This window comes from Pinus tabuliformis, chromosome X, assembly GCF_031772625.1.
Source record: "Pinus tabuliformis cultivar Carrire ecotype Pingquan chromosome X, CPIR1, whole genome shotgun sequence".
NCBI lineage: Eukaryota > Viridiplantae > Streptophyta > Pinopsida > Pinales > Pinaceae > Pinus > Pinus tabuliformis.
In genome coordinates this window covers 1,606,323,842-1,606,395,930 of record NC_142308.1, presented here as the reverse complement: position 1 = coordinate 1,606,395,930, position 72,089 = coordinate 1,606,323,842, and the positions used below count along the sequence as shown (strand labels likewise).

General features: G+C 37.8%; 1 protein-coding gene across 2 annotated transcripts; it reads left to right on the top strand.

Annotated features, from left to right (window-relative positions):
- The first annotated feature begins 20,494 nt into the window (after positions 1–20,494).
- On the top strand, positions 20,495–42,726 carry LOC149146187 (uncharacterized). Of its 2 annotated transcripts, none has more exons than XM_089446500.1 (3): positions 20,495–23,313; positions 23,927–24,568; positions 42,565–42,726. In XM_089446500.1, exon 1 carries the CDS (start codon positions 20,634–20,636, stop codon positions 23,292–23,294), a length of 2,661 nt encoding a protein of 886 aa, XP_089302626.1. In that variant the 5' UTR covers positions 20,495–20,633; the 3' UTR covers positions 23,295–23,313; positions 23,927–24,568; positions 42,565–42,726. The 2 variants fall into 2 exon arrangements, with proteins under 2 accessions (XP_089302626.1, XP_089302627.1); XM_089446501.1 differs by having other exon boundaries at positions 42,537–42,726.
- The last annotated feature ends 29,363 nt before the right edge of the window (positions 42,727–72,089 follow it).

Sequence of the window (72,089 nt, the reverse complement as noted above, 5' to 3'; positions counted from 1 at the left end):
CCCACAATCTCCATGGTTATCCAGGAAATGGCAAGGCTAGGCAATCCATTGTCAATCCAGGCAATCCTCCATGCCAGTGATAGATCGTGACTAATAAACCACATGCATCTGCCATGCATGCCAAAACTAGTGAGGAAAACATACATGCAACTCGGTACCTGCAAGAAAATCGCACTGTAGTTGTTGATCCCGATGTCCTCTTGTGCTTTCCTGCTCTTCCTTTTCCTTCTTGCTCCAAAAATCCAAATATGCCACACCCTCCAAGAGTGCTCCAAGAAAACTCTAAGTATCCAAGAGTATGAGAGAGAGAGAGAATAGTGAGAGAGCTCGAAAACTGAATTGACAAAATGTTACCAATTGATCCTCAAAATCCTTTTTATGAATGAGGCCTCTATTTTCTTCATTTTCCATTATTTTCCTCCTCACATGCAACATGTGACCTTTCACCTCTCTTTTCTCCTAATTTCCATTATTTTCATAAATAAATGTTCCAAAAATGCCATTCTGCCTTTCCAAAGCCTTAGCCATTGCCTTTGCTAATTTCCTTAGCCATTAAAAAATCACAAGTGATCCCCATCACTAAGATTTTTCTCAACATTCAGTTTGGAATAAGTGTCCCATCAACCGTGGTTATTATTTTGTCTTTTATTAACTTTTATTACATGGAATTTTCACCAGGGTTGATACACTTGTGGTCGTTCTTCCCTATTTGAAAGGGAGTGAGGATTTCATCCCTAGTTGAGAGGAAGTGTGAAAGAACGCCACATTTTCCATGTGTCGTGCACTATGGCTGGGACTAACAATCGTAAGCCTAGTGAAAGAGATAATAGGGAGAATGGAGGATTGGATAAGCATTTGGGACCGATATTTCTTGAGAATTTGTATCTAAGTTAGGAGTAATCTTGAGGACTGATACTCTTTGACGATAGAATATCCAAGGTAAGAGTAGCCTTGAAGACCAATATTCTTTGAGGATGGGTGGTATCCAAGATAATAATATTCTTATAAAGGCATACTTGGTGAAAATCTGAATGGGGTATGTGCCTTGAGAGGCGTTGCTGGTTCAAAATATATGCCTCATGTTGACCAATGGAGTGGCACTTGATGATTATATGAAGAATCCATGCCCAAGGATGATCCAAAGGACATTTATACCATCAAATATCATCAATCAACATGAGTTTTTAAACTCTACTTCTATTTTCTTATCATCTTTCTTGTACCCATATTCCACACCTTGTGGGGAATTGTAATAAGTGATACTAGTAATGATGAGTTTTGAGTCTATAACAGGCATAGGTTGTTGGTACTCGATCAACAAATGATTACACCTTGGAGTTTTTTTTAATCTGGTTAATTATCCCTTCTTTTTCAGAGGTAGATAATTTCCTGATTTTTCACTCACTTTTTACTCCAAAGCCAAGGTGACAGTTGGAGTTTGAGCCCCTAACATATCTTAGTGTCTATAGTTGGTGTATATTACCATACTAGATCACACACATAAATTGTGGAATTTGGTTAGGTCTAGGTAGTCATTTTTTAATTTTTTAGATTCATGCAAGTCAAAAAATTGCAAATAAAATTGCAATAAGTGTAGTCTATAGAAGTTGTATGGGGTATGAGTAATAAAAATTACACCTCTCACCCTCAACTTTCTAATATGACACACTTTGAGGGGTTAATAATGTGTTTTGGACCTTTAAAACCTACATTTCCTAAGTTTAGTGGAAATTGTGACATTTAATTAGGCTAGAATTAAATAAAATAGAGAGAAATAAATTATTCCATGTAACAGAATGAGGTGAAAATGACTTGGAAATTATCCTAAGTCAAAGAGTTGAGTCAACGGACAAGTGGAATATGACTAAGCACATTACATCATAAATACACCATTATTTGGCAAAATCGAATTTCCCAGAGATAAAGCAGCAGTTGCACATGTTTATTAGAGGAACTCATGTACTAAAGGAATATTATAAGGAATATTTAGACTGAGGATTTCGTGGGGCCTTCCCTCACTGTTAGCTTGAGTTGCTTCTACACTTAGCACTTCACATGGAGGATTACAAGTTTCACTTAGAGGAAATCACACAGTTCTTAAGGATATGCACAGTGCATCTTTGGGATCATCATCTGAAGTAGCAGCAGTTCGTTCGAGTTTGATTTGGTTTGACTAGAGTTATCTCATTGCTTTGGTTCACTCAGGGATATGTTGACTATGCCATATTGAGAGTTTGATTTTCCTGGGTGCCACATGAAGAATTCGATTTGCCTTGTTGTCTCTATCATCTCCATTTGGAACTCGACTTTCTATTTCTTGGGATTTGCTCCAAGTTCAGTTCTCACATGCATTCTTCCTTGGGAGTTGCTTCCAACTCTCTATATAATGATGCTATTATTTATCATATTACATCATGTAATAGAGCTATTGTGCTTGAGGAGACTCTGCGGGATTGTATTCACTACTTGCAATATAATACAACAATTTTTGGGTAAAGCGTGATGGTGTTCTTCTCCTTGCATATGTGGTAAATTCTTGGCTTGTTGTTATGCATCTATTTATTTCCTCATGCCATTGTTTCTTTCATGCTTGTTTCAAGTTATGTTAGTATGCAATTATCTCATATTAGCATAAGAATTAATTATTTGCTTTAGGAAAATAAATCTTCTAGTGGATAAAAGATGTATCTCTGAGAATTCTTTCCACTGCACTTATTTAATTTCATGTCGATTTAATGATTTGTGGTGAAGTTTTATAGAGGAATCATTATTTGGTCAAGATTTTCAAGCGTGAGGGGAATTCTCGGAGAAATCAACCCATTTTTGAAAAATATTCAAGGAGAACCCTCGTGTGTTGAATTCCAAAGTCTCATCTATATCTTATTTGTTTCTTGCAAGGATTCTTTCAAGTTTCTTAAAGCTTTTATTTCTTGCATCAAAATATCAAACTTGATTTTACTTTTTATTTTTAGGTATTGCACTTCATTTATCAATATCTCGCTATTTCAAAGAGCTAGGTCATGGCTAATCAAAGAAGAGAGTTTGTTCATATTCTTTGACCTAACCTCTTGTAGATTATTTTTGTAACATATTTTGTAGTTTCTCCTAAGCTAATATTTGTTGTGTTGTTATAGTCATTTCTAACATGTTCTCTTGCAGCTACTTGTGATTCATCATCAGAAAACTACTTACAAGTTTTCATGCAGAACCTTGGCGCTCAGATTTAGTAATTACTTCCACCTTTAGGCCAAATTCATCTTAGATAAAGTCGTGTTCTTCTTGAGGGAGACTGAGTTCATTTTGGATATCTCTTTCTCTCTCTTGGGCGTGGCCATAGATGAGGCTTATCTTCTCTTCTTCTTCTTCTTAAAAAAATATGCATTTTGTTGAGCATTTGTGGGCCTCAAATTGCAGAAATTTTTCAGCGAGGAAAGGTCTATGGTTTGATGCCAATTTGTTAAGACTTTCCTTGGATTTTAGAGAAGACTTCATTGTCTTTTCCTTCATGTAACAACTAATAAAATTTCTGATTTTGAGAGCGTGTGAGACTTGGTGGTTTGACTTTGTTGGTTTATTTCATTTTGCATGCATATCATCTAATTGAGAAATTAACACAACATGCATCACAATCATTTTGTATGCACTTTAATTTAATTTATTACATTTTTTAAATCCATACCAAGTTCGGACTTTTTGCATGCAAACACTTTTTACTTGATCTTATTTGGCTTGAACATAGTTCCAAGTTTACTTATGCTTCACCATTAAACACATTTTACATGCATCAAGTATTTGGACAAATTTTCTCCATAAAGTAACATTCTATTTCATGTCAAGCAAGTACATTTCAAGTTGAAGTTAATTTTCATTGTTTGGTTAATTTATTTACATGCCCCAAGCATCACTAAAACTTACCTCCAACTTAAGTTGGTTGAATAAATTTTTTAGGGACCCTCTACCTCTATTGACTCCTCATTGTGAGATCCAAATATTTGGGTGAGGATGAGGTCTGAGGACTAGAGTTCAATTGTAACTTTGCCTTAGCACTAATTAATAAAATAAACCAAGAACAACATTCCATCACATTTTCTTTGTTTGCAAAGTTCTTAAATTTCTTGCTATCTTGATGGTTTAGAGTCTCACATGCAAATACTATTTCAATAGGCACTTTGGATGTAAGCATTGTAATCTCTTTTAACTTTGCAACAAGTTTAATTTTCTTGTACATGGAAATTGGCTTATCTTTTGGTTTAATTGCATATGTCATGAATGGTTGATTTCACTTTCAAGTACTATTATTTTGGGTTGCAAACTTAACTACATGTTGTCATCTTGGTCTAACATTTGAGTTCTTTTTGTCATCTCATTCTCATAAGTAGATTTCTAATTGTATCCTTTTAATCAAGATAGTTTCCATGCTTTTATTTGTAGACTTATTCATCTTAAAAGCATTTTTAATATCTTGTGCTAACAATTTATTGTTTCACTTTTGAGGATTACTTTGGATTTCTATTTGAAGCCATTTCACTTCATTTTAAGCAAATACAATATCATTTCTTAAAGAGAAATACTTTGAAGGCACTAGTTGTTTATGTATTTCATGCTTATCTTATGTATTGATTGTTATTGCTCATATCAGTTTTTGCTTATAAATCTTAAAGAAATAATATATTTAACTCCTAACAATTCTCCTAGAAACTCATATCACTTATAACTTAACTTTTCATTAGGGACCACCCCTCATCTGAAATGATCATAAACTAAAAACTGATGTAGAATTGATTAGCCATTAATGAATTGAATGTTAGCTCAAAACACGGAAATCGAGGAAAATTGATTAAGAAGAACACTTTACGACAGTTGATTAAACATAAAATCGATGTATAACATAAGTGAAAATAGTAAAAATGCAGTGATACTAGACAAAAAAATTGATGACAGAGTTCGTCGCTGATGGAATATGTCTCTGGGTCTGCTTTCAATATGGGGGGCCGTTTTTATTAGGAATGAGAAGAAGGTGTTGATTACATAGAGAATTGATTAGTATGAATGTGCACACAGGCACTTCTGATCACTGTCATCAGATAGACCTCTGAACTAGCTTTCCAACGCTTCTTATGGTTTCCAAAACCGACTCTGGATGCTCCCGTAACACTGAAAACAAAAGTGACTATGTTATGGATCTGCCTTGTATAAGCCTGCAAATACATCCTAACCTCTACTGCCCACCTTTAGAATGTTTGAGCTGATGTGTAGGGTTAAATTTATGGTTTAGTTGAAGAATTTATGTCACATTGTGACATTAGGCAACTAGGTGTAATTAAATATCCAAAATTTTAATACAAAACCCAAATTCAACCATATATTAAATAGCAAACCGTTAGCGGTTTTACTAACCGGGCAGAGGAGGTTGATCGCCCATGTGAATAGGCGGCGGCCTAACCACCAGTTGCCACCTCCGCAGTCTACCCCGGTGGTTACGGTTGACGGTTCCAATTTGAGTGTTCACATGTGAACTGCCATCCGTTAGACCCGTCAATGGTTATCCACTGACCTAACCGCTTCCCGTTCACATGTCGGCTTTCCATCACAGTTACGGTTCTGGCTAAGACTTCGATGGTACATAACCTCTGTCACATGGCACAGTCCCCGGTTAACTCCCGCACGGTGAAGGCTGACTGTGGTTAACTGCTAGCCTCCTCCTGTTGACTCTGCCTGCTCACATGACACAGCCCCGATGGTTTAGCAGTTGGCGGTTAGGGGACTGTGTATTATATTATAATGTTTTGCATTGTATTAATATAGGCTGAGGGTTGTTAGCGCTGTTAGCCTCACTCTCACATTAAAATCAATTCTAAGTCCAAATAATTAAATTAATTAAAATCAAGAAAGTTGGATTTAATCCTACCTTTCTAGATTGAGTTTATTCCTCATGGTTAGGAGTCAGTTTAGGCCTAGTTAGTTGAGAGATTCTCTCCAACTAGTTAGGCTCCTAGATTAGTGTGTTGTTGAGATATTTTCTCAACCAAGTTTGTTCAAGATAGATGCACTATCTTGAGACAACTTCCTCATGTATTTATATGTATCATAAACATTATTTTAATAATGAAAATGAAATTCATGAGAATGAGAGACTACAAGAAAGTCTCTCATGCCTTTTCCGTCATGTCTGGTTTTTCTATATTTCTGATATTTATTTTATGAGCGTGAGTGTATTATTTGTTTGTTAGTTTTCTACCAGAGCTAGGTTTTAAGTTTATTTAACACATAGTTTGGTGCGATAGGTTTAGGACTAGGTCAATAGAGTTAGGTCTTTGGTAAATTATAGGTTTAGCATTAGGATTTGAATGTTATATTTAGCATAGGTTTACAATGTATCTTAGGTAGTTAGGGTTGCAACTTAGGAATTAGGTTTGATAGTGCATTAGGATTAGGGTTTACATATTGTTTGTAAAAAGCCATGTGAAAAATATTGTCACAATGTGACGAAACCAATTGCATATTGTTGACACAATCCTCAGTTGCGAAGTCAACCCTAATGACGTACCACATTGAACCTTTGCTACAGACGACCCCCATGTCGAACCCAAATCCTGCGAAGGCGAATGACAAAACACATGTCGTCGACCAATCCTGGCGGAACTATCGATGAACACAAGTCGACAACCAGGTACAAACACATATCAACTGAATGCCATGAAAACCAGTAACATTACCTGAACAACCTGATCCACAACCCACACTATCGAACTGTCAAAACTGAACTGAAGTGACGACAACACTAAACACTAATGACGACACTTGAATACCTATGCAACTAAATCAACATAATCCTCCTGGATCAACCACCTAGCTAACCTAGGAGATAACTCAAACAGAGAGAGTCAGGATTAATGTGACAACCTTCTCTCTAAGTTCCCTGCCACCAACCACACCTTGTGGGGTTGAAGGTTTTTCTCACTGACTTTTAGGTAGGTGTAGGTGGCAAGGTCAACATTTTCGGCATTGTTGCAAGGGACAAGCTTTCTTGTACCTGGGAAATCGACTAACCTTTTGGTTTTAGCATATTTGAACTTTAGATTTAGATTCTTGCTCAAGTGGTGACTCCACTCAACCCAAATTTTGCAAGAGTCTCTACTAGGAGAAATTCAAGTGGTCGAGTTAGCCCCTCTCCTGATCCTGAAAGGGTTTTTGGAGAGAGGTTGAATAGACTTTCTCATAGTAGAGCTCTTTCTAGTCTTTGGCAAGAGGCTATTTCTGATATTCATTTGCTTTTTCAAGAACAAGTAGAGCCGAACATCATGAATGATCTTTTTTCTCCTTGTGACTTCACTAACATAAACATTATCCTCACAATATCCCTGAGAAGGCTATTGAAAAGTTGCCTTCCTTTCAAGGTAACAATGCCATTAGTGCTACATCACATGTGAAAATCTTTGATGTTTGTATCTTTAAATGGTGTAATACTGCTAACTATGAGGATGTGAAGATAATACTTTTTGTTTTACCTTTAGAAGAGAATGCTCTTAATTGGTTCACTAAGCAAACTGCTAACTCATATAACTCCTTACAAGCCATTCTAACTGCATTTTTAGATAAGTTTGGAAAAAAGAAGGAAAATAGGCATTTGATCAATGCCATTAGCAACATGAAGAAAAATGAGAATGAAATCATGGAGGATTTTAACAAGAGATTTAATGAATTAGTAAAAAACATGCCCACTACTGTTAAACATCCTGATGAATTTCTTTTATGCTCATATCTAGATTCTTTTGGTGTTGACACTGCCTATGAGTTGATGAGGAAGGATCCTACGAATTTAACCGTAGCTCAATATGAAGCCTTGAAGATAGAAAGGGCTAGAAAACAATAAGGAAAATCTAAAATTCCTGGTTTCAATAGAGGGCCATCAAAATCTAATGATTCCAAAGGCAAGGCCAAGGAAGAGACTACACATGATCCTATTAAAGAATTAACTCAACTCATTAAGAGCATGGAAGCAAATCACATTAAAGAAATGCAAGCCATGAAAAATAGGTTGGTAGCAATGGAAAGATCACAAGTGCAAAGATTCCAACCTAGGTCAAATGATAGATGGCAAAAGAATAAAGGCCCTCAACAGGATTATAAGCCTCCAAATCCATTGGAATCCGCCAACATGGTAGATCATATTCCCCCTTTTTGTAGGCCATGTAATGAGTTCTATGAAGGGGCCACATGCCCATATGTAAAGAGAATTATGGAAGGTAGCATGTTGGGAGATGAAGAGGTAGGAACAAGTGGTCAAATCAATATGTTCTACATGGCAAATCAAATATACACCATTTAAATAAATCAAGATATTGACCATAGGCCTAATAATCTTGGGGTTGACAATATGATTGCAAATTTTGACAAAGTCACTAAGATTTTTGAGGAAAAGCCTACATCTCGACAAATTCTTGCTATGGAAAAACACAAAGTGATGACTTATCATAGAAGGGATATTCAAGACTAGAATAATCACAAAAAAATTTCTCCTCCTACTTCAAAATTAAATTTTGACATGGGAAATTGGGTGAATAATGCAAAGGTTTCTATTCCAGTGACAGAACTTTTAAAGATACCATCTGAAAGGGCCAAGTTACTAAGTTCTATTAAAGTTACTCAAAAGGAAGAAAAGCTTAATTATGAACCAGAAGATGAGGAAAATGTATTGAAAAGTTTGATCTGTTATGTGGGGAACGAAGATCATCTACCATTTTATGTTTCTTTGATAGTGAATTATCGTCTTTTACACAACTGCTTGATTCAGGGGCTTCATCAAATGCCATGACCAAGAAAGTCATGGAGCAACTGAATTTAAGGGTATCTAAGCATTATCAAAACATATGTTCAATGGATTCTAAAAGAATTGAAGTGTGTGGGATAATTAAAGATTTACAGGTTTTCCTAGCTGCATACCTAGACAAAATAATGACTATGGATATTGTTGTGATAGATGCTCCTGATTCATGGGGGATAATCTTATCAATAAAATGGGAATCAGATCTAGGTGGTAACCTTCAAATGGACTTATCATCTGCCACCATCCCCATGTTTGATGATACATTTGTCAGACTTGATCGGGAGATAGAGAAAAAATATCATGTTGAAGATCCAAGGAAACCCAACAATGAGATTATCTATAGATCATGCCAGATAGGAAGTGATGCAGTGTTGACAAATTTCCTTCCCCCCTAACAGAATAGATTCAAAACGAAGAGATTAGGCATACCTCAAAAATCTTGGGTACTTTAAATCTTCCATAAGAGCATTTTCAAGAAAAATCAGTATGATTGATAATAATTGCATCATCATCACCATCGCAATTAACCAAGAAGAAAAGGAAAAAGCAAAAAAGAAAAAGAAAAATATATAAAAAATAAATCACCAGTTTTGAGCAGGATCAAGCCTCAACGCATCAAAAGTCGAAAAAGAAAAAGGAAGAGGATTGGTATATCTGATGGCCACAAACAGGTTAAAATTGGGGCAAGTCAAAGTCCCAAGATAGTCAGAATTGGAGAAGGCACATCAAAGAAAGAACCTATGGACTTGCCTATGAGTATGCAGGTTCTTAAGATGGATTTCATTAAAGACATCTGATGCTATGGGGCATATTTTTGTATCATATTTCTAACCTTATCCCTTGTCATTTTTGTTTAATTAGTTTTATTTCATGAATAAATTGTCATTTATGCTCTTAGAATAAATTTTCATTTCTTCATTTCTGTACTTGATTTCATTTGATGATATTTTGAATGGATAGTGTTGATATATGTCTTTTGTCGATGGATGCAGATTCCAGGTTCTTGCACATTATCACTTCGTATCTAGCATGCATCCCCATATGGAGCCAAATTTTGACCGCTGGAGTGGCACTTGATGATTATATGAAGACTCCATGCCCAAGGATGATCCAAATGACACTTGTACCATCATATATCATCAATCAACAAGAGTTTTTAAACTATACTTCTATTTTCTCATCATTTTTCTTGTATCCAGATTCCACACCCTGCGAAGAATTGTAATAAGTGATACTAGTAATGACGAGTTTTGAGTTTGTAACATGCATAGGATGTTGGGACTCGATCATCAAACGAGTAAACTTTGGAGTTTTGTTCTTTTTTTTTTTTTTTTTTTTTTTAGAAGCATATTTTATTTATTTATTTTATTTTATTTTATTTATTATTTATTATTATTAGTATTAGTATTATTATTATTTTTTTATTATTTTTTTCTGGGTTTTTCACTCACTTTTTACCTCAACGTCGGGGTGATGGTTTGAAGGTTAAGCCCTAACACATTTTAGTGTTTAGAGTTGATGTATATTACCATACTAGATTACACAAAAAAATCGTGGAATTTGGTTAGGTCTAGGTTGTCATTTTTTAATTTTTTGATTTCCCATAGGTCAAAAATTGCAAATAAAATTGTATTTAAAATGTAATAAGTGTAGTCTAGAGAATTTGTATGGAGTATGAGTAATAAAAATTACTCCTCTCACCCTCAACTTTCTATTATGACACACTTTGAGGGGTTAATAATGTGTTTTGGACCTTCAAAACCCATATTTCCTAAGTTTAGTGGAAATTGTGACATTTAATTAGGCTAGAATTAAATAAAATAGAGAGAAATAAATTATTCCATGTGACAAAATGACATGGAAATAACTTGGAAATTATCATAAGTCAAAGAGTTGAGTCAACAAACATGTGGAAGATGGCTGGGCATGTTGCATCATAAATACACCATTATTTGGCAAAATCAAATTTCGCAGAGAAAAAGCAAGAGTTGCAGATGTGGAAAATCGAATTTATTAGAGGAACTCATGTACTAAAGGAATATTCTACGAAATGTGTAGATTGAGGGTTTCGTGGGGCCTTCTCTCACTATTAGCTAGAGTTGTTTCTAAACTTAACACTTCACATGGAGGATTACAAGTTCCACTTAGAGGAAATCACACAATTCCTAGGGATCTATGTAGAGCATCTTTGAGATCATCATTTGAAGTAGCATCACTTGGTTCGAGTTTGATTTGGTTTGAATGGAGTTATCTCATTGCTTTGGTTCACTCATGGATATGTTTACTATGCCATATTGAGAGTTTGATTTTCCTAGGGTGCCACACAGGGAATTCGATTTGCCTTGGTGTCTTTATCATCTCCACTTGGAACTTGACTTGCTATTTCTTGAGATTTGCTCCAAGTTCAATTCTCACGTGCATTCTTCCTTGGGATTTGCTCCCAACTCTCTATATAATGAGGCTATGAGCTCTCATATTGTATCATGTAATACGAGCTATTATGTTTGACGAGACTTTGCGGGATTGTATTCACTACTTGCAATATAATACAACAATGTTTGGGGTAAAGTGTGACGATGTTCTTCTCCTTGCATATGTGGTAAATTCTTGGCTTGTTGTTATGCTTCTATTTATTTCCTCATGTCATTGTTTTTTTCATGCTTGTTTCAAGTTATGTTAGTATGCAACTATCTCATATTAGCATAAGAATTAATTATTTGCTTTAGGAAAATAAATCTTTTAGTGGATGATAGATGTATCTTTAAGAATTCTTTCCACTGGACTTATTTAATTTCATGTCGATTTAATGATTTGTGGTGAAGTTTTGTAGAGGAATTATTATTTGGTCAAGCTTTTCAAGTGTGAGGGGAAATTCTCGAAGAAATCAACCCATTCTTGAAAAATATTCAAGGAGAACCCGCATGTGTTGAATTCCAAAGTCTCATCTATATCTTATTTGTTTCTTGCAGGGATCCTTCAATTTTTTCAAAGCTTTTATTTCTTGCATCAAAATATCAAACTTGATTTTTATTTTTTATTTATGTATTGTACTTCATTTATCAATATCTGGTTATTTTGAAGAGCTAAGTCATGGCTAGTCAAAGATGAGAGTTTGTTCATACTCTTTGGCCTAGACTCTTGTAGATTATTTTTTTAACATTTTTGTAGTTTCCTAAGCTAATATTTGTTGTGTTGTTGTAGTCATTTCTAACATGTTCTCTTGCAACTACTTGCATGATTCATCATCAGAAAACTACTTACAAGTTTGCATGCAGAACCTTGGGGTTCGGATTTAGTGATTACTTCCACATTTAGGCCGAATTCATCTTGGATAAGGCCATGTTCTTCTTGAGGGAGGTCGAGTTCATTTTGGCCATCTTTTTCTCTCTCCTGGCCGTGGCTATAGAGGAGGCTTATCTTCTCTTCTTCTTAAAAAAAATGCATTTTATTGAGCCTTTGTGGGCCTCAAATTGCAGAAATTTTCAGCTAGGAAAGGTCTATGGTTTGATGCCAGTTTGTTAAGATTTTCCTTGGATTCTAGAGAATACTTCATTGTCTTTTCCTTCTTGTAACAACTAATAAAATTTCTAATTTTGGGAGTGTGGGTTTTACCGATTAGTATCCCTATCGCTCCACCTTTTGGAGAGGCTTGGTGGTTTGACTTTTTTGGTTTATTTTATTTTGCACGCATATCATCTAATTGAGAAATTAACACAACATACATCACACTCATTTTGCATGCACTTTAATTTAATTTACTACATGTTTTAAATCCATAACAAGTTCAGATTTTTTACATGCAAGCACTTTTTACTTGATCACATTTGGCTTGAACATAGTTCCAAGTTTACTTATGCTTCACCATTAAACACATTTTACATGCATTAAGTATTTGGACAAATTTTCTCGTAAAGTAACATTATATTTCATGTCAAGCAAGTACATTTCAAGTTGAAATTAATTTTCATTATTTGGTTAATTTGTTTACATGCCCCAAGCATCACTAAAACTTACCTCCAACTTAAGTTGGTTGGATAGAATTTTTATGGACCCTTTACCTCTATTGACTCCTCATTATGAAATCCAAATATTTGGGCGAGGATGAGGTCTGAGGACTAGAGTTCAATTGTAACTTTGCCTTAGCATTAATTAATAAAATAACCCAAGAACAACATTCCATCACATTTGCTTTGTTTGCAAAGTTCTTAAATTTCTTGTTATTTTGATGGTTTAAAGTCTCACATGCAAATCTTATTTCAAGAGGAACTTTGGATGTAAACATTGTAATCTCTTTTAATTTTGCAACAAGTTTAATTTTCTTGTACTTGGAAATTGGCTTATTTTTTGGTGTAATTACATATTGTCATGAATGGTTGATTTCACTTTCAAGTACTATTATTTTGGGTTGCAAACTTAATTAGATGTTGTCATCTTAGTCTAACATTTGAGTTCTTTTTGTTATCTCACTTTCATAAGTAGATTTCTAATTGTATCCCTTTGAGCATGATAGTTTCCATGCTTTGATTTGTAGACTTATTCATCTTAAAAGCATTTATAATATCTTGTGCTAACAATTTATTGTTTTACTTTTCAGGATTACTTCGGCTTTCCATTTGAAAGCACTTCACTTCATTTTAAGCAAATACAATTTCATTTATTAAAGAGCAATACTTTGAAGGCACTGGTTGTTTATGTATTTCATGCTTATCTTGTTTATTGATGGTTATTTCTCATATTAGTTTTTTCTTGTAAATCAAAGAAATAATCAATTTAACTCTAACAATTCTCCTAGAAACTCATATCAATTTTAACTTAAATTTTCATTAGGGACCACCCCCCTTATCTAACCTAGGAGATAGCTCAAATAGAGAGAGTCAGGATTAATGTGACAACCCCTTCTCTGAGTTCCCTGCCACCAACCACACCTTTTGTGGTTGAACGCTTTTCTCACTGACTTGTAGGTAGGTGTAGGCGGCAGGGTCAACACCTCCCAACATTGTGCTATGATCTAGTGGGGAGGTAGAGTTTGTAAGTCAAGGCCTTGCTATGTTTGAAAATGTTGGTTATGATGATGAGGATACTTATTAATCCAAATTCTTATTATGAGAATGTTTCAATTTGAGAGTACCCTAGTATCATGTTGAGTCATTATGAATGCCTCCATAGTTAAGAGGAAGTGTTGAAAATGTAACTATTGAAATATTTATCATTCATTCATTCATTATTGTTATTTTCTAGTCAAAGCATGTTCTAGTCAAAGATAATTTCTCATGTGAAAGTCCTGTTATGATTATTTGTAAGAGAAAGATTTTTTATTTTATTTTATTTTTAATTTTGAGTCAAAAGAGTCATTTTGTCACCACAAGACCAAGTTGGCCCTTTTAGAAAAGTCAGCCCACAAAAACACCTATTCAACCTCTTGGATGTGTAGATACAAAGAGCAGTTCAACCTCATTTGAGCACTAATTCATGTCAAGAAAGAGCAAGAAGACTAGCGAAAATCAAAGGAAAAAGAGTGAAAGTCAAAGGAGAGAGATCAAAGGTCAAAGGAGTGAGGAAACCAAGATTTCTACCTTAGTTTTTGTTACACGTGTGAAGCTTCAAATCTGTTGCAGGGGCCAAAAATTTCAGAACTACTACAAGTCTGAAAAATTCAAATTTTGACCAGATTTTGAAGGTGTTGACCAACGTTGACTTTGTTGCCTTTGACTTGGTTGAAGAAGGATTATATGAGGGTTGACTTGGGGCTTGTGTGGAGTCTTGGTATTGATTTTTGGGTCTTGGATATCTCACTTTGATATGATTCTATAAGAAGAGGATTGGTTGGGTTCCCCCCCTTGGGTTTTGCCTTGGCTTGGGTCCTACATGTTGTGTTCTTTGTCTCTTGTGATCTTCATATTTTGTATCTTTTTGGTAATTGCTTGATGAAGAGAAGATAATATAAATAACAAAAGGCTAACAACCTTCATAAGTAATTATCAAGTAAAAGAAATATATCCTAATTGCTAGCCCATTGATTTCTCGGCAATAACCTGAGTGCCATTAAGATGATGAAGAATTTATTTATCATTTGAAAATAGAAAATCTTAAAATTTAACATCACTTTATCGAAGAACATGCAACAAAGAGATAGAATAATTTATTGTAGGTCCTAAGATAAAGTGGGAAACATCTCTACCAAAGCATTTGATAAGTTCAATTTTTTTAGAGATGTTAGGAATTATGGAAAATGAAATAAACCTTAAGAGGGGTGTTAGATATTAATGTTTATTTTATCAGTTATAAATGTATTAGAGTAATGATATGTGATCATAAAGTGGAAATAAGCCATATACAATAAATGAAATTAATGTTAATATAATTATGATATCAAGTGAATGGTTCCTAATGGAGATAACAAAAGTTGCTAGATATATATACATCACCATTTCATGTAATTGGATGCACATTAATATAATGAATCTCTATTTCGGTCTCTTTCTTATTTCTTGTATCTCCATAACATAGTTTAATAATTGTGTAAAAATGAAAATAAAATAACCAACTCTTAGTATGATAAACAGTATAAGATTGCTAGAAAAACCACCAATAATACTTTAAGTGGGTCCTTAAAACTTGATAACATAAATAGATACAAAGACCCATTGAATATGTAAAAAAGTACCATATAAATAGAATGCAAGAGAAGCTTTGAACCTATTTAACTTGTATCATAAGAAATTCCAAAGGTAAATTATATCTCGTAAAACTAAACAAAACAATATGACTCCCTTAAGGGACTAGAATTCCTACCTTAAAAATATTTACAAATCTCCTAATGCTGTGTGGAGGAAGAAGTATTTTTTATAGAAGACAAAGTTAGGGGTTATGTTGTTCACCAAAGGGGAAACTAATGACATTGAGGACTACCAAGTTGGAATCTAAAAAATTGTAGGGCATATCTATAAGCTCTTTAATAGTAGTCAAATAGGGCCTCCGTGAACCTTGGACCCAAAGCCTCATTATACCCATTTTTAAAATGTGGGTAAGATCAACCCCTCTTGTTATAGGACCATTATGATTAACCCCCTTTTAACCTAGTTATATTGAGTTATTTTGGAAAAGAAGATCAACACATGATTTGAAAGCTAAGGGAAAGGAGCCAAAGGCCAATTTGGATTTATGACCTATCGTTTAACCTTTGAACGACCTTGTTATGCTTAAGATCATTGCAGAGGATTGTCGCAATAATAAAACCAATCCCTCTTGTTAGCACTTCATAATTCCTCCAAGCTTAGGAGAGGAACCCAAAGGTAACCACAAACTAATCTTTAGGGCTAGAAGATAGCCCTTCTAAACCTAGAGAGAGCTCTCTCTTGTGAAATCTTCTGGATCTTAGGCTAGGTCTATAGATCAAGGTAGAATAATTTTAATAGTTTGATGGTAGGGGAGAGGGAAAATCCATTGGGCATGGAGTCAAATTAAGCTAAATATTTTCAGTGCTATGATGGGAAAATGAAGAATCCTTAGACAAGGGCAAGGTAGGCAATCCTTTATGGTGTCTTTGTCAAATTTCATTATAGAGAGGTGAGTAGAGGAATAATGGAATTGATAATATCTAAAGCATCTAGCTGAGGATGAATTTTAGATATTATGGTGGAGGAAAAAACACTGAAATGTTTAGTTACTTATAACAGAGCACTTGAAAGTGAATTTTGAAATAAATTCATTTAAATAAACACTGAAGACATAACATTTAAGCACGGCCATAACATAAGATTAAAAACACAAACATGAGATATACATCGCCATAAATGTTTGACACAGAAATCCCTAAACAAGTAGACTTCGACCTTCATCATTTATTGATTTATTTTTTTAAATACAACTGCACAATGCACAATGTCTTTTCTCTATCACACACCAACTAACCCCTTCATCAATCAAAATTACATCATATATACATCAAAATATTAGTTCCTCCCTTTAGGAACCGAATTCCCCAAAAAGACTTAGTTTACTGCTTGTAGCAACGAATATAGAACCACCTTCTACAAATTAGGAAATTGTTTGACTAGAGGAATCTTTAACAAAATACATTGAATGCCTTCATAAGGATGAGGCTCGAATATCCAAGACACTTAAGGACACTTTTCATAACCATATAAACTGATTTCAAGAGGTTTGGAGTCAGATTGAAGGGTTAAATTGCTGACTGTGTAGAAGCGCAACAAATTTGTTGTGTTACTTCCTCCTTTAGAAAAAGTGCAACAAAAACGCAATGAATTCACCATTCTCATACTTCTGATCATCTCCTAGATTTCTGAATGTGTTAGATAGGTGGAAGACAACCCCTAAAACATCAAACACCTGTTAGAAGACATTTGTTCAAACTACAAACCTCCATTCTTGAAAATCATCACTTACAGAAAAAGAAACGCAGCAACTAAGCACATCAAAACTTTACTCACTTGGGTTTGACCAGGTATTGAAGTCTCTGACCGAGCAAGATGGTTGATGGATGATGTTGAAAATCTCAAATACCTTCTTTGAACCTCCATACATAAGAAGGAGTGCCAAAACTTTGATCTTCTACCAAATCTCAATGCCTTTGATAATAGCGCAACAAATTTGCTGCATTACTATGTAACTTATCTTCTTTGCAAAAAGTTCCAAGAAATCAAAGGATATGAATGATATAAACTAGTGCACTTGGACAAAAGGGCAAAAGGAAATTATCTTGATTACATGTCAAAAATCAAACCTTAGTTGCCTCAGCTAACAAGTCCAACGTTCCTCTTCCTTTCTTCTGCATTTCTTGCAATGCCTCTTTAACCTATTCAAAGTTTGTTGTCCCTCATCCAACTCAGTCTTTTTCTTCTCTTGCATTGAATTTTCTTTCACCACTCAAAAACTTTAATATATCCTGTCCTAAATTGACACTAAAGACTTGATCTCACACTCTTCACAAAAACTAAGGACTTGACCTCTATGAGATCATAGCAACACTTTTACAAATTGACCAAAATGATGAAAAGAATAAACCTGACTTTGATTACTATAACATAGGACTCTAACACCTCTATTGTTTTGTTGACTATAGAAAACTTTTGACATAGTGCCCATGACTAACCCTTAGAATAGGTTAAAAAAAAACTAAAAGTTCATTTCAAGTTGAAAGCTATTGTGATAAGATTGGATGAGAATGTTATTGCTAAGTTTAGGAACACTGAGGGCTAGTCAAATTAAATTAATTGTAATTCAAAAGTTGAGCAAAATTGTCTCTATCCCCTATCCTTCTTAGCATATACGTTGACAAGTTAGATGGTTGTTTTGAAGAAGTAGGTTGTGTCAGACTGACACTCGTTAATATAGTCATGATCTTTGTTATTTAAATAAGTGATATTGTTCTTATGGCAAGGAGTCCTTATGATTTGGACAAGGAATTAAAACTCTTCGAGGATTTCTACTCTAATACAGGTCTTATTATTAACACTCTAACATAATGAAGGTTATGACAATCAAATCCAGAAAACTCACTTATGATAATTCCCTATATGACAACAAGTTGGAGGAAGTGACATCAAATAGATAATCTCGAATCAATCGAGATCACAAGCTTAACAAGAACTATAACATTGAGGAAAAGGATAAATGGAGGGTGGAAAGTTTATTATGGACTTGAAAAAAACTATAAATCAATGGAATTTTGGTTATGAGATAAGAAGAAGCTCCTATTTGAGGCTCTTTCGCTCTCTTATTTTATATGGTTGTGAACTTTAAGGTTGTAATATCTCTAGAGAAATGTGGAGAAAGATTAAGCAAATCCAAAAAGTGTTTTATAAGTTATAAATCTCAAAATGAAAGATGATACATCGACTATCATTCTCATAGAAGTCAGTCTTCCCCCCATTTAGAGCATGGCTATGACTAGGTACATAATATGCAAGAACAAGATAAACAACATGCAAGACAATAAACTTCCTAATATTGCTTCGAATTCCAATCAAAACCACCTACGACACAAGTAGGGGTGGCATAAAGATGCTAAGTCTTGGCTAAATAAGTGGGAAATAAAGGAAGATATCACTTTACAAAATAATGATAACAAAAGTATTATTAAATCTAAATTCGAGGAGAAACTGTAGTAAGATACAAAATTAGAGGATAAAAGAAAAACTAAGATACTATAAGGAGGCGATCAAAACTATTTTAGAGGATGAACACTTTTTCTCTATTTTGATTAGCATAAAGAAGAAAATCAACATTGCTAAAACAAGAACAAACTCTCACAAGCTCCATAGTAAAATAGGGCATTGGACACTTTGAAAATATTATGGGTCAAAATAAATTGTCATATTTGTGACACTAAAAAGGTTGAAGATGAAATCATTTTCTCTTAGAATGTACCATATACATCCACATTAAATCACAATTTAAAAACATTTGTTACAACAATGACCTTGCTAACCTTTTAACTCATCCAATGGTCATCTAGAAATGCTTCTCTTAAAGTTCTTTTTGACACATATATAAAATTCTAAAGCAAAACCAAATAATTCTTTATAAACTAAATTTGTTTTCAACCAATGTTAACTATCATCATCATTAATATCAAAAACTCCAAAGAATTTCTATTTTCTATTCAAAATAAGATAACTCAATTTATGAGAAGATTTTTTGACGTAAATCACATTATGATATAATTGTCGACACGTTTCGAACCAACGAGTGTGGTTCATGTCAGGACAAGTTGAATAATCAGATCATGGATAGCTCAATTTCTCAGTTTACAATGTTTTTTCACTAATTTATGTGATCATAGATTCAGTGATTAGATCATTTCAATTTAATGTTATTGTACATTTACAATAAGATAACTCAATTTCTCAATTTACAATGTTTTTCACCAATTTATATGATCATAAATTCAATGATTAAATCATTTTAATTTTATTTTATAGTACATCTATAATAAACTAGTTATATTTATATTTGATGTTGATTTCATGATGTACAAATGAATCATCTGGTTTATTAACTTAATTTAAGAATGAAAAAATAATGGAATAATTTTACTATTCTACTTTGTGCACTCAAAATATAAACAATTTTTTTGATAATCATAATTTTTTTAACTCATGTAAGTAATGTAATCTAAACTGAAGATCAAACCTAAAAGCTATTACTATAACCTAAAATATATCTAGTAAAATGTGCTAATAACTTGTAACTTAACAATATCCAAACACATTACAATGAACCTCTGCCCTAAACACTTCTACCACTTAGCGTTATCACAACAAACAAACCGAGTTGGAGATTGATACGGAGCCATGACTCAAATATACAACTAGGTTATGCCCAAAAAAAGTAAGACTTTTGGATAGTTCCAAAATAATTATGCTTGAACCCATCCCATGGTCTTGTTGCAGCGATATAACTACTATAGCCCGCGCCCTCATTGTCATGTTGGGCGTTGTAGTTCACAGTGACCACCACCACCCGTTGGTTTGTGAACCAGAGACCGTCAACGTTGCAAAACCTCAAGCTCACTTTCTGCTGTTACGCTACAAAGTGGGCTGAACACCCAATATTTGATTAGTTTATTGCCGTTTCAGCCCCTCACCTCTCTGCGTCCTTTAGCTTCGGTGGCCGACCTGCTTGCTTGCTGTCTTCAAAGTGCCATCAGATCTCGTTCGGATTGTTGGAATATTTTGGTTCTCTGGAGTCTTCTTGGGAGGTGACCTATAAGTTGCCATAGACCAAACGGGGTATTAATACTGGATATATCCTCAGTAATCTCAAGGCCTTCAGAACCCTAGCAATGGCGGCTAGATTGAAGCCTGTATACAACAATTCAATACAGGGCAACATCAGCAGGAGCAGGATCGTAATAACAAGAGCAAACAACACAAAAACTAATTCCCGTGACTCTTCAGTCCTGGCATTCACAGACAGGAAAGCCGAAGAAGAAGACGAAGAAATAGTGTGTAAGGTATGTGAATTACTGTCACAGCACCGCCTAGATTTCAATAAAAACCATGAAATATTACCCAGATTGAAACCTCATCATATTGATCAGATTCTAGTGAAAACTCAGACCTCCATTGACCCTAGAATGGCTCTTCAGTTCTTCAGATGGGCGGGCCAACAAGAGGGTTTCTATTACAACATAAAATCTTGTTGTGTTCTAATACATTTTCTGGTAAGGGAAAATATACTTGGTCCCGCCAGGTCGATTTTACATCAACTAATTGAAGGAAGTATACCGACCTTGACACTGCCCAAAAGCGTAATGAAAACGCATGGGAACGGGCGCAGGCATGCAGAAATTGTTGACAGCTTGATTGGGACATACGAGACATGTTCTTCCTCGGTTAAGGTTTTCGATTTATTAATTCATATTTATTTACAGACAAGAATGATCCAACATGGTGTCGACGTTTTCTTCTTGATAAGAAGACATGGACTAACACCTTCTCTGCGTAGCTGTAACAGTCTTCTTAGTGGCCTGTTAAAATCGAAAACTATAAGCTTGGTCTGGAGGATATATGAAGAAATGCTTCTGGGCGGGATCAAACCGGATGTCTATACCTTTAGTACCATGATTAATGCTTGCTGCAAGGAAGGAAAAATTGAAGAGGCAATGGATATCTTTGTGAAAATGGAGAAGAGTGGCTGTTCGCCTACTGTTGTTACTTACAATATCCTCATCGATGGCCTGTGTAAAAAGAACTGCCTTGATCAAGCCTTCGATTATAAAGAGAAAATGTGCTCTAGAGGCTTTACTCCTAATGTTGTTACATACAGTGTTCTGATTAATGGTCTCTGTAAGGCTAGAGACCTTGAGAAGGCCAGTTCACTAGTTCAAGAAATGTCAGGCAATGGATTGATGCCCAATACAGTGACTTATAATACCTTAATTGATGGTTATTGTAATGAGGGAAATATTGCAGAGGCTCTTAGACTAAGAGACGAGATGGCTTTAAAGGGCATCGAGCCGAATTCGGTCACTTACAGTGTGCTTATGCAAGGGCTATGCAAAGCAGGAGAGGTAATGCAGGCATATTGCCTTTTGGAGGAAATGTTAAGTAGAGATTTGGTTATAGATGCTCGTTTGTTTAATCTAGTTATTAACACGCTTTGCAAGGTAGGTCAGGTGCAAAAAGCTGTTAGACTTTTTAAGGAAATGGTGTGTAAGGATTTGACGCCTAATGATTCAATTTATACGGTGCTGGTTGGTAGACTCTGTAAATCAGGCAATGCAGAGGAAGCATTGGGTTTACATGATATAATGTTAAGAAAGGGGTTTTTTCCAAGCATTGTAACTTTTAATGCACTTCTTCATGGTCTTTGCAAAGCAAGTAAAATTCAGGAGGCAGACGGACTTTTTCAAGATCTGCTAGCAAGGGGCCTTTCTCCCGATGATGTTACTTACAATACTCTTATTGATGCATATTGCAAAGAGGGCAACACCTCAAGGGCATTTGCAGTGAAAGACGACATGATTGAAAGGCATATTGCCCCAGATATTTTAACTTACAATGCTCTTATTCATGGGCTTTGCAAATCAGGTAAGATGCACGAGGCAATAATGCTTTTGAAGGAAATGTTGGAGAAGAATTTGATGCCTGACGTTGTTACTTACAGCACATTGATAGATGGTCATTGCAAATTAGGTAATATAAAGGAGGCAAACAGGCTCTTTAAGGAGATGATTGACATTGATCTGGTACCAAATGGCTTTACGTATAACACACTGATTGATAGGCATTGCAGGGATGGAAATCTGGAGGAGGCTTTCAGGCTTAAGGATGAAATGGTGAAAAATGGGGTCATCCCAAATGTTGTAACGTATTCTGCCCTTGTTCATGGTCTATGCAGCACAGGTCAGATGGAGAAAGCAACATCTCTCTTCAACGAAATGTTGAACAAGGGTTTGTCTCCTAATATTGTGATCTATACTACTCTTATCCATGGCTATTGCAAATGTGGCAGGATGAAGGATGCACAAGATATCTTGAAAGAAATGCAAGACTGGGGCCTGGTTCCAAACAATATTACTTATACGATCTTAATTGATGCTCATTGCAAAGAAGGCAATCTACAGGCGGCTGTAAAGCTGTTAAATGAAATGGTGGGAAAGGGTATTGTTCCAGACACCTTTACTTACAATGCACTGATTAATGGATTTTGCAAGGAAGGAAGTTTTAAGAATGCTTTCAACCTATGTGATGAAATGGTATGCAAAGATATCGTGATGGACAAAGTTACCTACACAACAATAATTAATAGTCTTATGAAGTCAGGAAAAGAACAGGAGGCAAACGTGCTATCTCAGGAAATGGTGGACAGGGGCTTCGTTCCTAGTCATTTCACATCTGCATTATTTGTTGATGGTTGCAATCAGGATGATGCCAGTAATGCTTACAATAACGACAAAGAAAAATTGCAAAAGGAACAAGGAGGTGTACATACATCTTGATTCAGAAGCATGAAACGAGGTTTATACACCTTTTCTTTTAATTATTAGTTGTGTTTCTAATTAAAATATATTTTCCTCCTTTTATACATTGAGAGAGGGATCTACATTGTATTAGTCCATAATTTCTTTCAGACTCAGTTATTGAGGAGACATTTATGAAAAGTCATTGCTGACCTTTTAAATCTATATTTCCAAATTCCGTTCTTATCTTTTAATATTGGAAGTCTGTCAGTCTGCTCAACCTTTCCATAACTTTCAATTACAACATTTTTGCTGACCTTTTAAATTTGCAGTTGTTCATTCTGCCAAGATGTAATATTTAGCCTTTTCTTGACCTTTATGTCTTGCACTTTTCTTGTTTAAGTTTCTTCTCCCTAAAGTATAGTCAATGTATCGTCCCCATTTTGTAGTTTTAATATTGACCTTAGACATTGTTCGTTGTTACCTTGATTTTCAGATTCAGGTAGTATAAATTATGTAGTGACAGAAACTGTTTGCAGTTATTTTCTAGCAACAAGTTCGCAGTTATTTGCTAGCTACAAGTTTAAATTATTCTGCTGATAAATTTACAATTGTTATCTAGCCATGCCCAAATCTTCTCAGTAATGACAATCTCGCTGTTATTTTTTCAGGGCTAGAATTCAGGAAGAAGTATCAGGCTTGTTATTTGATGACAGGCCAAGTGAACTTCAGGTCAATTTATGAAAGATGAGATTCTGTTTGAATGCAGGTTCAATGATGCTGCAATTGTATTGAGATTAATTGAATTCTCCATCTAACTTGCATTCTTCTATTCAATTATATACTGTCTTACAAAAATCCTTACCCCTCTTCTGCTTGCTGGGGGAGAAAACACGTACTTGGGAGTAACATCTTCTTAGATGGAAATGGAAGAGGAGATTGGAGCACTTTTTATTAGCATAATTATGGAAGTGGACAGGGAGACTGGACTGATTTTGAGTAGTAAAAGTGGAAACTTTGGAGATATTCAGAGCTTATGCAAGACTCCAAAGGAAAGTGTAAGAATTTCTGGAATGCAAAACTTATCAGTGCTGCCTGAGCAGAAAGGAAAAGAATGAGCTGGAAAGGCAGCTTGAGGAAGTGGTATTTTATCAAAATTTTACAAAGGATGCCTTCTGACTCGCAAGTTTGGCAGGGATTGAAAAGTGATACTCAAAGTAATTGGAGGAACAGGTTTTAGAGACAGAAAACTATGAATGGGACATTTGTTACCAAAACACCTGAAAGCACAACGATCTACCAGAAAAAGAAAGGTGAGCCTTCAACAAATTTTAATTGTTCCTATTTTTTTCCTGTTGCTATTTTTGTCCTGTTCCTTGGTCACATCCCTGATATACTTGTTTTTTGGAAATTGCAAATTCCACTAATTCAATTGAAGATTAATACAGTTTTGGGGAAACACTTACTTTTATTGAACACTAATTCTCTTTGGTTCTTAAAACTCTTTCCCGGTTATGTATTGTCCTTCAATAGTTATATCTCATATTATATTTGTTTATTCAACATACACGGACCTTGACTGGTGGCATTTTCTATCATGACGCGGTCAGTAAATGTTTTATACAACCAATTACCACGAGGAAATTAGATTGGCATCTCCAATATCATTGATATGTGAATATGTCCATGTTCTGCAGTAGCAGTGTTCCTCATTATATCTCATGTTATATTTGTTTATTCAGCATACACAGACCTTGACTGGCGACATTTTCTATCATGATGCAGGCAGTAAATGTTTTATATAACCAATTAGCATTAGGAAATTAGATTGGCACCTCCGATATCATTGATATGTGAATATGTCTATGTCCTACAGTAGCAGTGTTCCTCGTTATATCTCTTGTTATATGTGTTTATTCAACATACACAGACCTTGACTGGCATTTTCTATCATGATGCAGGCAGTAAATGTAACATTTTCTATCATGATGTAGGCAGTAATTGTTTTATATAACCAATTAGCATTAGGAAATTAGATTGGCATCCCCGATATCATTGATATGTGAATATGTCCATGTTCTACAGTAGCAGTGTTCCTCATTATTGTTGAAAATACAAAGAGGGGGGGAGAGGGTGAATCAGTATTTCTTACCAATTAGCACTTTTTAATCTTTATTCAGAGCATTAGTTAATCTTCAGTGATTATTATAATTCTTCTTTAGATAATCATAAACAGTAATCAATGGTAGACAATACCATACAACAATGCAGAAAGATAAAATAGTGGACATGGAGATTTTTAGGTGCAAACCTCCCTCCGGGTTAAAAACCACTGAATTCTTCTTGGTAATTGTCTTCTCCTCCTCTTTAAAAGAAAAGTACTTACATCAAATTTTTAGCTACAACTGAAGGAGGCTCCAACCCCCTAATTCATAGGCTACAATCTGTAGGACGCTACTAACCCTAATAATCTGCCGCAACTGGAAGGGCACCCCAACGCCCTGTAAGTTAGGCCACAGCCTGATGAGTGCCCCAACTCTTTGTTTACCAGCAATTGTTGGAAGGATGCTTTGTCGCCCTGTAGTTTATCAGCCCCAACTGAAAGGACGCCCCAATGCCCTATGCAGGCTACGACCTGCCCTAGCACTACCCTGTTGCCCTGAGGTGTTCTCAGGTCACAAGCTGAAGGTGACTCTAATCACCTGCCTTGCACCACCCTGCCACCTTGAAGAGTCGACAGACCATGTTTCACAATTTTCAGACTGGATCCCCCTGTGCCCTGAATCAATATAAGAAGATAGTATATAAGAGAACGCTGCTCTACTCAATGTGAATATCCTGGCAAGTCCTACAGCTGCACTGCTGATCACCTAAGTCACATGACACGAGGACACGAGACACGGAGGACACGTAAATACGAGTATTCAATACGAAACACAGCGACCTGGAAACAGGACACGGGGGACACGTTTTATATATATTTAATAATATATATATATATATATATATACCGAAATATAGTTTTTTATCCATATTAAATTGCAGGTTGCAGCTTATCTAATCAAATTAAAATATAATTACTTCTCAAAGTTCATAGTTCACTTTAAAAAAAAAATAGAATCAAAATTTACTATTTAGAAATTAGAATGTGATATGCTTGGTCTTGATTCTTGAATATTCAATGTTCATTGTTCATGTACAACTTACAAGCACATAAGAAAATAACTAAAGTCTAATCCTATTGATTTCCTCTACCCCTATTGCAAGAAAATGCCACAGCTTTCCCTTTCCCTCTAGATGTAGATGCTGATGCTGGTGGAGTTGGCAGTGGAGTTTGCTATGCTCTAGAAGCTGAAGAACTAGAAGTAGGAGCTATAGGAGGTAGACCACGTCCTCTACTGGGGGCAGGGGTAGCCTAGGCAGGTGGTGTCACCTGGAAACATTACAATCTCCCAATCCTGAAACCCTGAAAAACTGATAAGTCTGCTGCATTTTGAATGAAATCTAAAATTCTACTTTCTCCATATGAAATCTAATGAGGCCGGAACCACTCTCAAACATCCTGAGTCATTTCATGGTAATGTTAAAAATTTAAGTAAAAGGATGAAAATGAAGATTAAGGAGAATGTCACTTTTACTTTAAGAATTTAACATTACCATGAATAGCATATCGATACTAGGGCTTAGACTTGATCATTAAGCTGCCCCACTCAAAAATTATTTGTTTCTTTCAAAAAAAATTGCAGCTTATGCAAACAACGTTTTCTATCAACGGAATATGTGTTTTCCAGATGCAGGACACGACGAAAACCGGCGAATACGTTTTACATTTTACAGGACACGATGAAAAACGTTTTCGACACGTTTTAGGGCCGTTTTCGTGTCCGACGCGTAAAATACGGGACACGGGACCTTGGAGGACGTGTCCTGTGACTTAGCTGATCACACTGTACAATCCTGCTCAAACTTCCCAACCCTGCTCAATCTGATCACTACACTGTCCAACTAGTGATCACTGCACAATGTTATCCAACTAATCGCTGTCCAAGTTGTACCAAAACAAATCAACCTGCAATAGTCACTATACTGCACTGCTCATGTAAGGATAATCATCATATGCTCATGAGATAGTCAACATATCATACTGCCTCAATGTACCAAATTGCTCATGCTGCTGCAAATAATTGGCACTGCTTATCAAATGATGGCACAAACCAAGATGCTTCAGGTCATCCCTAATACTTGCAACCAATGCTCTCAAGCTATGTCTTCAGAGAGCTACTGGCATATGTTGTTTCATTGTTGATCACTGATCAGTGATCATATACTGCTGTCCATTTTCACGTCAATAAACTGTACAACAAGATGATATTGTTCTCAAAGACTCGCTGCCCTGTAAGGTCACAATTATGTCACTTACTACAAGACATCTAGTATGAACTCTAGGTTATCACAATCACTACAGTCCAAAGGTCAGATCTATGTTGCAGGGGAGCACCCCCCCCTCGCTCCCGCTCCCAATCCGCGCTCCGGGCGAGAGCGACTTGGGAGCGGGTCGGGAGTGCGTTCCCTAAATTTTTTTTCACTCCCTGCCTTTTCGGGAGCGTTTTGCCTTTTTTTGCTTTTTTTTTTTGTAGTAATGTTCGAAATGCAATTTTTTTTGAAAGAAACAAATAGTTTTTGAGTGGGGCAGCTTAATGATCAAATCTAGGCCCTAGTATTGATATGCTATTCATGGTAATGTTAAATTCTTAAAGTAAAAGGATGAAAATGAAGAAATGACTCAGGATGTTTGAGAGTGGTTTCGTCCTCATTGGATTTCATATGGAGAAAGTAGAATTTTAGATTTCATTCAAAATCCAGCAGACTTATCAGTTTTTCAGGATTTCAGGATTGGGGGATTGCAATGTTTCCATTGAATTTTGTCATGTATTAGGATATGGAACTCGTATTTAATTAAGAGCACCAATCCCTCTATGTACCTTGATGTTAGTGACATTGGTTGTCGAACTCCTCTATCATGACCCTCCTAAAAATGTACGCATCACTCAAACAAAATCTTGACTTGACATGCTATGCTTTTTCTATCTTATGTTAATGCTTAGAGGGTGATATTAATGACAAAGATCCCTATACAGATACAAAGGTAATGACAAAGATACCTCTGGATATTAATGCTTGGAGGGTGATATTAATGACAAAGATCCTGATTTTGCAACAAGACTAAAAAATTAGACATTTCTCGTGGTGGCAAGAGGCCCAAGCATAAGAAATAGATAATAGATTTACTTCTCTTTTCTACTTTCTAGTAGCTTTTATAACTATTGACTCTTTCATATTTATTATGATATTTATGTAAACAATATATGACAATTTAAGTTTGAAGTTGGCAATTATAACTCATTAGTAATGAATTATGAATATGATGCTTCATGAAAGTTGAAAGTTGTTTCATTTCATTTCATTTTATAAGATTTCATTTCATGTTAGATATTATTTGTTGTAATGGTTAACTTAGCTTACAAGTACAACTTTGGTGATCAATGATGATAAATGTTATATATTGAATTTTGAAAGCTTGAAACTTTAAGATTGATGAATCATGAGACTCAATATGTTGTATGTTATGTTACTAACTTGTGGACGTGGTTGATGAAGATTATAACTTCTAGATGATTGTTGTTATATGGTTCAATCTATGTTTTTTTTATGTTTTTTTATATCTAATTCATCATTCTACATGTTTTTGTTGACATATATGTATCAAAAATTAAAAAATATAAAAAATATATATATTTTTAAAAAATCGCTCCGGGATTCGCTCCCAAACTGGGAGCTTTTGAGAATGGTCGCTCCCGCTCCCGTTTTCGCTCCGGCTCCCGCTCCCAAGTAACATAGGGTCAGATCAAGGTAGTGTGTCAGTGTGTCAAATCATATTCATCATAGTTCTATTGACATCAAGTCAAAGTCAAAGTGTCAAATCACTTGTTATGTCTACGTGTCAAGTCTATAGATACACAAGAACTGCTGTCATATCAGTGCATCACATCATGTTACAACTTTCTTGTATGTCAAATCATATTCATCATAGTTCTATTGACATCAAGTCAAAGTCAAAGTGTCAAATCACTTGTTATGTCTACATGTCAAGTCTATAGATACACAAGAACTGTTGCCATATCAATGCATCACATCATGTTACAACTTTCTTGACGGGCCCAAGATCACCATTTTAAGATCAAGACTAATTGTCAAAGTCAAAACAATTGTCGACTCTAAGCGTAAACTGATTGTTCCAATATATGAATCAAGTCAATAGGTCATGTCAAAGTCATGTAATCCTCTCACTTATATGTCAAGTCAAATCACTGTATGTTAAGTTCTATTGTCAATGTTATTTGTGTAATTTGCAACCTTCAAACAGTGGACCTTAGTCAAGCTTATGTTTTTAAACATGGATACCACATGAAATAAAACTGGTTTTCAAACTGGAACCAGAAAACCCGGACTAGTCAGATCTCAATGAATTGGTATTTAAACAAATACATAAAATAATTAAATTTAATGAAAAAAACTATTTTTAAGATTTAAAACCATGATTCTAAACCAATAATGACAAAATATGCAAAGTTTGCTCATCTATATACCATGCAAAGGTGAATATATCAAAATGACACCGAGTGCAATACATATTAGCAAAAAACTACATAATCAGTGAGGCTCTAAATGGCTTCTGGAGTCCAAAAACAATGCTACAAGCTATGGGGCCACTGACCTACTACAAGTCTACATATCAGTGATCAACATGATCACTCCTCATCATGATCAAACTCATCACCACTACTAGACATGGGATCAACATTAGCTACATAAATAATTTGGCTTAGAGTTTGATGACTCCTAAGACTCCTCTGCAACCTCGGTAGTAGTGGTAGTAGCAATAACGAAACTAGACATCAAAACTACAAATCACCGATCAACTTGATCACTCATGAAACTCATCATTGATTCAATGCTCTTAGAAATGGGATCATCAACAAGAGATACATAAACATAATCTAGCTCGATGTTTTCAGATTTGGATTGCTCAACCTTATCATATGATAGAAATTGAAAAAGTTTAACATGTCTAACCAATGATTTGGATTGAGTGAAGGGTTCATCTCCTCAACCTTATAATATGGTAGAAAAAACTTAGCATGCCTAACCAATTATTTTCCTTTGGGTGACGGGTACATTTTTGTTAAAGCCATGGTAGAGGAGTTAAACAATCAATGCCATCAACATCAACAGAGTTCAACAATCAATGCCACCAACGTCAAGGTACTTAAAGGGCTTCATGCTCTTGATTAAATGCCAATCTCGTATCGTCACACATGAGAGAATCAAATGGAAACATTGCAATTCCCCAAACCTTGAAATCTTGAAAAACATCAAGTCTGCTGGATTTTGAGTGAAATCTAAAATTTTAGTTTCTCCATATGAAATCCAATGAGGATGAAACCACTCTCAAACATGTTGAGTCATTTCATGGTAATGTTAAAAATTTAAGTAAAAGGATGTCTTAAAGAATTTAACATTACCATTGATTTTCATCATTGTTAGGGTTGAGATGTGTGAGGAAAATGAGAAGGGAGGTATGCTTTTCATGGAGGGCTTGTTTTTGGGGAGAAACAACCCCAAGTTTCCCGCAAAATCCCTTCAAAACTCACAAAATTACATTCCGTGGGGTTCGCGGTGTTGGATGGTGTTGTCATTGCTGTCAACCCTAGGGTTTGACTTTGACTGAAACACTAGTCATTGATGTCAAATTGATAATGAATGCTTCTTAGTAATTGTCTAGATTACATAAAGTTGGCAGCGCCACTGTTAGATGGTTGAAAACCTTAGTCCTAGGGTTTGGGTTCCTTGGACTGAGGACATACCTTGATTTTGTCGACGTTTTTTGGAGAAACTTATCATTGTTTTTGTCTCAGAGATCCATATCATTGGATTCTCTTCGTCGAGATGTTTTCGATGTTATGTGGCACGCCCAAAGAGGCTTTCTGGTTTGAGAGATATTTGTCTTTGATGGTAAAGACCCCAGTTTTTGGGCTAAACCCCCAAGAGGTAGTATCATGGAATATTTTTATTGGTTGCTGCGTATTGAATACTTTGCTTTATTTGAACTCGCTCGCTTGAACTCACGCTCACTTGCTTGATTTTCACGCTCGCTTTCAAGACTTGCTTGATTTTCACGCTCACTTGATTTTGTTTTAACAAGCTTATGGTGTCAGCTATCACTGAAAATGCACCCAAGTTAATGATTTTACAACAAGTTCAAATGACTTATTATGAGTTTGAAAGAACACAACCCCCTATCAATTTGACTTAATGATTAGTTTGGGTGTCAGGTTCAACCGAGAATGCACCCAATTACAACCAACTTTTGACTTTGGATGACTTCATTACATTAACATATTGATTTCAACTTGACTTTGAATCAGATTCTTACAAAGACTTTCAATTCCAACGTAGTCTTAACTTTGACATCAATTCTTGTTTGAACTTAATACATTTATACACTCACTTGACATTATGACTTCAACCTTGATTTCATAACCATGATCTTCAAACTCACACTAGACTTTGTGACTCTCCATGGACCATCCCTTGACTTCTATGAGTTTACAATCCAAATTTACAAGAATTTGAACTTTTGACACCAAAAATCTTTCAAATGTAAGAAGAATGAATACAATAAAACAATTTTTTTTTTTCAATCTTGAACATGGTTAAAGTTCTTTCAACCCTTGGTTTATAAAACAACACATGATATATTAAATTATTGTGCCAATGTAGAAGACCCACCTAGAAATAATCAAGGACCATTATCAAGCACTTCAATGACTCATGGTTTATAAAATAATACTGTGCCCATTAATCACCTAGGCAGGATCACTTTTATTTAGGTTAAGTAAAAACCTTACTTAGTGATTGTAAGTTCTTAAATGCTTCGTCCAAGCTGAGATGCCAAACACTCTTGCAATATTTCTCCCCTTCAATGTGAACCTTGTGTGTTGGCATATGCAAAGCCGTAATGGGAAAATCGATTACGATGGCAAAAATCAGAGGTGAGATGTTCACCTAACTCATCCAACCCATCCAATAGACTTTCAAAGCAGTTCTACGCTCATATTGACGCCCGACTTTCTCCACCAACTCCAAGCACAGGCATCAGTGTTTGACTCCAAGCTTGAACAATAGCGAATCCTTAAGGCTCACGATCGTGGCACAACTAAATCGTGGCACTTTATAATCTGGAGAACTTACACTTAATCAGACCAAAATAAAAAAACTCCAACAAATTCAAAATAATGGTCACCACACCACTTTTATAGGAAATTGCATCGTTGGACATTCAAATCTCGACTCCAACTTATTGTATGACCAGGCACCTTAATATTCCATCAATGCAGCGACATTAGAAATCGGCTACAATACTTGTTGTATGACCAGGAACTTACCAAATAACAACTCCAATTACTGTTGCACGGTCCAACACTTTGTAGCATCCATCAATCAACGTGAGGTTGGCTCAACTCCTCGCACAACAATCCACTAACTCACACAAATCTTCGAGGTCCAAATCTTGTTCGCTCAGGCTGGCATGCAAATATTCTACATAGGGCCACAATTCTTCAAATTGTAGGCAACACTTCAGCAATCTTGAGACCCTCGGTTTCTTTATACACTGTGTGGTCTGATCTACCCTCTTTATGCAAGGCCACCTTACATTGGAATTCTCTCCTTGGCACTCGTAGTCCTTGCTGCTCAATCTATACAATCCACACTGGTCACACACGTATCTATCCACACAAGCTACAAACTTTTACAACATCTCTGTTTGATTTCACAAAGTAATGAATTGGATCCACACAAATCATTCTTATAATCCACGCACAACTCTGTCCCACACTTGGACTACAATAACTCCCAAAACGCTACACCACAGAATCACATTTGAAAACTGAACCTCTCACTCCATCACTGTGTCCAGGCTTGCTGCAAATCCACACTAAAAATGCTCTACACTCTACGCAAGATAATTCACAACTTGAATAACTTCACTCCAAAGGAATAGAGATTCAAAAAACGATTTTGAATCACAGTTTCCCTAGCTTGGTTGTGATGAGATCAAACCTCACCGACTGGAGATGAAACCTCACCATATCGGTCACAATTTTTCCAGGATCATTTCAATGGTAGCTAATTTATGTTGCAGATTCACCTTAAAACCATGCGATGACCTCCGTCAAATTCTTTTTGAATCTTTTCAATGAGAGCCAATCCACTTTGGATCCTAGTGATAACCAATTTGCCTATATCACAATGTCATGGGTCAAGGTTTGCACAAGGTCTGCGACCCCTTCTCAATTCGAATACAGTCCCAATGCATCAACTGTAAAGGAGAATGTGTTCATTGCATTCTCTTAGAGATCCAATGCTTAGTTACATGATTGCTGTGATTATGCAAAAACTGGACTCAACTCGACTCAAATTCAACATAAAGATTATCAACAACGCTTTTGCGTATTTCTCTGCACAAACTCACCCAACTTCCACCTAAAGCTCTTATACCAATTGAAGATAATTAATGAAAATAAATAAATATTCAAGAGACAGAAACATGGTGGAAAAGGCTTTAAGCCTGATTGTATATTCACAAAGAATGATGATACAATATATATACATCAAGCTATGTCTCGATATAGTTTGTTTATCTTGAACATGTAATCTCTTGGTTGAGTGAATATCACTCGACCACACATTAATTTAGGAGGCTAACTAGTTGTAGAGAATCTCTCAACCAACTAGACCTCAACAAACTCCCAAGTACTAGGAACAAATCCATTCTAAAATTGATGAGCACATCAAAGACAAGTAGGATTTATATTTTCCAGGTTTCATAATTTTATTATTTTAGACTTATTGATTGTGAGTATGAGGCTAACATGGGAAGTCTTGGTTTAGTAGTTGGGGACTATGCTTAGGGGGGTCATTTGTTCCATTTCAGATGAGTCATGAGCCCTAGGCCCTTTGCTTGGTGTCCTAGGCTTTAGTCCATCCCACTTTGTCATATTTAGTGGTTTAGAGTGGCTCCTCGACAGTGGGAAACATTATAAGGTTCCAACCTTCTTAGAGAAGAAGAAAAATAATCCTTTTGAACCTATTGTCATCCGCTCTTGAACTAGGGGCATATAGTTTCGATGTAAAACCTAAGATCTATAATTAGTGTGGTTTCCCTATAGGGGAGATTCATGTAGCCATGAGAATTGTGTTTTGGCTTAGAGATATCCTATCCCCCATCAGGGTGTATGGCTCGACCTCTTTTTGGTTGCTTTGACAATTATGATTTTGTAATATGAGATTGGTTATTTGTTTCCGGTGTCATCTTTTTATTCGTTGTGTAAGGGAAATTGGGTCTCCAATGTGGTTTATCTAGACAAAAAATTGTCGGCTCATGAATAGAGGTCACTGGGCAACTACTATGCAACAAATCTTATCAGATTGGAGCATGTGGTGCAAGGATATTATTGCTTTTTGACATTAATAAGGTCAAACATGACTTTTTGCTTCAGAAAAGATGTTTGATCTTATTAATGTCAAAAAGCAACAACATCCTTGCACCACATGCTCCAATCTGATAAGATTTGTTCCATAGTAGAAAGGAAAACCCCTTTGGGATTCCTTGCTCTTCCTTGAAATATTTGTATGGAGGGTGACTCAACCACCAGCCACAATAATTGCTGGTAACCTAGCAGGACTCAACTCAACTGGAACTAGAGACCTGTGAGCTCTGCCTTGAATCAGTGTGTTTAAACTAATTGGGTTAACCCATTGCGCTAGAAAATCTCTCTGTCTCTCTCTCTCTCTTGTATTGCATCTGTATCAGAATCCAAAACAGGACACAACATGTCCCAAACATTTCCAGTGGAGAGAGATTTTTTTGCTAACCCATTGGGTTAATTCAATTGGTTTGAGCACACTGCTTCAAGGCAGAGTTTACTCTGAGGTCTTTGGTTTTAGTCCAGTGTAGTCCCACTAGAGTGATTTTTCCTAGCCTAGTGGGTTAACCCAATTGGTTCAAACACACTGCTTCAAGGTAGAGTTCATTGTGATGTCTCTGTTTCCAGTCTAGTTGATTCTCTCTCTCTCTCTCTCTCTATTGGAAACTTTTGGGAAATATGATGTTCCCTGTTTTGGATTTTGATACAGAGGGGACATGGATCACACGACTTGGAAATGGCACTGAAACATTTCCATGCTGTATCCATAACCCTAAAACAATGTTTCTGAAATCTAATATGAAAAACAAGGGATTTGGAATGATTTGGAAATGTATCATTTTTTTGTAGTGTTTAAGGCTCTGCTACATGCATTTTGGGCTGGAAAAATGATTTTTAGAGATGAAAATGTGGTACGAACAAAGTTTGTACTTAAGTCAGATACTCCAAAATACTTGGAATATGTAGATTTCCATTGAAGGTACATGAATATATATTAAAAATGTATGAATGAGAATGATGATACAAATGAGAGTGAGGCCCTGCTTATATACCCTAGGCAGGTACCTCTTCATGGAAGGTCATGTCCCATTTAGACATGCCTCTTCAGCACTAATTACTAATAAACTAATTATTACAATTATCATTGTTATTTATATTTATATTGTTTATATATATTTTATTCATAACATTTACTTTTCATTCAAAAAACTCTGTCCTCAAAGATTGCCGATGAAGAGGCTTGATCTCTTTTTCTGTTTCGAATGTCTTCTCGTCTCGGAACTGTCATCTTTGTTGATACAAGTTGATCTAATCCTCTAAGTGATAAACAAAAATGTTGCACTGAGAAGGGATCAAACGATCTTAAATTAATCTTCTGTGGAATCTTGTGGTGACTGGAAGCTTGTGATAAATTGTTATCACATGAGTGGATTGCGCTGACATTAGTATTCTTCGGAAAATCAGTTTGTTGTTTATGTTCTAAATACGTAGCTTGATTGAGTTGTCTACTCTCGTGATTTGGATGTTGATAAGGAATTCTAGTGATTTGATTTTCCCTTATCTTGTTTGTGTCGTTTTCTTGATTTATTTGAAGTACCTGATTTCCTTTAGCTATGGAAGTTGCATGGTTAATTTCTGGATCTTCACTTGAATCTTTTGTTGCTGGAACTGCAACTTTTGAGTACATCTTTACTTCAACTAGTTTATCCTCTTCTTGAGTTGGGATTCCCTGCTCTTCCTTGAAATATCTGTATGGAGGGTGACTCAACCACCAGCCATAATAATTGCTGGTAACCTAGCAAGACTCAACTCAACTGGAACTAGAAACCTTACTGTGAGCTCTGCCTTGAATCAATGTGTTCAAACTGATTGGGTTAACCCATTGTGCTAGGAAAAATCTCTCTCTCGCTTGTATTGCATCTGTATCTGAATCCAAAACAGGGAACAACACATGTCCGAAACATTTCCAGTAGAGAGAGAGATTTTTTCCCTAGCCTAGTGGGTTAATTTAATTGGCTTGAGCACACTGCTTCAAGGCAAAGTTTACTCTGAGGTCTTTGGTTTTAGTCTAGTTTAGTCCGCACTAGGGTGATCTTTCCTAGCCTAGTGGGTTAACCCAATTGGTTCAAACACATTACTTCAAGGCAGAGTTCACTATGATGTCTCTGTTTCCAGTCCAGTTGATTCTCTCTCTCCCTCTACTGGAAATGTCTGAGAAATATGTTGTTCCCTGTTTTGGATTCTGATAAAGATGGGATATGAGTCATACGACTTGGAAATGGCACTAAAACATTTCCCTTATGTATCCATAAACTTGAAACAATGTTTCTGAAATCTAATATGAAAAACATGGGATCTGGAATGATCTGGAAATGTATAATTTTTTTGTAGTGTTTCAGGCTCTGCAACATGCATTTTGGGCTGGAAAAATGATTTTTAGAGATGAAAATTTGGTACGAGCAAAGTTCGCACTGAAGTCAAATACTCTAGAAGACTTGGAATATGTATATCTCCATTGAATATACACGAATATATATTCAAAATGTATGAATGAGAATGATGATACAAATGAGAGTGAGGGCTTGCTTATATACCCTAGGCAGGTACCTCTTCATGGAAGGTCATAATCCATTTAGACATGTCTCTTCAGTACTAATTACTAATAAACTAATTATTACAATTATCGTCATTATTTATATTTATATTATTTGTAAATATTTTATTCATAACATTTACTTCCCCTTCAAAAAGCTTTGTTCTCAAAGCTTGCTAATGAAAAGGCTTGATCTCTTTTTCTGTTTCGAATGTCTTTTCGTCTCGGAACTGTCATCTTTGTTGATACAAGTTGATATGATCCTTTAAGTGATAAACAAAAATGTCGCACTGAGAAGGGATCAAACGATCCTAAATTAATTGTTTGTGGAATCTTGTGGTGACTGAAAATTTGTGATCAATTGTTATCACATGAGTGGATTGCATTGACATTAGTATTTGTTGTTTATGTTCTAAATATGTAGTTTGATTGAGTTGTCTACTCTTGTGATTTGGATGTCGATAAGGGATTCTAATAATTTGATTTTCCCTTATCTTGTTTGTGTCGTTTTCTTTATTTATTTGAAGTACCTGATTACCTTTAGCTATGGAAGTTGCATGGTTAATTTCTGGACCTTCACTTGAATCTTTTGTTGTTGGAACCGCAACTTCTGAGTACATCTTTACTTCAACTAGTTTTTCCTTAGTGAGTTGTGATATTAACTGGATTGGTATTTGTTCCCTTATTTTCAACTTGGACTGTTATGACTGGAGACTTCGATACTTCTTGAGTAAGTTGTTCTAACTTGTCTTTTAATGACTTTTTGACATTTTAAAGCTTCTTGAAATGTGTTAGTATTTTTTTTCGCTATGGTCCTTAAGTCGAAGGACTTCTTTATTTCTAGTAGCATTGATTTTGTCAATTTCATTTTGCATATTTTGTAGTTTTTTTTTACCTTCTTGAAAAATTACTTTTGAAATATCTAGTATGTCTTTTGGTGTTCCTAAATTCGGCTTTAATGTCACATCTTGTAGTGTTATTTTTCTCTTTTTGTATGAAAATGTCAAAAACTTCATTTTCATATTTAGGATGAAAGATCTAGTGATTCCATCCAAGGTGAACCCAAAATAATGTCACCTTGATCTTCTCACAGGGATCGAACATAGAATTGCAATATAAAAGTATAATCGCCAATGTTTAATTGTAGTTCAGTTATGTCATATTGTTTTCTATCCCTACAATCTAATTTTTCAATTATATTTGACTATGGAATCACCAATTGGTTATCAAGGCCAGAGTTTATATAATATTTCCCTTCCATGGGAGAGATAGAAATAATAACATAGCACTGAAATGCAACGTAAGGTCCCTAAAAATCTCCCTTCCTTCAATTCCAATTTAGACTCCATCTTTTATTTTGATATCCCCTTTTTAATAATACTTTATCAAAGTTTTTCTTTTGGTTGCCCCTTTTTATAGGTAATATTCTTTAGGTATATCCACACTTTTTTTTTATAATTTGTACTTTAATAAAAAGTAATATCTCAATGATAAAAACTTTTTAATTAATTACGCCTTTCGGAGTTTAAATTGAAAGTTTGGAAAACCTTCAATAATTTGATCTTTTAAAAATGTCCCTTTTTGATATATAATTTAATTAATTAATTAAACTTTTTGATATATAATGTAATTAATTAATTAAACTTTTTGTTTTGTGTTCAATGTACTTTTAAAAATGAACCTCCTTTTAATGAGCCCTTTGAATTATGTACAAACGTCAACGCTAGATGGATAGTCTACAAATTGAGTCACGGCTGTACGACTACGGACATGACCGTACAACATGGCAGTGTGGAGTGGAAAAATAAGGGGTGGTGGCACGAGAGAAAAGGAAAATTGAGAATGGAGGGAAGAATGATAGTGTATACAATTGGAACAATGTAGCGAACAATGTTGGAGAAGGGAAAAAATAGCGTTGTTGCCGTTGGAGCTTGGAGCGAGGGCAAAATTCAACTGTTGTCTCAGCGGTAGGGTCGGTAGCGGCTTGAACTACACAACGTCCACAGGTAAAATCGTATAGACAGGGTTGTATTGCTTGACAATGTCAAACGACTTTCGGTATATATATCTATATCTATATATATATATGTATATATATAATTATTTAGAATATTTTTTATTTTTATTTTTTGACTTTTCTAATAATTTTTTTATGACTATCTTTCTCTTTTTTTTTTTTAATATATATATATATATATATATATCTAAGTTGCACGAAACGCCAAAACGTTTCAGAGTTTCCGAAATGGGACGTTTAGAAACGTCGACCGAAATGTCATATATTTTATATAAAAATATATATATAAATAAATAAGTGAATACCACATTATCTTGCAAGAAAAAAGGGAATAAGACCCATAGATGACAATTTAAAAGGAAAAACAAGTCTATATTAACTCTAATAGACGATTACATGATGGTCGAGTTTTGGCCGAGTTTCAACGAAGTTTCAGAGTTTCGGGTATGGGTATGGCTCGAAACGCTAGGTTCTTTGAAGTTTCGTGACACACACACACATATATTCTCTTTTTATTTTATTTATTTATTTATTTTTATTTTTTTAATATAATTTTTTTTTCCAAACTTATATATATTTTATAGCCCCTTTTTTAAAAATCCTCTTTTTATAATTTTTTTAGGAGTTACTCTTTTATAATTTTTTATTTTTAACTCTTTTTATTTATTTTTTAATAATTCCTTTTTTTTTTTAAATTCTTCTAATGGTCAAAGGCCTGTCAGCAGTGTGGAGAATCTCCAGAATGTGTAGCGAAACGCTTAAATTGTGATAGCAATGAAGTTGACGAAGAGTCGATGACCAAAGGCCGGATCAAACTGGTTCTCTACAGCGGTTGAGCGGCCAGAGGATTGAACAACTTTGATACCAATGGTACGAACAAAGTTCGTACTTAAGTCAAATACTCCAGAAGACTTGGAATATGTAGATCTCCATTGAAGATACACAAATATATATTAAAAATGTATGAATGAGAATGAGTGCCTGCTTATATACCCTAGGCAGGTACCTCTTCATGGAAGGTCATGTCCCATTTAGACGTGCCTCTTATTACAATTATCATCATTATTTATATTTTTATTATTTATATATTTTTTTTAATCATAACAAAATTACAAATAAAAGACCCTCATAGCTAAACCGAACATTGGATGAGTTAATATTTTCTAATTTTGCTGTTGTTCAGCCGCGCCCTTGCAACCAAGCATCTAACTCTCACTAAAGATTGGTTTGAAGCAGTGCAGAAAGATAGTCCATCCTTGTTACTGTTTTGTCTGTTCTTGAGTTGCAAATGTGCGATATTGTTGTCTGTTTGTTGTCATGGCAATTAATTTTAAGTGTTTAAAACACAAATAAACATCACAATGGGAGGGGACTAATCAATAACATGATCAGGTCATCACGTAGAAGATTCAGATATTGAGTTTTAATTTTCTCCTGGGCATTATGTGTTGTTTGTAATTCTGATGGCAATTTACATAGAGACAAAGGTTGCAAGTTGTTTAGAATGCTCTTTTACCGTATTTAATGAATGATAGAAGCTTAAAAGTTAAAACCAGTAAAGACCTTCCTGCGACATTCATAACTGTATGAATTACATCGACCGTTTTGCAAAATATTTTTCATGAACTGCTGGATAAGTCCACATGGACACATAAAAGCCTAGTTACCATCTGCATATATTTTTCAAGTTACTTTGGAAAAACAATTATAAAACACTAATATTAGTAAATGCTAAATGTTAGCTGATGTTGAAATTGTTATGGAGTAACCTCCATTATTCATGTTGATAAATCTTTATGCACTTAAAGAAGTGGGTTTGAAAAAAAATGTTACAAGGCAGGAGAAAGGTAACAAATGGTAGTAAGTAAATGGCAATTTTTGTGCATGTTTATATGAACATTTCTGCTGGAAATGTGAGCCCGTGCACCTGAAATAAATCCTTGCGAAAGGGGCTGAAATGACATTTTTGGCATCTCTGAAATCCAAAATGCCATTTCAGAAAATGGATATGGGATGGAAACATTTCACTGACATTTCCTATCAGAATCTGTTTCAGAAACTTTGATCGATTTTCCAGGGGTGCTCCTGGGGCATTTCTGGTTAGGTAGGAATCTGGTTGTTGAAACTTGAGTGTAGGTTTATCCTTGAGAATTCCAGCTTATCTTTCTTGTGGGCTTTCATTGCTGCATGTTGTGTTTTTTTCTCATCATTTAGCTCATAGGTTTTTGTATGCAGTGCATTCCAGTCATAATGATCGTGTCATACATGATTTCCGCTCTTTGTCTACTTCTGCAAAGGGTACTTTACGAGTAATGAACATTGGTGCACTGACATGAAAACAAGTGATTTATTATGTTGGCCTTGTACTTTTTCCATTGCATATTAGTTGTCTATATACTAATCTAATTCCTTTCGTTCTGTTGGGGAGGAGTTTCTTCATATCTTCGCAGTCTCTTTCTTAGAAGTCTTTCTTAGTGAGTCAATGATATTAGAAAGGGCTCCTGCAAATCAAAATTTACTGGCCAGAAACTGGCTATTGAAATGTATTGTCCATTCCTCATCTTGCATAAGCCAGACATCAGTTGGATACTGTGTATTCTCGAGCTAATAAAAGGATTTTGTATTCTCTATCATCATGGATATATCTTTAAAAGTTCTTGTTGATTTATATTTCTTCTTTGTCGATGATCCTAATTAATTTTTTAACACAAGTTAGGCAGTGGTTCTGAATCCTGATACAAGTTTATTCAAGCAATAAAAGGATCATGCTTTCCTCTTATCATCTGAACTCCTGTTTCCTTCTGCAAGCTATATTGTTCGACATTTTTGTGGATTTAATCTTTATGATGATACTACCATTTACATAGTCAAATTCTGCAGTTCTTTATGAACCTTTCTGGTTTGGGTATGCACTAGTGACTTTAACATTACATTCTTGGATTTTTTAAATGCTGTTCTAATTGTATAGAAAGACCACAGTTCCCATGTATAGCAAGGCCATGGCTGAAGTTTTTTACATATTCAGATCATGTTATGTTAGGAAATTTCAGTTTCCCAGCCGTGAATAGATGTTTTTGGGTTTACATTTGTTTTGGCAAATTTATTCCCTGGATGATTGACAGGTACTATCATATTTTCTTGTACATGCAGCGGTTGGGCTCTAAAGTAGGCAGGGTAGAACAGGACAGTGTCCAAACATGACTATTTACTTTAATGGCATAGCCATTTTGCTGTGCCAAATTTCATTGCTTCTAGAGCTGGGTTCTTGGTTCCATTTCAGTTCAGTTGTATGCATATCCTCTCTCTGGTGCAGCGGAAGAGCTAAAGCTGGAGGAAAAACCTTTAGTTTGATCCAGTTTAAATTCATACCGTCTGAATTTATAGTGGAAAAGAAAAGCACGAGAAATAATATTAAGTTATTATTGAGTTCAGAGAATGCCGTACTCTAGTCTGATGTTGTCATTTATTCGGAAACTGTAATTATATTATTGTGAGAAAGTTTACCACTTTGATAGTGGAAAAGAAGAAAAGCATAAGCCAAACAAGGCATATTGATGTTTTATTGAGCTATAAATTCTAAGAAAAATGTACATGGACTTGTGATTTGAAAGTGCAAAAGCAAAGTGGGAAAAACAATATTTGCTATATTATACAGTCTAAACTTCCAAGGGAAAAATGAATGGTAGCATATGATTCAGATGTGAATGGCGCTGAAAAACCATTTTAAATAAAAATGGCTGAAATCCAATTAATAGCTCCCCCTTTAGATGCTTTAAAATGGCTGAAATCCAATTAATAGCCCCCCCTTTACATGCTCCCACAGGCATTACAAACTTTATAATTAATTAAAATAGCTCGGAGAATGAAACAAAATATTTTTGAATTTTTTTAATGCAGAATCAATGAGTTTGATTGACTGAAATTCAATTAAACAGCACCTATACATGCACCCATAGGTATTGAAGCTTCATAATAAATTAGACAACCCTAGAGAGCGATGGAAAATGTCTTGAACCTTTTGATGCATACTGTCACAGATTTTGCTTGATTGTTTTCTTCTTCAGTCTCATGTCTAACATCCACTAAAATTGAGATCATTGGTGTTTTAGCTTCTACAGTTCTGAACAATAGCGTTCTAAAATTTTTTAAACAATCAATAAGAAGCATGGGATCAGCTTTCCTCATTCTTTGAGAATTTGGACCAGTATTAAATTTCAGAGAACAATAACTTCATATCACCAAAAGGGAATGATGAGTAGGTTAATCAAGGTTGGATTTTATAAGGTACGATGACTTGATTGCCACCTCCTTGATTAGGGTACAGAGTTGGTAGGCCAAGACCTACCAAGAAGCCATTTCTTCTCTTTGTTTTTATTGTCTTAGATCACAACTTTCACCTCAAGTACATGCATTTGACCCATTATTTTTTGATTCAACCATGAATGTATGAATACACTACATCCTAAGTTGAAATTTATGAGATAAATTCATGCTTCGATGCCAATTGCATGGAATTTACCCAAATTTCATTCCAAGGTTAAAAGCTAATGTGCATCGATTATCTAGTACTTTGTAATCATTGCGACTAGTTTTAAGGCTCATGGTTTAGTGCTATGCACATGTTTTATCCTTCAGGATCCATGCTTTAGTCCTACCCACAGGTTACCGCAATTTTTTTCCTCAAACGTATATAATTTATCTCATAAGCTTCCAATTTTAGTTAAAGCACATGGACTTTGGCACATTAGATGTTTCTGCCTGTATATTAATATGTTTTGTATGCGCATTACGTGTGGATTTTGCTAAAGTCAATGGCTTTGGTTTTAAATAAAATGCTTTTGATCTGAAATTAATGGATTTGTCGATGAATATATATATTTTATCTTTGAGAAGTATATTCAACCTAACTTGATTAGGTTGTAAAGTATGGTTTCCGCACTTTGTACAAACTATATATATCCCTTTGGATGTTTGGGTGGGATATTTCAAGATGCATGGCCATGGATGATCCACCCTTTGATGACACCAAGGTTCTCATTCACTTGACTTGTCCTAGATGTGTTATTGTAGTTTTCTCATGTGATGTCAAGTGCCATGATAGGGTTTCCCTTTCATCTTTCTTTCTTGGTGGCATGCTGGGATATTTCAAGATGCATGGCCATGGATGATCCACCCTTTGATGACACCAAGGTTCTCATCGCTTTAGAGTCAGTTGACTTGTCCTAGATGTGTTACTATAGTTTTCTCATGTGATGTCAAGTGCCATGATAGGGTTTTCCCTTTCATCTATCTTTCTTGGTGGCATGCTTATTTATTGTCACTATTTTTGTTGACCCATTTGGCTCCTGCTTTCCTAATCTAGATTCTCTCTTGGGCTTTGTCCACTAATTGTGGTATGTTAATTATCGAGTTTCTCTTTTGTCTCCAAACTATATGGGGTATGTCAGCTACTGAACCTCCTCTATGTTCCCAAATGATCGTAATTTATAAGGACATGTTCTTTGCGCTGTTGACCTGATCAAGCTTCATCCTAACATAAGTGGTTGCGGTAGATATATCTAATTGCTATTTTATTTAACCTTATTGTGTCCGTTTCCTATGGTTTATTAATTTCGAAAGTACAACGGGGGTGCTTTTAAGAAATATTGATGGCATGACTCACATGTCTAGGGTTTGTGGGGTCGAGCACTTATGGTAAGATTATCCCAGGAAGACTACTCACCCTAATGATTAAGGAAATTCCTAAAAATACCACTTGAGTGTTTCTCCTTACATAAGACACTCACTAGTTCTTTGTTAAGTAGCTTGGATCTCTTCTTCTCATATGCCAAAATTTTGTTGAGTTGGTAGTGCCTTTGTGATCGAGATCGTAACTTCTACCTTCCATGCTCTTTAGCTTACTTGGTTTGTTGCTCTTGTGTTAGAATATCATTAGAGATAGCTTGTTAAGCTTGCTTCTTGTAGGAGATCAATTCTCATGTATGTTGGAGAGGTTCTAACCCTACTGTTGACGATGCTGGACCCGCCAACATGTAAGGGGATCTCCTCGGTAAGAAGTACTAATTAGACCTTGGACCGTTTGGTGGAGGAGTCGCAACAGTGGGTTGTACGATAATGCCTTGACCGCGATTTCGCATAGAGGCAAGCAAGATGTCTCTGTTGATAGCAAGGGTGTGACAGTTGCAACAAGCCAAGGGAGATGCATGAGAGGTTCAAACACACGAGGGTTGAGATGAGTGTGCCCCTGGAAACCTGTGATAGCACGAAGTTAAGAAGCGAACACACGAGAAAAGATGCATCACAACATGAAAGGCAAGTTAGCTAGCAATCCAAAGCGATGGTTAAACCAACAACACATTTCAAAAATATTCATAGATACATACACAGAAAAGTCCATACATGCATGTGTAAACAAACAAATATATATATCATTTAGAGTAAACCAAATAGCATAGAATACAATACAACATATGCATGAAACGTGCTGGCTCTGTTATATTAAGAAGTGTAAATTCTACTCATACAATACATCCATGTCTAACCACTAGTTTCGACAGCGGAACGTTACAGCCACAATCGCCTGCTCCTCCAAAGAGATATACTAGCTCTGCGCAGTGGAGAAGCCAACGCTCGTTACAATATTGTCCAAGATTTCTCTAAGATAGTCATATCAGAAGCTTGGCTGACCAAAAGGCTTTACAAAGAGTTATGATGTTCTATTTATAACAAAGAGTGGGGTGACCCTTGACATTCCCCTTTGTGACAGTTCATCTACCCTCATGACTCTTCATCTACTTTATGACTATTACTTCCACTTGACAAGATGTTAGATTATAATGCACATATGTCTATGTGAGACAATATGGCTTGAGCAAGTCATGTAAGACATCATTGACACTCAGTCCGTTGTGGTGAGACCAATTCTTTGACATGCTTGTGATGGTGAAGGTGGTGAGCTAATGCCAAGCTTGGTCGTCCGTGATGGTATGCATGCGCTCAATGGTGGCATCTTGCTAAAGCAAACTCTTGCCTCTGTTGCATTCGGGTGCATTGGTATGGCCCCTCTGTCCAACTCGTCTGCTAGCATGCGCATGGTCTTCTTGGGTGCGATCGAACCAACAACACACTGATGCATAGTGTCCGTGTTGATCTTCCAGTGTGTGTTGGTGGTCATGCACATCAACTCTCAACTACATGTTTAGCTCCAATTGGATTTGCTTCTTGTCTTTGCCTTGGTGAGTGTGCCAAATGGGTTGGATCGCATGCGTGCGCTCAATAATATGAATGCTGTTTAATTCCCTTGCATACGATCAACAACACTACTCACCATGTCTGCTCTGCGCCAGTTGCTAGGATGGACCTATAACTTGTACGGGTGCAATTTCATCTGTGAGTGCATGTTGTGCCTACTGATGTACCTGTTCTTGTTGCAACTCATTCTTTGTCTATGCAGCTCCTGTTCTTCCTTGAGTTGTTGCTTCAGCACATGCAACTCCTTCCCTATTTCGTTCTCTGTCTTCGTGCGATCTTCATGTCGCGCCGTCACTTCATAGCCCGAGTCTCCAAAGTTGCTTTCATCACAAGGGGATATGCTTGAATTTGCAACTTTGTTCTGCCTCTGTGTTGTCAACATCCTTCCTCTTGCGTTTGTTGCGTGCAGGTGTGCTGCCTTCTGCTGCTCTTGATGGTGTTACTTGCTGTGATGCTGCTGCCATCTTATCTTGATGTCCTTGTCCACGAACAACTTGATGTCTTCATAGGTAGGCAAACTCATAGACACTTGCTTGGCTACAACCCACGTTGTGCTCTCAACGGTGTCCTTTGACTCTGCTCTCCTGAAGGCCATTGTAACTGTGCTGTTGAGAGACAGACGAACACCTGTGATGCATGTATACATAGCAACACTCATGACAAACAACTTGTTAATCGAAAACCGAAACAAACTTGAGAACTGACTTGCAACATACCTGTGTGACTGATCATGAAGGTTGTGTAGTTTCTGGGGCCAACTGGACACTGCCTCCAAGAATTGCGCAATGCAAGCCTGAAGGTCAGTTCCTGGCTAGGCTTGCGTAATTTCTAGAGGGAAGGCAGAGCCTTCGCTTCCGGAAATGTGTAGTGCTAGCCGGGCAAGGGACGGTCCCGGCCAAGGCAACCTAGTCCGGCCGATGGGCGATTGGAAACATGAGAAGTCTGAATGCATGGTGAGGTGAATGCAAACAAGAGTGAATGATCATTCATGCAAACAACAAGTGCATGATTCAGGAAACGGGATGACATGCATGTGTGAAGCAAGTCGCCGCAACGACGACCGTCTGCACAAAAGAAAAAACAGTTTCATGTATGTGACTGCAGTGAGATGTTAACGAAAATTGAAACGATGTTAGTACAAGCTAGTATGTATCAAAAAGACAACAAGCGCTTATTGAATTCAAGCACACAACATTCATACGAAGCGAAACACAAAAAACGCCAAAAATGCAGCGCTAAACATGAAAAGCGGGCTTACCCCAAAACAACTGAGTTGAATGTGCCGAAGACTCCTAGATGAAATGTGGGATGTGAGAGCTGCAAGATTGATGTGAGGAATGAGCTCTGCAGCGTCTGGTTGATGAGTTTTGATAAAATTGAGGTTGCGACACACATGCCACAAATCTAGGGAAAGCGACACTTGGTGGGAGGTTTCTGAAATGATCTTTGCATGTAACCTCCAATTGCTAAAAATAGATCCCTGAAACAAGGGATGCCTTTGCATGTTGCCTTGGGAGGAGCAGGCCATGCATGCAAATCAGTTTTGCTCAGTCCCGGAGGGAACCAGTCAACTCAACTGCACATGCAACAGTCTGCTCAGCTGGGAGGAAAAAATGTGCATTTATGGGAGAGTGCTGGGCTGGTTGCCCGGAAGGATTGCACAATTTGTGGGCAGAGCAGCTAACTGCTGCCCAGAATTGCACAATTTTTGGGTTGAGCAGCCTTGTTGGGAGGAATTGCGTAATTTTCTGGGTGAAGCTTGGCTGCAAGATTTGCACAGATAACATTTCACAATTTCTGGAGGGAAGGCTAGTTGCCCTTTTAGAATTGCACAATTTCTTGAGGGAGCTGCTCAGCCTGCAGCTGGACCAAGCCCGAAAGAACAGCCTGTGAGGGGAATGCAACAAGCTCTGATGGACAGGCTGTTATTTTACAAGAAAAACATCGAATCTTGTGTACTTGACGAAGCAACACATCCTGCTGTGAAAGGTTGGTAGGGAGGCTCCAAAATGAAGCTAAGGCAAAATTTTGGAGGGTGGTTGTAGCCGCTACAACACTTGGCGACACACTGGTAGAACTTCAGCTCTCCGAATGGACTTTGTTAAGGAAAAACAAGTCTAACACCTCCGGAAGTATTGTTCAGTTCTAAGTTCGTCTTTGTTTCCACACTAGCTTGATTGTAAGATGTAGCATTTGCCAAGCTCTTGGTCGATTGAAACACATTCCAAGCCAAGGAAACATAGTTGTTTCGATTGGGGTTGATGGGTATATTGATGCACAAGCAGTATAGTCGTCAGAGTCTTAGTTTCATCTCTGGTGTTGCTCCGCTGCCAGCAGGCCTGGACAGTACCCCGACGGAGTCACATAGGAACACAAGCATGGCTCCGCTGCCAGCGAGCCTGGTTAGTACCTCGACGCAGTTACTTGCATCACTTCTCTGCACAGGAAGCCTTTCTCTTCTTTCGCCTTATTCATTTTTTGAAAATTTTCATTTTTCATTTTTTCATTATTGTGCATAACACTTATTCATTTTAGAGGCGGAAGAGGGATCTCGACTTATTGAGAGAAGAAGAGGTTGTTCCTGCAGTTAAGTAGTTTATTATACCTTTGACGTGCCCGTTAAAGTTTTACCCCTCACTGTACTCTACTTGACTGAGCTAACAAGGGTTAACCCAAAAACAACCGACTAGAGTAGGTGATAGTAGTTAGCGCGCAAACGTTGTGTTTTCACCAAGGTTCACTTTGAATAGTACGTATTTTCCATCGACGTATCATGGACTAAAAGTAACAAGTTCTTCATACAGAGGTAGGATGGCAAATAACCAAGTAGTGGTAGCTGCACAAGGCCTCTTGTACTTTAGCCAACTTGTTTCAAGAGTCATGCATGAATTCATGCGAAACTAACCTATGAACGAAAACAAGCAAACAAACAACAAAGCAAAGCAGAAACAGAAGTAAATGCAAAAGCAAAGTGAGTAAGCAAACAAGCAAGCAGACAAACAAACACGCAAAGCAAGAAAGAAAACAAGCATGCAAGCAAGCAAACTGAAAACAAATGCTACTCTTACTCCTAAGCTAACGGTGCATGGCCTTGATCATTTGGAGTGATACTTCCAATGCAACCACCAGCACATTGGTTGACTCATGTTGGTGAAGGCATAGTCCGCGAGCAACACGGTCGTGCAGACTAGCAGCTATGAAAGATACAACAATGAAGACAGACACACTCCGAGCTTACAAGCGTCCATAGAACAAAAATGAGTGAAAGTGCATGACATGCAGTTTGTAGACATACCATGATGCTGTGTGACACTACGTGCAGATGTTAAGCATATGCACACTCTTGACTGTGATATGCAAGCATATGTGAGGGAGGTAGACCACCTATGTTGCGCAAGTGTGTGTTGACCTAGGTTGTCATTGATGTCAATATGGAAATATTCTAGATACTAGATGATGATATGAAACCAAGGGGAAGCAGAGCAAATCCATGAAGAGACAGGAGCAAGGCCATCAAGATAGCCAAGCCATAAGCAAGAGTCTGTTAAAGGAGGGGTTAACAAAGGAGGCATATCAAAGCATATTGTAGAATATCAGAGCAAGAGAGGCATATCGTAAAACGCAGAAGCCATCAAAGTATGAAGGTATGAGAGGAGGTCTTTGAAAGGCATTGCCAAGCCAAAGGAGGCAAAACAGAGCAAAAGAGAGGAGCAAACAGAGCTATCGGAGCTACAGGAGGAGCCATATATATATATATATATATATATATATATATATATATATATATATATGCCAAAGAAGAACATATCAGAGGAGCAAACAAAACAAAGAGAGGAGAAAACAGAGCTATCGGAGGAAGCAGAGAGCAAAACAGAGCTATTGGAGCAATGGATGCCAAAGAATACACTATTGGGAGCTGTCAGAGCCATATCAGGAGTAAGTATGCCAGCCAAAGAAGAGCGGAAGAGTTAAAAGGAGCGGAGCATAGAGAAGAGCGGAAAACAGAGTTTATATATATGTGCACAATATACACTATCAAAGGCAGAGTGTACATATACATCAGAATACACTATCGGAGGTGGAATTCACATATATATATCGAAAACCTATACATAAAGACATTTACACTATCGGAGGCGGAAATCATAGTTGTATCTGAATACACTATCGGAGCGGAGAATAGTATACATATAGAGGAATACACTATCGGATCGACGATATTGTAATCGACGGGTTCGGTTATATGCCATCACCCCAAAACCCCCGATTGCGATATATATGTGCGGACTTGACGACATATATGTTCGGGTGTATAAACAAGTGAAGTTCATGTATGTGCGGGTTTAAGTGTATCTCATATATATCGTTATATTTGGGCTCTAAGCCTTGCTGCATTAACACTTGCGAATTGCAACACACACACACACACATATATATGATGATGATGATGGTGGTGGTTAACGTCCACTAAGACCAAATTCGTCTACCGGACCTATAATTTTCTTAGTTTTTAATTGTTTGGCTCCTTGTCTTTCTTGGCGAGATTGGTGTTGTAGCTTTCTTTTTCTCCTCTACGGTCTTCCAACTTCCTTTATCTTGCATCTCCTTCATTTCTTCTGGTTCTTGGGACATTGGTGTCTTAGCTTCGCGATCTATTGTGTTTGTCCTTTTAAAGATAGTCGTAGAAGGAATTTGGTCTAGGAGATTTACTTTGCTGTTAAATGAAGATTTATTTTGTGCGGTATTCGAATCCTCATAACTGTTGATGCTTGAAGTGTTGTCAAGTTCACTTTTTTGTTGTTGGGCGGGGCTTTCCCCCTGCTTGTCTTGAGAGTTGTTTCTTTCTTGCCCGATTTCTTGTGATTCAGAGTTTTCTCAAGAGTATTCTTCTTTGATGACAATGTAGTGTTTTTTTGTGCTCATTCCCACCATGTAGATCTGTGTTGATTCTTTCTAGCATAATTTTTTTGGGAGGCTTTTGGGCAATTTTTGGCTAGATGCCCTGTCTCAAAGCAGGATCGACATCTGAAGAGGACACTTTCATAATTGAGTTTCTGGTTCCACACATAGTCTTTACTTGTTAGGTGTATTTTAGCTGGGAATCCGACGTTGAAGTCCATTTCCACACAAATGCGTGCATAGGTGGTTCTGACATATTCCTCTGTTTCTGGGCACCTGTAGTAAAATTTTCCAATTGCATTTCCAATTGCATTTCCAATGGCTTTTAGTGAGGAGGAATTCTAGAGATGCAAGGATAGGTTTGGAAATCTCACCCAAACTGGTGTTGAGGGATCAAATGATGGGTTCCATGGCTTCATGAATAAGCCTGAGTTTTCCCAAAACCAAGGGCCAAAATCTAGAATACATTGTCTGCTTTCAGGGTTTCTAAAATCTGCTATAAAGAAACCCCTAGCACAAGGATAGATATTAATTGCATCAGAAATAACAGGCTTCCATACCTCCGAGATCCAACTGTGGAGAGCTGTCAGCCGTAGCAAAAAACCATTGAATCAGCAGACTAGGGCACTTTTAGAAAACTTTAAAGCCTCATCAAGTGAGGCCTGGTCCACCTGGACAGTGGGAGCTGGGGCTTCATTGACGATATGGGCAAGAGCTTGCCCCCCAGAGGCGGACGGATCTGAGCCAGCAACTATTTTTGCGAAGTTGGGAGCCATCTGGAGAATGCTCTCCTGCTGAGTATAAAAATGTTTCTGAAGAATTTTACAAAAGGGAGCCACATAGGCTGTTCAGATTTGTGTCTCAGATCTGTAAATATGGAATATGCAATCCATTGGCTGAAGGTCCTGCCAGAAGGCTGCAGAAGAAACCCTCTGGCCGTAGAAGAAAGAAGGATCGCAGAAGAAACCCTCTGGCCACAAAAGAAACAAAAGGGTCGCAGATTACTCACACTGGCCGTAGAAGAAACCCTAGATCGCCACGGTAATAACTATGAAAAGAAGAAATGTTAACAAGTTATTTCCCTCTGGCTGTAGAAGAAACTGAAGGGCCACAGTCACGCTGGCCGCAGAAAAAAACCCTAGATTGCCACAGTATTACTCACGCTGGTCGCAAAAAAAAACCCTAGATTGCCGCAGTATTACTCACGCTAGCCGTAGAAGAAACGAAAGGGCCGCAGTCACGCTGGCCGCAGAAGAAATCCGGTCACGTTGGCCACAGACCTGCTTAAAGATTACAATATGACTTTATTGTATGTCGCATCCGCCATATCACAAGACCTTAAGGCCTTGCCGTTTCAAAAGTGCTGATTGCGATATATGCCGCAGACCCGATGGTTCGATTGTAACACAACTCAATATTATATCAGGTCCAGCAGGGCCATCGACCGTCAACGATGTTATGGGCTCAACTTATACAGGACCACGATAAGCTGCAACTGCCAATTGCGATTACATTGCAGACCCGATGAAGTTATAAATGCGGACGTAATGAATTTGAAGTTCACCCTTTAGAGTTTCGGTCGTGTTTTCTCATATATTCCTGTGTGTTTGAATATTTGCATTGCTCGGGGTTTGAAGGCAAAAATGCAAATGCTCTCGAAAGTTCAGGAGGCCTGAACGAAAGTCGATTGCGATTGCGATTGGGACGTGGCATGTCCGTTAAACAATAAAGTCCTTTGTATGCCTTTTATCATCGAAAAAAGGGGCTCTGTTATAGTTTTAGCAGACCACATTTTTTCTTTGGGTATTTGGTCCTCGCCGTTAAATCAACGTGTCCTATGAGCATTGGTAAACCTGAATAGACAAAGGAAGCCAAAAGATCGGGAAGCCGAAGAAGCAAGCTAGCGCAGAGGAAGCCACAACAACCGAGGATCAAGCGAGGCAGAGGAAACTACAGCGATCGAGGAGGAAGCCAAAGAGTCAACGGAAAGAGGAAATCGACGATCAGAGGCGTCAGGAAGATACAAAAACAGAGAACAAGCATTGTTGAAGTCTGGTTGAAAAGGCTGGAGGAAACAGAGGTAGCAGTAGGGTCCAGCAGAACAGAAAAGGGCCGAAGGACCAACAACACAAAAGGCATTCGAAGGGTGAGCTTCTCAGCTAATCATGTTACCCTGTGAAAGAATTAATCAAGTATACAATGTAGCCTGAAGAATAATTCTGTGATGTAATGAATAGAGTTTTATCTAACATTGTTTGAAGGAAGAAGTAGTCAGCAGAGAAGAAGTTATACTGAAGAATTTACTGTGACAGTAAGAATATATGCTTGAACAAAAAGTTGGTTCTTATGTAGAGCGTAGTGCAACTATGAGTAGACTCACTAAAGCTGTGTGGAGACATTATCAAAGGTCATCTATTGGATACTTTGTGTGGACAATATGAAGAATTGTAAAAATTCCTTTATGAGAAGACTGGCTGTCATTGATATTGTAGCATGGAGACTACAGTGAAGCTGTAAACAGACAGAACTCAGTGATGAAGAGTTCTGAGAGCAGAACATTACTATCAAACGTGCCTTGACAAGATTAGGTCGGAACCCTTGGGGTTGGTGCCTCAGAAGCAAGAAGGATTGGAGTCCTTAGGGTTGGTGCCTCAGAAGTAAGAAGGATTGGAGTCCTTGGGGTTGATGCCTCAGAAGTAGGAAGGATAGGTGTCTTTGGGACTGGTGTCTCAGGAACTGGAAAGGATTGAAGTCCTTGGGGGTTGGTGCTCCTAAGTCCAAGATTGTTGCCTTGGTGAAATAGAGTTGGAGCTCTGGAGGTTGGAGCCTCACAAAATTCCAAGTTGGTGCTTGGCAACTGATTGCAACCACTTACATATTGTATCTATTTTATTGCAAAGATTATATTAATAAAAGCATTGATACTACTTGTTCATCTTGTATTCTGAATATAAATGATAGTTGAAAAAAAGAAACACTGATTCACCCCCCCTCTCAGTATTTTCAACAATTGGTATCAGAGCCAGTACCTTCATTCAAAGCCTAACAGCTTGAAGGTTGATCTTTAGAACACAAATGGAGAAGTCAAGGAAGAAAGTCTCCAATCCTCCCAAGGATGTGTCTCCCTCTACTACTAAGATAGAAGACAATCAATTTGAGGAGGCTCCATGGTTTAATGGGAACTTTAATATATGGGAAGCAAGAATGAAGAATTTCTTACAGACTCAAGGCATTGAAATTTGGAAATCAGTGATTGGTGATAGCAGGATGGATGGAGAATCCAAGGACTATAATGCAAAAGCAATGAAGGCAATCTTGGATGGACTACCTGATTCTATAAAGAACAATCTAGGAAAATATTCATCAGCAAAGGGTATATGGGACAAACTTCATGACCTTCACTCAAAAGGAGCACTGATCATGACCATCAGTCAATAAGATGATGGAAATCAAGAAGGAAGTCCAGAACCCATCATAGAAGCTGAAAATGAGAATGATGACATCAAGGCCAAAACAAACCTAGAAGATGAAGAGAATGAAAAAGATTTTGTAGAAGATCTCCTTGCTCAACTTATGGTTGCCATGGAAGAGATTAACAATTTGAAAAAGGAAAATGAGGAACTTAAGAAGATAACACTAGCTGATGACCAAGATCAAACAAGGGATACAGTTGATCTTGTTAAGCTTCAAGTACAAGAAAGGGATGAAGAGCTTGCTAAGCTTAAGAAGGAATTTCATTAAAGCAAAAGAAAACATCATGAAGAAGTCATATCCATGACAAATCAATTGGATAAAGCAAAGAAACAGGAAGATACCTTGTCAAGTCAACTTGAACAAAGGCACAAGAGCTTGAACAAACTTGAAAAAGAGATTGGTCAGTACAAGGTAGAGGTTTCCTCTCTCAAATCTCAACTACAAGAAGCAAGGAAAAAAGCACAAGGAGCTGAAAAGACCATGGAAGCATTGGAAGTCATAGAAGGATAGGCTGATGAAGTAGGAAATGAAAGAAACACCATGATCTGTGATCTAAAAATAAAGGATGAAGGAATATTCAAATTAAAATCTAACATCAAGCTTCTCAAGGCTGAAACATGTAAAGCTACGAGGATCAAGGAAGAAATGGAGAGCAGTCAAGCAAAGAATGAAGAAATCTTCAAAATGAAGTCAGATATCATCTCCCTTAAAATAGAAGCAGACGAAGCTACTCGTATCAAGGAAGAAACTGAGAAACAAATTGCTAAGAAGAATAATGAGTGTGAAAGATTGGAAGAAGAGATTGTCTTCCTCAGAAAAAAGGTTGAAGGGATGAACAAAATCTTGAAGAGCTCTCAGGCCTTGGATGACATGCTCAACTATCATAGATGTCCATTTGATAAATCAGGTCTCGGGTATGCAGGTGAATCCTCAAACAAGAATGAAAATGCTTCAAACAAAAGGGATGTGAAGAAGCTAGAAAGAAATGGTGATGCTCCCAGTTCCAGCAAAGGCAAGGAGAAAATTCAAGACTACAATAGAAGGAATCTTGCTCCAAGAAGAAATGTAGATGATGTCAAAGATGCGAGAGGCAATGGTTATCATCAAAAGATATCAAGGCAGAAAGGCTTCAGAAGTACATCAAGGAAATCTCCATCTCCCAGGTACCAAAGTTCATTTTTTGGTTATTGTTATTCTTGTACAAACTTTGGTCACATGGCAAAAGACTGTAAAGCATATCATAAAGATAGATGTTATGGTCCCCAACCCTTTCATAGAGATAGATATTATGGTCCCCAACCCTTTCATAGAGTAGATATTATGGTCCCCAACAATCTCCAAGGGACAATTTTGCAGGAAGAAATCATGAATTTTTATTCATGAACAATGTAGAATGCTTCAAGTGTCATAACATTGGTCATATGGCACATGATTGTAACTTAACTTGGGCTCTTACACAAACTAGAACCATGCAAAAGAAGAAAGTTACACAAGTATGGAGAAGGAAGCAAATACAATCCGAAAGTCTCTTGAACTCTCCAGCCAACAACATATGTCATTGGCCTGAATTTTGACAATCTAAGCATTTGATAGGAAGACTCTGCCAAAAGAGATGATGTATACAGTTAGGGGGAGCCTATGATTTTTGATCATTATTGCAGAAGCTATCCCTATGAAATCCCTGCTGAGTTATATTAACAATCATTCTTTGATAAAGATCATTTCTTAGGGGTACTCCATTGAAGGACATGATCCTGTAACCATTCTTTGGACTATTGTTAAAGATGCTTTCCACTTAATCACTAAGTAGTATTTGGAGAAATAGAGAAAGTCATCTAACGCTAGAGAAATAGGGCAAATAACTATGGGGCTGATATTACAGATGCTAAATGTCTTGACTTAGGGATTTAATGTGAGAACAGATAAATTATGGACACTAATAGAGGCAATCTTCAAACTATTAGATACATCTGGAATGGAGTTTGAAGTAAGAGAAGCTCGCAACATATAACAAAACTGAAGCATTGCAAGAAGATGCAAATCATCAGAATGAATTTAAATGACAGTCACAGATTGGATATCTAAATCTTCTAGGGAAATAACTTGCTGAGATATGTACAAGAACATAAGGAAAAAGTTGGCTCATAGAAAGGAGAATGTTGTGCAGTGAAATATAACTTAAGTTGATACTGGTCACTTACAAAATACAACAACAGTGAGGCACAACCTCTCACCATTTCATCCAAATGCAATGATGTTGAATACTGGATGGCAGTGACTTAAGGAGAAGCACAGAAACACAAAGGAACTCGGATCTGAAGAAAGATGGCAAGAAAGAAAATTTCAGTGGCATTTTCTCTTGATTCGGACTATGAAGGCCTCTCAATTCTGACTATGGAGATAACAACATGGATTGAAACATAAAAACCTAGACTTGGACACTTGGTGTATGGCTATTTGCAATCTGATTGAAAGCATTGAAGTAGAGCATCTTTAAGCATTGTTGAAGCCATGATAAAGTAGTTCTGAGACATGAAGAGGGAATAATGTGCTAATTGATGATAAAGCATCAATCCTTATATCTTGAGTAAAAAGAAGAGCGCTATGACAATGGGAGTCACAGACCCATGAAAATCTACCATTCATGAAGAACAAAAGCAGTTTGATAGGGGGAGTCCCAGAGCACTCCTTTGCCATTGATGTCAAAGGGGGAGAGAAGAAGAATATTGCCATCAATAACAAAGGGGGAGATTGTTGACCTAGGTTGTCATTGATGTCAGTATGGCAATATTCTAGATACTAGATAATGATATGAAGCCAAGGGGAAGCAGAGCAGATCCATGAAAATCTACCATTCATGAAGAACAAAAGCAGTTTGATAGGGGGAGTCCCAGAGCACTCCTTTGCCATTGCTGTCAAAGGGGAGAGAAGAAGAATATTGCCATCAATAACAAAGGGGGAGATTGTTGACCTAGGTTGTCATTGATGTCAGTATGGCAATATTCTAGATACTAGATAATGATATGAAGCCAAGGGGAAGCAGAGTAGATCCATGAAGAGACAGGAGCAAGGCCATCAGGATAGCCAAGCCATAAGCAAGAGTCTGTTAACGAAGGAGTTAACAAAGGAGGCATATCAAAGCATATTGCAAAATATCAGAGAAAGAGAGGCATATCGGAAAATGCAGAAGACATCAAAGTATGAAGGTATCAGAGGAGGCAAAACAGAGCAAAATAGAGGAGAAAATAGAGCTATCGGAGCTACAAGAGGAGCCATATATATATGTCATATATATATTCCAAAGAAGAACATATCGGAGGAGCAAACAGAGCAAATAGAGTAGCAAACAGAGCAAACAAAGGAGCAAATGGAGCAAACAGAGCTACCAGAGGAAGCATAGAGCAAAACAGAGTTATTAGAGAGCTATTGGAGCAATGGATGCCAAAGAATACACTATCGGGAGTTATCAGAACCATATCAGGAGTAAGTATGCCAGCCAAAGAAGAGCGGAAGATTGAAAAGGAGCAGAACATAGAGAAGAGCAGAAAAGCCGTTTATATATATGTGCGCAATATACACTATCGAAGGCAGAGTGTACATATACATCAAAATACACTATCGGAGGCGGAATTCACATATATATCGAAAACCTATACATAAAGGCATTTACACTATCGGAGGTGGAAATCATGGTTGTATCCGAATACACTATCAGAGCGGAGAATAGTGTACATATAGAGGAATACACTATCGGATCGACGATATTGTAATCGACGGGTTCGGTTATATGCCATCACCCCAAAACCCCCGATTGCGATATATATGTGCGGACTCGACGACATATATGTCCAGGTGTATAAACAGGTGAAGTCCGAGTAAATGCGGGTTTTAAGTGTATTTCATATATATCGTTATATTTGGGCTCTAAGCCTTGCCGCATTAACACTTGCGAATTGCAACATATATATATTAGCGATATGTTGTAGACCCGCTTAAAGATTACAATATGACTTTATTGTATGTCGCATCCGCCATATTGAAAGACCTTAACGTTAAAATTGGCAACAAGGGCAAAACTTTATGTGGGTCATATTATTCATGGCTAATAATATTTTTATTAGATTCCTCTCGTTGAGAGGTGTAGGATTGATATAAACATCATCCAATTCCGATAAGTATTCATGGAGATATGAATTTATTTTGATTATGGAATTATTATCAAGCCGACCTACAACTCATGTAGGCTCAGAAGCCCAACAGTCGCATTTATTCATCCACCAACGTTGTGTATAAATATAAGAGGACTTTTCCTCATTTGGACTCACTCATCTCATCACATCTCTCTCTCTACTGCGCAGATATGAGTCTCTTCTCTACTGCGCTGAAATGGGTCTCTCTCTCACACATGTGAAGCCGGAAGCTGTTGAATTTGAAGCTGCAACTGCAGAAGTAAAGATTGACTTGCGTGGCCTAGAAGATCTCCTCTTTGGAACTGCGCTGTAGGTTCATCCGAACCTCTTTTGAAAGCCGCAACTTTTGGTGGTGGAATGAAGTCAATCCGACGAACGGTTTGCAAGATATCGACTGCCCTAGTTTGAAGCCGGAAACTGCTGAAACTGAAGCTGCAACTGCAGAAGTAAAGATTGACTTGCGTGGCCTAGAAGATCTCCTCATCTGAACTGCGCTGTAGGTTCATCTAAACCTCCTCTGGAAGCCGAAACTTTTGGTGGTGGAATGAAGTCAATCCAACTGTCGGTTTGTGAGATATGGTCTGCCCTAGTTTGATAATGAAGCCGCTAATGCTGATGCTACTGATCTAGGGTTTGCTACTGCTGATATGAATCAGATTTATTGTACTATTTCTCTCTGCTGAATTATTGAAGATAAAAGAAGATTTGATCAAAGGGTTTCCCTACATATTGTGGGGTTTGTCCCTGGCTAGCCGCCACATCTTGTGTCTCTTGTCTTGGCTTGTTTTCTGTCGATCGTTTAATGTTCTATCTGCACTTTACTTTATGTACATGTGATTGCTAATCGGTGGAATATAATAAGAAAAAGAAGTAAACTGTTATAAGCATAGAACATACCATAATTTAACATGGTATCAGAGCTGAGGTGAAGACAAAGCCCGAGCAAGAGCAAGAGCAATCATTGAAGAGAAGATTGGCAAGGCTATCCTAAAAGAACTATGGGGTCCTCAACACTCTTTCCTGCTGAAGACAAGCTCCGTGAGAAAGCTGACTATCACGGATGGAAGATGTCTATCGATCTAACCCTTGAAGATCAAGGAGTGCTGGACCATGTAAGGGGAAATATTGTTGAGACTTCATCAAATGCATCTGCTGCTGCCTGGAACAAATGGAAAAATGGAGAAGTCAAAACAAAGAAGATCATCCGGGACTCTATCGACAAGCGCTTGGTGGCCTACATCTCTGATCTAGACACCTCCAAGGAAATCTACGACAGACTGGTGAGTTTATTTAAAGTTAATGATGCAAATCAAGTTTTGTTTCTCAGAAATAAGTTGAGGGAAATCAAGAAGGGTAAAGATGAAAGTATGCAAGCATATTTCTTAAGAATCACCGAGATCAAGAACGATCTCCTATCTAGTGGGGAAACCATTATTGACAGAGAAATGGCACTCACAACTCTCGGAGGATTACCATCTGAATGGTATGTGTTCAGGACTACTCTTCTGAACAATAATGTAATTCCTAGTTTCGAGGAATTAATGGCTAGATGCATTCAAGAACAAACAAGGGTAGAAGAGCAGGAAATGCCCTTGCCTAAAGGTCCTCCTGCTGCTTTTTCTTCTCATGCTAAGAAAAGAAATAATTCTGGGTCTAAATCGAAAAGAAAGGCTGGATTTAAGGGTGGAAGAAAAGGACGATGTTTCATTTGCAATAAAGCAGGTCACTATGCAAGGGAATGCCCTGATAAAAAGGACTCTCACCGTGACGATGATCAAAATCCCTCTCATGGTAATCGAAGGAATGGAAAATTCAACAACAAAGGAAAAAGGAATGCGGGAAATCAAGGAAGAGGGCAACCATTCAAGAAGGCTAGAAATTCCAGGTATGAATCTAACACTGTTGACGATAAGCAGGTTGAATATTATCTACCAGCTACTCTATCTACCTCCGCTCCTTCGGACTCAATGGGAATTTGGCTCATTGATAGTGGTGCCTCAAGACACTTCACTGGTTACAAAGAAGTACTCTATAATCTGGTAGAGAAAGAAACTAACCTGGAAATTGTCCTTGGAGATGACATGAAATACCCAGTGAAAGGTGTAAGCAATGTTTCTCTTAAACTGAATCAAGGTAATACGATTCACTTACAAGATGTATTATATGTACATGATTTAAAAAAGAACTTGGTATCCATCTCGGCAATGGAAGACAAAGGCTATAAGGTAACCTTCAACGATGGTAAGGTACGCATATGGGAAAATAATGTTAAAGATGCTTTCACTCTTGGGTTTCGAGTTGATTCTTTATATCAAGTCGGTGGAAGTCCGCTAGGTGTCATGTCTTGTGACACAACGCTTCAGTCCGAACTTTGGCATCGGAGGGTTTCCCACCTTCATTACAAAGCTCTACCCGATGTAAGACAGATGGTAACAGGGATGCCTGAATTCCAAGTAGAGAAAGAAGGTGTATGTCCCGGATGTGCCGAAGGAAAGCTCAAAAGGGGACCATTCCCTTCAAGTCAAAGCAAGACCTCCGATATATTACAACTAGTTCACTCAGACATATAAGGTATGATGCCTGTGAACTCCTTGGGAGGATACTCATATTATCTTACTTTTACGGATGACCATTCTCGAAAGACCTGGATATACTTCTTGAAAAAGAAGGATGAAGTGTTCCCTTGGTTCTGACATTTCAAAGCCCTAATCGAGAATCAAACTGAAAAAGAAGATCAAGATCTTAAGAACTGACAATGGGACTGAATATGAATCTAATGAGTTCCATGATTTTTGCAAAGAGGCTGGCATCAAGAGGGAGACTACTATACCATATACTCCTGAACAAAATGGTGTGGCAGAAAGGAAGAACGGCACAATTATGGAAGCTGTCCGGGCCATGCTACATGATCAAAGTCTTCCTAAGTTTCTATGGGCTGAAGCTGCAAACACTGCCGTATATGTACAAAATCGATGCCCTCATCAAGCATTGGGTTCCAAGACTCCTGAAGAAAAATTCACCGGTAAGAAACTTGATGTTTCTCATTTTAAAATTTTTGGAAGCCTTGTATACTTTCATGTGCCGAAAGAGAAAAGAAATAAATTGGGAGCATCTGGAAAGAAGGGAATTTTGGTGGGCTATGGTGAAAATACTAAAGGCTATAGAATCTATGTAGCCGGTCAAAGGGAAGTCATAATCAATCATGATGTCACCTTTGACTAAGATATGGCTCTCAGCAAGGTGATCAATCTTCCGACTTTGAGGAGCTCTCAAGAAGCCGACACCAGGGAACCGAAAGAAAAGGATGATGAATCAATGCCTGATGTAGATTCAAGAACCCATGGATCCGATTGATCCTCCTCCATATGAGCCTTCCTCTTCTAGGAAGAGGCCTTCATGGCTTAAGGGGTTACTTGATGATGCTGAAGGACATGCTGCACCCCGAGGAACCTTTCGTGAAAGTAAGAAACCTAATAGGTATCAAGGATACCTGACCATCATGAGCACGATCATACAAAATGAGCTTTCGTCATTCTCAGATGCCGTCAAGCATCAAGTATGGAAGGATGCTATGACCGAAGAAAATGAGTCTATCATAAAGAATGATGTTTGGGAAGTAGTTCCCAGACCCCAGGACAAGACTGTTGTTACTTCCAAATGGCTTTACAAGATAAAGCATGCAGCAGATGGAAGCACGGAAAAGTATAAGGCTCGTTTTGTTGCTCGAGGTTTCTCCCAAAAGGAAGGTATAGACTATGATGAGATATTTGCACCTGTTGCTAGATATACGACCATCCGCTTGATCATAGCCCTTGCCGCTTCACAAGGATGGAACCTACATCAGATGGATGTCAAGACTGCGTTCTTGCATGGATCGATCAAAGAAGAGGTTTACGTGGAGCAACCCGAAGGATTTGAGATTTATGATAAAAAATCTCATGTATGCAGGTTGAAGAAAGCTCTCTATGGGCTGAAGCAAGCACCCCGAGCATGGTATGAGAGGATCGATAGCTACTTGATAAAGCTGGGATTCACTAGGAGTGAAGCCGATCCTAACCTTTACTTTAAGGTTGAAGATGACAAGCCTCTCATACTAGTGTTGTATGTGGATGACCTCTTTCTAATAGGTGCAGACCCTCTCATTCACAAATGTAAGAGGGAGCTGGCCTCTGAATTTGAAATGAAAGACCTAGGACTGATGCACTACTTCCTAGGACTTGAAGTGTGGCAAAAGCTAGGAGAAATTTTCCTATCTCAAGGAAAATATGTGGTGAAGATATTGGAAAGATTCGGAATGGTGGACTGCAAGCCTGTAACTACTCTGATGGAGCTTGACTTCAAGAAGTTAAGCGGTAGTGCTGCTGGACCTGTTTTACGAAATGCTACCGAGTATCGACAACTCGTCGGAGCATTAATGTTCTTAGTGAACTCCCGTCCAGATATATGCTTTGCAGTCAACACGTTGAGCCAACATATGGTTGAACCCCACCACATACACTGGATTGGTGCCAAGAATCTGCTGAGATATCTTCGTGGCACTATCACTTATGGGTTAAGATACATTGCCAGAGATGTGAGACTATTTGGATACACAGATGCTGACTGGGCAGGCAATGTGGAGGACCGTAAGAGCACTTCCGGGTGTTGTTTCTCCTTGGGATCTGCTTCGATATCCTGGATGAGCAGGAAACAAAAGTCGGTGGCTTTGAGCACCGCCGAAGCAGAGTATATTGCTGCTAGCATGGCTTCTTGTGAGGCAGTTTGGTTGCGAAAGCTCTTCAGCGAGTTGTTTGGATTCACATTGGATACCACTGTGATCCTTTGTGACAACCAAAGTGGGATTCGTTTTTCAGAGAATCCCGTATTCCATGATCGCTCCAAGCATATTGATATCAAATACCATTATATTCGAGATATGGTGCAACGGGGAGCTATAAGGCTCCATCATATCGGTACAGATGAACAGGTCGCTGACATTCTGACAAAAACCCTTGGGAAAGTAAAATTTCTGACTTTTCGTGAACAACTTGGAGTTGTTCAAAGACCCTCCAATGAGGGTCATGTATGATGCATTGAGCTCTGAGAGCTCCAGGGGGGTGCGGGGTGCTTCTTGGAGCAACATATGACCACAGGATTATTCACTATCCCTGGTGGTATACATGTACACCCCGTGGCGACATTGTAGCAGGATTGATGTGTTCTCCTGTGAGGCCTGGATTGATGTGTTCTCCATGGTAACCTGGATTGATGTGTTCTCCATGGCAATTGTAGCAGGATTGATGTATTCTTCTCTGAGGCCTGGATTGATGTGTTCTCCATGGCAATTGTAGCAGGATTGATGTGTTCTCCTGTGAAGACAGGATTGATTAGTTCTCCTGTCGAGGCATCCTACCCATGCAGTCTGGGACTCATGGGAAGTACCTCTCATCTGATCAATGAGCAGGGAAATGAAGTTAGGGACCATAGTAGTATCGATGGACGCATCGTTGTAACTACCGTACTCCCTACGCTAGGATGACCTCCATTGATCTGGGATCAATGATACTGGTCTGGGACCAGTGGTAGGAGTTGTACCATACTATGACGCTGACTTCGGATCGGTTGAGACTGGTCTGGGATCAGTGGTACATACTCTGAGACTGACTTTGAGTCAGTGGAGGATGATATTGGTCTGGGACCATTGGAGTTGTACTCACTATGACGCTGACTTTGGGTTGGTTGAGACTGGTCTGGGACCAGTGGTACATACTCTGAGACTGACTTTGAGTCAGTGTGATACATCCTCGATCATTTCTTCTTCTTCATAATTCAGACAAAAGCAGAGTAGAACAGAACAATGCAAGAGCAGAGCAGAACAAAACAAAACAGTACAGATCAGTGCAGGGCAGAACAAGACAAAGCAGAACAGGCAAAATAGAGCAGAGCAGGGCAAAGGTCAGGCTGTACAAGGCAGTGCATTTGATGGATGAATAGTAACGACCGATAGACAGATTGCAGATGAAGTTCTCCATGGTTGAGAGGGAGTGTTAAAATTGGCAACCATGGAAAAACTTCATGTGGGTCATCTTATTCATGGCTAATAATATTTTTATTAGATTCCTCTCGTCGAGAGGTGTAGGATTGATATAAAGATCATCCAATTCCGATAAGTATTCATGGAGATATGAATTTATTTTGATTATGGAATTATTATCAAGCCGACCTACAACTCATGTAGGCTCAGAAGCCCAACAGTTGCATCTATTCACCCACCAACGTTGTGTATAAATATAAGAGGACTTTTCCTCATTTGGACTCACTCATCTCATCACATCTCTCTCTCTCTACTGCGCAGATATGAGTCTCTTCTCTACCGCGCTGAAATGGGTCTCTCTCTCTCACACATGTGAAGCCGGAAGCTGTTGAATTTGAAGTTGCAACTGCAGAAGTAAAGATTGACTTGCGTGGCCTAGAAGATCTCCTCTTTGGAACTGTGCTATAGGTTCATCTGAACCTCCTTTGAAAGCCGCAACTTTTGGTGGTGGAATGAAGTCAATCGACGAACGGTTTGCAAGATATCGACTGCCCTAGTTTGAACCCGGAAACTGCTGAAACTGAAGTTGCAACTGCAGAAGTAAAGATTGACTTGCGTGGCCTAGAAGATCTCCTCATCTGAACTACGCTGTAGGTTCATCTGAACCTCTTCTGGAAGCCGAAAATTTTGGTGGTGGAATGAAGTCAATCCGACTGTCGGTTTGTGAAATATGGTCTGCCCTAGTTTGATATTGAAGCCGCTAATGCTGATGCCACTGATCTAGGGTTTGCTACTGCTGATATGAATAAGATTTATTGTAATATTTCTCTCTGCTGAATTATTGAAGATAAAAGAAGATTTGATCAAAGGATTTCCCCACACATTGTGGGGTTTGTCCCTGGCTAGCCGCCACATCTTGTGTCTCTTGTCTTGGCTTGTTTTTTTGTCGATCGTTTAATGTTCTATCTGCACTTTACTTTATGTACATGTGATTGCTAATCGGCGGAATATAATAAGAAAAAGAAGTAAACTGTTATAAGCATAGAACATACCATAGTTTAACATGGTATCAGAGCTGAGGTGAAGACAAAACCCGAGCAAGAGCAAGAGCAATCATTGAAGAGAAGATTGGCAAGGCTATCCTAAAAGAACTATGGGGTCCTCAACACTCTTTCCTGCTGAAGACAAGCTCTGTGAGAAAGCTAACTATCACGGATGGAAGATGTCTATCGATCTAACCCTTGAAGATCAAGGAGTGCTGGACCATGTAAGAGGCAATATTGTTGAGCCTTCATCAAATGCATCTGCTGCTGCCTGGAACAAATGGAAAATGGAGAAGTCAAAACAAAGAAGATCATCCGGGACTCTATCGACAAGCGCTTGGTGGCCTACATCTCTGATCTAGACACCTCCATGGAAATCTACGACAGACTGGTGAGTTTATTTAAAGTTAAGGATGCAAATCAAGTTTTGTTTCTCAGAAATAAGTTGAGGGAAATCAAGAAGGGCAAAGATGAAAGTATGCAAGCATACTTCTTAAGAATCACCGAGATCAAGAACGATCTCCTATCTAGTGGGGAAACCATTATTGACAGAGAAATGGCACTCACAACTCTCGGAGGATTACCATCTGAATGGTATGTGTTCAGGACTACTTTTCTGAACAATAATGTAATTCCTAGTTTCGAGGAATGAATGGCTAGATGCATTCAAGAACAAACAAGGGTAGAAGAGCAGGAAATGCCCTTGCCTAAAGGTCCTCCTGCTGCTTTTTCTTCTCATGCTAAGAAAAGAAATAATTCTGGGTCTAAATCGAAAAGAAAGGCTGGATTTAAGGGTGGAAGAAAAGGACGATGTTTCATTTGCAATAAAGCAGGTCACTATGCAAGGGAATGCCCTGATAAAAAGGACTCTCACCGTGACGATGATCAAAATCCCTCTCATGGTAATCAAAGGAATGGAAAATTCAACAACAAAGGAAAAAGGAATGCGGGAAATCAAGGAAGAGGGCAACCATTCAAGAAGGCTAGAAATTCCAGGTATGAATCTAACACTGTTGACGATAAGCAGGCTGAATATTATCTACCAGCTGCTCTATCTACCTCCGCTCCTTCGGACTCAATGGGAATTTGGCTCATTGATAGTGGTGCCTCAAGACACTTCACTGGTTACAAAGAAGTACTCTATAATCTGGTAGAGAAAGAAACTAACCTGGAAATTGTCCTTGGAGATGACATGAAATACCCAGTGAAAGGTGTAGGCAATGTTTCTCTTAAACTGAATCAAGGTAATACAATTCACTTACAAGATGTATTATATGTACTTGATGTAAAAAAGAACCTGGTATCCATATCGACAATGGAAGACAAAGGCTATAAGGTAACCTTCAGCGATGGTAAGGTACGCATATGGAAAAATAATGTTAAAGATGCTTTCACTCTTGGGTTTCGAGTTGATTCTTTATATCAAGTCGGTGGAAGTCCGCTAGGTGTCATGTCTTGTGACACAACGCTTCAGTCCGAACTTTGGCATCAGAGGTTTGCCCACCTCCATTACAAAGCTCTACCCTATGTAAGACAAATGGTAACAGGGATGCCTGAATTCCAAGTAGAGAAAGAAGGTGTATGTTCGGGATGTGCCGAAGGAAAGCTCAAAAGGGGACCATTCCCTTCAAGTCAAAGCAAGACCTACGATATATTACAACTAGTTCACTCAGACATATCAGGTATGATGCCTGTGAACTCCTTGGGAGGATACTCATATTATCTTACTTTTACAGATGACCATTCTCGAAAGACCTGGATATACTTCTTGAAAAAGAAGGATGAAGTGTTCCCTTGGTTCCGACGCTTCAAAGCCCTAATCGAGAATCAAACCGAAAAGAAGATCAAGATCTTAAGAACTGACAATGGGACTGAATATGAATCTAATGAGTTCCATGATTTTTGCAAAGAGGCTGGCATCAAGAGGGAGACTACTACACCATATACTCCTGAACAAAATGGTGTGGCAGAAAGGAAGAACCGCACAATTATGGAAGCTGTCCGGGCCATGCTACATGATCAAAGTCTTCCTAAGTTTCTATGGGCTGAAGCTGCAAACACTGCCATATATGTACAAAATCGATGCCCTCATCAAGCATTGGGTTCCAAGACTCCTGAAGAAAAATTCACCGGTAAGAAACCTGATGTTTCTCATTTTAAAATTTTTGGAAGCCTTGTATACTTTCATGTGTCGAAAGAGAAAAGAAATAAATTGGGAGCATCTGGAAAGAAGGAAATTTTGGTGGGCTATGGTGAAAATACTAAAGGTTATAGAATCTATGTAGCCGGTCAAAGGGAAGTCATAATCAGTCATGATGTCACCTTTGACTAAGATATGGCTCTCAGCAAGGTGATCAATCTTCCGACTTTGAGGAGCTCTCAAGAAGTCGACACCAGGGAACCGAAAGAAAAGGATGATGAATCAATGCCTGATGTAGAAGAACCCATGGATCCGATTGATCCTCCTCCATATGAGCCTTCCTCTTCTAGGAAGAGGCCTTCATGGCTTAAGGGGTTACTTGATGATGCTGAAGGACATGCTGCACCCTGAGGAACCTTTCGTGAAAGTAAGAAACCTAATAGGTATCAAGGATACCTGACCATCATGAGCACGATCATACAAAATGAGCCTTCGTCATTCTCAGATGCCGTCAAGCATCAAGTATGGAAGGATGCTATGACTGAAGAAAATGAGTCTATCATAAAGAATGATGTTTGGGAAGTAGTTCCCAGACCCCAGGACAAGACTGTTGTTACTTCCAAATGGCTTTACAAGATAAAGCATGCAACAGATGGAAGCACAGAAAAGTATAAGGCTCGTTTTGTTGCTCGAGGTTTCTCCCAAAAGGAAGGTATAGACTATGATGAGATATTTGCACCTGTTTCTAGATATACGACTATCCGCTCCATCATAACCCTTGCCGCTTCACAAGGATGGAACCTACATCAGATGGATGTCAAGACTACGTTCTTGCATGGCTCGATCAAAGAAGAGGTCTACATGGAGCAACCCGAAGGATTTGAGATTTATGATCGAAAATCTCATATATGCAGGTTGAAGAAAGCTCTCTATGGGCTGAAGCAAGCACCCCGAGCATGGTATGAGAGGATCGATAGCTACTTGATAAAGCTAGGATTCACAAGGAGTGAAGTCGATCCTAACCTTTACTTTAAGGTTGAAGATGACAAGCCTCTCATACTGGTGTTGTATGTGGATGACCTCTTTCTAATAGGTGCAGACCCTCTCATTCACAAATGTAAGAGGGAGCTGGCCTCTGAATTTGAAATGAAAGACCTAGGATTGATGCACTACTTCCTAGGACTTGAAGTGTGGCAAAAGCCAGGAGAAATTTTCCTATCTCAAGGAAAATATGTGGTGAAGATATTGGAAAGATTCGGAATGGTGGACTGCAAGCCTGTAACTACTCCGATGGAGCTTGACTTCAAGAAGTTAAGCGGTAGTGGTGCTGGACTTGTTTTACGAAATGCTACCGAGTATCGGCAACTCGTCGGAGCATTAATGTTCTTAGTGAACTCCCGTCCAGATATATGCTTTGCAGTCAACACGTTGAGCCAGCATATGGTTGAACCCCACCACATACACTGGATTGGTGCCAAGAATCTGCTGAGATATCTTCGTGGCACTATCACTTATGGGTTAAGATACATTGCCAGAGATGTGAGACTATTTGGATACACAGATGCTGACTGGGTAGGCAATGTGGAGGACCGTAAGAGCACTTCCGGGTGTTGTTTCTCCTTGGGATCTGCTTCGATATCCTGGATGAGCAGGAAACAAAATTCGGTGGCTTTTAGCACCGCCGAAGAAGAGTATATTGCTGCTAGCATGGCTTCTTGTGAGGCAGTTTGGTTGCGAAAGCTCTTCAGTGAGTTGTTTGGATTCACATTGGATACCACTGTGATCCTTTGTGACAACCAAAGTGGGATTCGTTTGTCAGAGAATCCCATATTCCATGATCGCTCCAAGAATATTGATATCAGATACCATTATATTCGAGATATGGTGCAACAGGGAGCTATCAGGCTCCATCATATCGGTACAGATAAATAGGTCGCCGACATTCTGACAAAACCCCTTGGGAAAGTAAAATTTCTGACTTTCTGTGAACAACTTGGAGTTGTTCAAAGACCCTCCAATGAGGGTCATGTATGATGCATTGAGCTCTGAGAGCTCCAGGGAGGTGCGGGGTGCTTCTTGGAGCAACATATGACCACAGGATTATTCAGCATCCCTGGTGGTATACATGTACACCCCGTGGCGACATTGTAGCAGGATTGATGTGTTCTCCTGTGAGGCCTGGATTGATGTGTTCTCCATGGCAATTGTAGCAGGATTGATGTGTTCTCCTGTGAGGACAGGATTGATTAGTTCTCCTGTCGAGGCATCCTACCCATGCAGTCTGGGACTCATGGGAAGTACCTCTCATCTGATCAATGAGCAGGGTAATGAAGTTAGGGACCATAGTAGTACCGATGGACGCATCGTTGTAACTACCGTACTCCCTACGCTAGGATGACCTCCATTGATCTGGGATCAATGATACTGGTCTGGGACCAGTGGTAGGAGTTGTACCATACTATGACGCTGACTTTGGGTCGGTTGAGACTGGTCTGGGATCAGTGGTACATACTCTCAGACTGACTTTGAGTCAGTGGAGGATGATATTGGTCTGGGACCATTGGAGTTGTACTCACTATGATGCTGACTTTGGGTTGGTTGAGACTGGTCTGGGACCAGTGGTACATACTCTGAGACTGACTTTGAGTCAGTGTGATACATCCTCGATCATTTCTTCTTCTTCATAATTCGGACAAAAGCAGAGTAGAACAGAACAATGCAAGAGCAGAGCAGAGCAGAACAGAACAAAATAGTACAGATCAGTGCAGGGCAGAACAAGACAAAGCAGAACAGGCAAAATAGAGCAGAGCAGGGCAAAGGTCAGGCTGTACAAGGTAGTGCATTTGATGGATGAATAGTAACGACCGATAGACAGATTGCAGATGAAGTTCTCCATGGTTGAGAGGGAGTGTTAAAATTGGCAACCAGGGCAAAACTTCATGTGGGTCATCTTATTCATGGCTAATAATATTTTACTAGATTCCTCTTGTCGAGAGGTGTAGGATTGATATAAAGATCATCCAATTCCGATAAGTATTCATGGAGATATGAATTTATTTTGATTATGGAATTATTATCAAGCCGACCTACAACTCATGTAGGCTCAGAAGCCCAACAGTCGCATCTATTCACCCACCAACGTTGTGTATAAATATAAGAGGACTTTTCCTCATTTGGACTCACTCATCTCATCACATCTCTCTCTCTACTACGCAGATATGAGTCTTTTCTCTACTGCGCTGAAATGGGTCTCTCTCTCTCACACATGTGAAGCCAGAAGCTGTTGAATTTGAAGCTGCAACTGCAGAAGTAAAGATTGACTTGCGTGGCCTAGAAGATCTCCTCTTTGGAACTGCGCTATAGGTTCATCTAAACCTCCTTTAAAAGCCGCAACTTTTGGTGGTGGAATGAAGTCAATCTGACGAATGGTTTGCAAGATATCGACTGCCCTAGTTTAAAGCCGGAAACTGCTAAAACTGAAGCTGCAACTGCAGAATTAAAGATTGACTTGCGTGGCCTAGAAGATCTCCTCATCTGAATTGCGCTGTAGGTTCATCTGAACCTCCTATGGAAGCCGAAACTTTTGGTGGTGGAATGAAGTCAATCCGACTGTCGGTTTGTGAGATATGGTCTGCCCTAGTTTGATAATGAAGCCGCTAATGCTG

Excerpts from the sequence above, each read along its gene's own strand:
- LOC149146187 (XM_089446500.1), top strand. The coding sequence starts at position 20,634 with ATGGCGGCTAGATTGAAGCCTGTATACAACAATTCAATACAGGGCAAC.